General features: G+C 40.9%; 2 protein-coding genes across 3 annotated transcripts in view; both read right to left on the bottom strand.

Annotated features, from left to right (window-relative positions):
• Positions 1–174, bottom strand: part of LOC111568982 (PR domain zinc finger protein 12-like) — a 12,000-nt gene extending 11,826 nt beyond the window's left edge. The window contains exon 1 of the mRNA XM_055011051.1: positions 1–174. This exon is cut by the window's left edge and continues 302 nt beyond it. The gene's annotated coding sequence lies outside the window, so the exon portion shown is untranslated.
• Positions 175–19,437: 19,263 nt separating this feature from the next.
• On the bottom strand, positions 19,438–63,855 carry LOC111568980 (far upstream element-binding protein 3-like). 2 transcript variants are annotated; one of them, XM_023270887.3, is made up of 19 exons: positions 63,701–63,855; positions 54,587–54,695; positions 53,098–53,131; positions 52,826–52,875; positions 51,204–51,275; positions 50,993–51,050; positions 50,316–50,478; positions 49,096–49,194; positions 47,716–47,817; positions 47,539–47,641; positions 46,624–46,724; positions 46,368–46,506; positions 28,022–28,182; positions 27,836–27,906; positions 27,597–27,682; positions 25,503–25,571; positions 24,120–24,191; positions 23,243–23,340; positions 19,438–23,156 (listed from the first exon to the last, which is right to left on the bottom strand). In XM_023270887.3, exons 1-19 carry the CDS (start codon positions 63,791–63,793, stop codon positions 23,148–23,150), a joined length of 1,689 nt encoding a protein of 562 aa, XP_023126655.1. In that variant the 5' UTR covers positions 63,794–63,855; the 3' UTR covers positions 19,438–23,147. The 2 variants fall into 2 exon arrangements, with proteins under 2 accessions (XP_023126655.1, XP_023126656.1); XM_023270888.3 differs by lacking the exon at positions 25,503–25,571.
• Positions 63,856–72,089: the final 8,234 nt, after the last annotated feature.

Below are 72,089 nucleotides of genomic sequence, written 5' to 3'. Positions count from 1 at the left end.
ACTAAAAACCAAACTAATAATCAAACTAATACATAAACTAATAAATAAACCAATAATTAAACTAATAATAGTAATAAAACTAATAATAATAATAAACTATTAATGACGCTAAGAGGCTCTGCGGCTCTGGACTGAACCGGATCCTGCGGAGACTCTGCGGCTCTGAGGGGGGGGGTGGGGGTCTACCGGCTCTATATACCGGATCTGACCCTCCTACCGGGTGGATGGGGCGGGGGGGGCACGCGCTGCTATTGGCTCCGGTTACAGCTCGGGCTCGTGACTCTCCGGTAAGGAGACCGACGGCGGAGCAGAAACACACAAAGACGTTTCAGACTCTCAGAGAGGATGGAGAAAACACACAAAAACAACACAAAGTGAACACAGCAGGAGCAACAAGAACACACACAAAATTACAAATACACACAATTAAACTACAAAGAGACACAATAAAACTACTAATAAATACAATAAAACTACAAAAGGGAGAAACATCCACAAAGAAATACAGATGATCACAAAAAGACACAAAACGGCCAGAAAATGTCCATAAGAGACATAAAATAACTAAAAATAAAAACCCTCACAACATTTTCAGGTTGTTGTTTCTGACAAACTGAAAGTTTCAGGATTTAAACTTTGAACTGAATCAAGTCAGAAAGAAACAAAAAAACATCCAGAAACGAACTCAGACTGAACGACCTGAACAGCATCATGCAGCGAAGCACGGCGGCGGCATCATCATCATCACACAAAGAAACAGTGAAGTTTAATCTGCGCATTAATTATCAGCTGATTTTAGATTTTTAGTCTCTGAGAGTCAAAATCTGATCGGTCGGTTTATAAAAGGTATTCAGATTCAGAAATTAAAAAGGCAGGTAGAGCAGGCAGTGCAACAATGACGTAATAAGAAATAGGGCTAAATATATATATACACACATCTAGAGCAAGTAATAAGAATAAAAATAAAAAAGAGAGAAATAAGACAAAAAAACGCAGCTTAGTAACATATTAGTGCAAATATGAATGAAAGTAGGTGTGATATGAGGTAGATACAGAATATATCACAAGAGTGCAAAATGGAATAAGACAGGAACCAATGAGACAAAAACAAACACAAAGAGACACAAAATGGGCAAAAAGACAAAAAATATTCGACAAAAAGACACACAAAATGATGACAAAGAGAGAGAAAATGTTGATAAAGACACAAAACAACCAAAAAATGATCACAAAAAGACTCGAAAGACAGAAAACGACCAGAAAAGATTAAAAATGGAAATACAGAATTATAACAGAAACACAAACGTCTACAAACTGACACACAAACGTGTTGCTTCCTGAGAGCAACGGAGGAATGTGAGGAAGATGATGATGAAGAGCAGCAGCTGTTTGATTGACAGAAAACCGGTTAGAGGAAGAATCACCATGGCAACAGCTGCTGCCTTCATCCTCCATTATCATCCTCACACACACACCTACACACACACACACACACACACACACACACACACACACACACACACACACACACACACACACACACACACACACTGAATGTTTTCCATCAAATCTGAGGAATAAAAATGAAACTAAATGAAAACATTTAAATCTAAAAGATGAAAATTTAAAGAAAACATGAATAAGTTTTTATTTGGAGAAAAGATTCAAAGATTCTGAAACCTGTTGAAGCTCAACATTTATTCTCACATTTAAATCTGATATTTATTAATGTATTTTATTATAAAACACTAACATTGTTAGATTTGACATTTATTATTAATGTTAGTTTTCATATTTAGCTCAGATCTGAAAATGTTTCACCAGAACATTCCTCCTTTTTTCTTATTACTTTATTTATTCGCAGTATTTAATGTATTGAATCTGTAAATATAAATAATAAAATTTAAATATTAAAAATACAGATTTCATGTAGAAATTATTTTATCTCTCCTCGGGCTCCGGCGGCTCACCGGGGCTCTCCGGCTCCTGCAGGCGGCTCGCAGCGCTCCTCCGGCGGCCTGAGCCCGGCTTCGCCCCCGCTGAGCGCCCCGGAGCTCCGTGCGTAACGGCTCCGTGCCAGAGCCGGGAGGCGGCGCGCTTTTGTCCCGGGAGACCGCGGGGAAAGAAAGGAGGGAAAATCCGGGAATAATGGCAGATTTGCAAATGTTTTTTGAATTGATTTGACTGAATGAAGGAGGATTTTCTCTCGCAGTTTGGCCGCAGCCGCCACGCACACGCACACGCACACGCACAGCGGCCGGGAGTCGCTCTTAATGGAGGCGCGTCTTTATTGAGTGGAGGACACGCTTTAATGAGCTTTGGACAACAAAAAGCCTCACAGAGTCCCGAGAAGTCCGCTGTTAGCGCCGCTCTGTGCGGCCAATAGAAGCACTTTATCCGCAGACGACGTGGAGTCCGCGGCAGGTGACTGGCACGCGTAAAGACAAGAGCACAAGAGGCCGGGAGGAGGTGAAAGGAGGCCGGAGGAGGAGCTGCTGGGAACGAGCCCAAATGGCGCACTAATATTGTTCCGCTAACGTGATTAGCGGCGCCGCGCCTCGTTAGTATTCATGCGGCGCTCAGACGCTGCGCAATAATCCGCATTTAAAAGCTCCTTAATGCGCAGAACAGCGGAGCGTCAGCTGCGGAGAACATCTCAGGTCCAGGAGCTCCAGCTTCATCAAGACAGAAAGGAAAAGTTTGACCAGTTCACCCTGAGAGGCTACAATCTAAACATCAAATAAACAAAAATAAACAGAAACAAACATTTCTGGGGATTAAAACATGCATCCGATTGTAAACATGATGATTTAGATTCTCCAGGTTCTAGAAAACCTTCAGAGGATCCGAACTCAATGGGTTCAATAAAACTGCCATGAAATGAAATGAAATCGTCTCCATCGTGAATCTGACCTGAAAGCAGCTCATTAAAACAGTAAAATTACAGATTAGATCTAGAATATTCCATCATTGATTGATCAACAGATAAAAACACTGATCCAGCTTTACCACTGATTATTGATGTTATTTATGTTTATTTTGGTAGTAAACATGATGGAGGAGTTCAGGAGGAAATCATCTCCAGCTTCGTCTTTTCAGATCTGTTGGGGTTTTAGTTTTTGTTTTGTTTGTTCTGAATATTTTGATTTGTTTTTGTAGCTTTTTTCCTCAAATGTCTGAAATAAAAACCTTCATTTGTTCATTGAAAACTGGAAAAAAAAAACATCCAAATAAGGCGTCTGTAGTTGTGAAAATCTCCTCTATATTTCTGTCTATATTTAACTATTTTACAGCTTTATCTCCTCATCTGTCTCTGGTTCTACATGATTTATAGAAAACAGAATTCTGAGCTGCTGTTAAAGTCACATTAATATCATCTGAATTTAAATCCATGTTGTCTGGTTTTCTTGCAGATCTTTGTGAGTCTGTTTGTGTTTGTTGTGTTTCATATTTTCTGCTCTTTGTGTGTTTTTGCTCTGATTTATTTACATCTTTTGTCTTGTGAGTTTTTATTTCTGGTTCTTTTGTTGTCTGAATTTAATCATTCTGAACGTTTTTATCATTTTCATCTGCAGTTCATCAGTTTGAACATTTTTCTTATTTGTGTGTCTGTGGTTCTGGTTGTGGTTCTGGTTCTAGTTCTGGTTCTGGTTCTGTAAATCGTCTCCTTTTCAACACTTCAGTTCATCTTTAAGACCCTCTAAAACTACCTGAGCTCCGTTGGGTCATATTTTATCTCCAGAATGTTTCCAAAATGTCAGACTCCGTAGTTTCCTCTGGACCCCTGCCTGATCTGACCAGCGATGATATGTTTAGCCGTATGTCATCGTTTCGCCGCTGGATGTCTACGTGGTGTACTGCAAACGACGTTGGCTTTATAGACAATTGGAGCTCTTTCTGGGGAAAACCTGTTCTGATTAGGAGAGACGGCATCCATCCCACTTTGGCTGGTGCAGCTCTCATTTCTAGAAATATGGCTGATTTTATTAGAACTCCTAAAGCATGACAACCCAGAGTTCAGACCAGGATGCAGAGTTGTAGTCTTCCACACCTCTCTGCAGTTTCCTCTCAGCTGTCACCCTCCAGTAAATCACTTAGCTTTATTGAGACTGTGTCTGTCCCCCGACCACCAAAATTCAATAAATTAAGCAAATCAAAACTAAACAAAAGACATAGTAACCATAAAAATCTAATTAAAATTAATACCACTATTTCAACTGAGCGAAGAAACAGGACAATTAAATGTGGTCTGTTAAATATTAGATCTCTCTCGTCTAAATCTCTGTTAGTAAATGATTTGATAACTGATAACCAGATTGATTTGTTTTGTTTGACTGAAACCTGGTTGCAGCAGGAAGAATATGTTAGTCTAAATGAATCAACTCCTACTAGTCATACTAACTGTCATGTTCCTCGAATCACGGGCCGAGGAGGAGGAGTGGCAGCAATTTACCTCTCTAGCTTAAAAATGAACCAGAGACCTAAACCTAGTTACAGTTCATTTGAAAATCTTACTCTCAGTCTCTCTAATCCAGATTTAAAAGCTCAGAAACCAGTTTTATTTGTTGTTGTATATCGTCCTCCTGCTCCTTACTCTGAGTTTTTATCTCAATTCTCAGACTTTTTATCTGATTTAGTGCTCAGCTCAGATAAAGTCATTATTGTGGGTGACTTCAACATTCATGTTGACGTGGACAGTGACAGCCTTACGACTGCTTTTAATTCAATATTAGACTCAATTGGGTTTTGTCAACATGTAAATAAACCAACTCATAGTTTTAATCACACCCTTGACCTCGTTCTGACTTATGGCATAGAAATCAAACAGTTAACAGTATTTCCCCAGAACCCTCTTCTTTCTGACCATTTTATAACATTTCGATTGAGCAGTAACAACTTCATGAGCTTCTTTACAAATAAAATTATTACGATTAAAGAAAAAATTAATCTGGCCCTTCCTGCAAATGTCACAGATGTATCATGGAGTACAGATACTTTAGAATTGGCTGTAAGACCAGATGGATATTTAGAATTTTTCACTCCCATACATCTCTCTGAACTTATTTCAGTAGTTTCTCCATCCAAACCATCCACATGTCTTTTAGATCCTATCCCAACTAGACTGTTCAAGGAGGCTTTACCTTTAATGAATTCCTCAATGTTAGATCTGATTAATCTCTCTCTAGTAACAGGTTATGTACCACAGGCTTTTAAGGTTGCTGTAATCAAATCTTTACTTAAAAAGCCCACTCTAGGTCCAGATGTTTTAGCCAACTATAGACCAATTTCCAACCTCCCATTTCTCTCTAAAATTCTGGAAAGAACAGTTGCAAATCAATTATGTGAACATTTACAAAGGAATAGCTTGTTTGAAGAGTTTCAGTCAGGCTTCAGAGTGCATCATAGCACAGAAACAGCTCTGGTGAAAGTTATTAATGACCTTCTCATAGCATCAGATAATGGACTGGTCTCTATACTTATTTTATTGGACCTTAGTGCAGCATTCGATACAATCGACCACAAACTTTTATTACAGTGACTAGAACATTCTATTGGCATTAAAGGGACAGCACTGGACTGGTTTAAATCCTACTTATCAGACAGGTTCCAGTTTGTGCATGTCAACAATGACTCTTCTGAGCATACTAGGGTTAATCATGGAGTTCCTCAGGGTTCTGTCTTAGGACCAATACTGTTCACATTATACATGCTTCCCTTAGGCAATATTATTAGGAAGCACTGTATTAATCTCCATTGTTATGCTGATGACACTCAATTGTATTTATCTATGAAGTCAGATGAAACTAATCAGCTAGCTAGACTGCAAGATTGTCTTAAGGACATAAAGACCTGGATGACCTATAATTTCCAACTACTAAATTCAGACAAGACTGAAGTCATTGTATTTGGCCCCAAACATCTTAGAGAATTGCTTTGAAAGCATATAGTTACTCTGGATGGCATTACATTGGCCTCCAGTACTACTGTGAGGAACCTCGGTGTTATCTTTGACCAGGACATGTCCTTTTACTCGTACATAAAACAAATCTGTAGGACTTCCTTTTTCCACCTGAGAAATATTGTGAAAATCAGGAATATCCTGTCTCAGAGTGATGCAGAAAAACTAGTCCATGCATTTGTTACTTCTAGGCTTGACTACTGTAATTCCTTAATATCAGGTTGTCCCAAAAGCTCTCTGAAACATCTACAGCTGATCCAGAATGCTGCAGCCAGAGTACTGACGGGAGTTAGCAAGAGAGATCATATTTCTCCTATACTGGTTTCTCTTCATTGGCTTCCTGTTAAATCTAGAATAGAATTCAAAATCCTTCTTCTGACATATAAAGCTCTTAACAACCAATCTCCATCATATCTCAAAGACCTGATAGTACCATATTATCCTAGCACAACTCTTCGCTCTCAGACTGCAGGCTTACTTGTTGTTCCTAGACTCTCTAAAAGTAGAATGTGAGGCAGAGCCTTCAGTTATCAGCTTCTCTCCTGTGGAACCAGCTCCCAGTTTGGGTTCTGGAGGTGGACACCCTCTCTATTTTTAAGACCAGGCTTAAAACCTTCCTTTTTGACAAATCTTATAGTTAGGACTGACTGGGGGACCCTGAGGGGGTCAGCTGGAGTCTTCCTCTAGTTATGCTGCTACAGGCCTAGGCTGCTGGAGGACCTCTCTGGATGCACTGAGCCTTTCTCTATCTACCATTATATTTAATATATATATACCATTATTGCATTACATTCACTCTGTTTCTCCCTGTGTCCTTTCTCCGAGTGTCCCTGATCCCAGAGCTGGATGCTTCAGATGTGTGGTTGTTCTTCCACCTCCAGCTGCCCATTTCCATCAATCTACTTTGCATCACCCTCACTATACTTGATTTGCTCATCTACATATTTTTGAAGTTACCACCAGCTATATATGTAGTATATTTAATGCCAGAGCCATACACCATAGCAGTAAACTATAATCAGTTTCCATGTTAGTTGTACTTTGCATGTATCATCTGTCTAATCATGCATGTATTAAACTGTGTGTTTTATGGTCCTTGTGTCCCCCCCACCTCTCTATCTCTACCTCTATCTGTATACCTCTATCTCTACCTCTCTACCTCTTCTGTCCCTCTCAACCCGTCCGGCCAGCAGCAGATGGGTCTCCCCACATTAAAGCCGGGTTCTGCTCTAGGGTTTTTTCCCTGTTAAAAGGGTGTTTTCCTGCCACTGTCTCCTTAGGGCTGCTCTGGGGTTCAGGCATATGGGTTCTGTAAAGCGTCTCGAGACAATTTGACTGTAATTGGCACTATATAAATAAAATACAATTGAATTGAAAAAATTGAAAACTGAAAATGTTTCCAAACTCTTTCCAGGATGTTTCCAGAATGTTTTCAGAATGTTTCCAAGAGGTTTCCAGAACATTTCCAGAATGTTTCCAGAATGTTTCCTGGATGTTTCCAGAACATTTCCATAATGTTTCCAGAATATTTCCAGTATGTTTCCAGACTGTTTCCAGGATGATTCCAGGATGCTTCCAGAATATTTCCAGGATGTTAGAAGAAATTTTCCAGAATGTTTCCAGGAGGTTGCCAGAATGTTTCCAGGATGTTTCCAGAATGTTTTCAGAATGTTTCCAGGAGGTTTCCAGAATGATTCCAGGATGCTTCCAGAATATTTCTAGGATGTTTGAAGAAATTTTCCAGAATTTTTCCAAGAGGTTTCCAGAATGTTTCCAGGATGCTTTTTAGAATGTTTCCAGGAGGTTTCCGGGATGTTTCCAAGATGTTTCCATAATGTTTTCAGAATGCTTCCAGAATGTTTCCAGGATGTTTCCTGAAGGTTTCCAGAATGTTTCCAGGATGTTTCCAGGATGTTTTTTTTAGAATGTTTCCAGGATGTTCCCAGAATGTTTCCAGAATGTTTTTTAGAGTGTTTCCAGGAGGTTTTCAGCTGCTGAGAAAACTGATCAATCAATCAGTCAGTCAGTCAGTCAGGGTGACTGATCAGCACTAATGGAGGCTCTGAGGAGAATCATCAGGTTAATTAACCGTCTGAGCAGCAGATGGACCTCCTCACTGCTGGTTATACTGGTTCCACTGGTTATACTGGTTATGCTAGTTATATCAGCTATACTGGCTATTCTGGTTATACATGTATCATGCTGGTTATACTAGTTATACTGGTGCTGCACTGGTTTACATATTTTATTTTGCTTCTCTTTCTGGTCTGACTGAAGGTAGTTGAATTATTATTATCATTATCATTATTATTAATATTAGTAGTACTATTAATTGAACCTGAAGCATCAGAAGGTGAGGTCAAGAGCAGACGACAGCGTCACATTTCTGGTCGGGATGATAAGATAGATAAGATAAAGTTCTTTATTTCTCCCCACTCCAGGGGAAATTTACATTGTTACAGCAGCTTTATTTACAATATATACAAGGGTGGCAAAATTTTTTAACAGAAAAAATAAAAATAAAGTTTAAAAGTGCAGAGATGTGCAGTGCAAGAATGTCAGTGCAAATTTTATGGTTTGGGGTGGTAATGATATAGTCCAGTTTATGTTAACATCAGCCAGTGATGCTGATGTTGTAAAGTCTTATAGCAGATGGGATGAAGGACCTGCGATAGCGCTCTTTCTTGCAGGGTGGATGTCTCAGTCTGCTGCTGAAGGAGCTGCTTAAAGACCCCACAGTGTCATGCAGTGGGTGTGAGGGATTGTCCATGATGGATGTGAGCTTTGCCAACATCCTCCTCTCACCCACCTCCTCTATGGAGTCCAGGGAACAGTCCAGGACAGAACCAGCCCTCCTGACCTTCTGTTTAGTCTCTTTCTGTCCCTTTCAGTGCTCCCTGCTCCCCAGCAGACCACTGCATAGAAAATAGCAGACGCTACCACAGAGTCGTAGAATGTCCTGAGCAGAGTCCTGCACACTCCAAAGGACCTCAGTCTCCTCAGCAGGTGGAGACGACTTTGGCCCTTCTTGTACAGAACCTCTGTATTGTGTGTCCAGTCCAGTTTGTTGTTGAGGTGAACACCCAGGTATTTGTATGTGTCCACCATGTCAATGTCCAAACCCTGGATGTTCACCGGTGCAGTCCGGGGTGTCCTCCTCCTGCGGAAGTCCACGATCATCTCCTTCGTCTTACTGGCGTTGAGCTGCAGATGGTTTCGCTCACACCAGTCCACAAAGTCAGAGATGAACGTCCTGTACTCCCCCTCGTCCTTCTCAGATACCCGACAATGGCTGTATCATCGGAGAACTTCTGGAGGTGACAGCTCCCAGAGTTGTAGTGGAAGTCCGATGTGTACAGGGTGAAGAGAAAGGGGGAGAGCACTGTCCCCTGTGGGGCCCCCATGCTGCTGACTACCACATCAGACACACAGTCCTGAAGCCTCACGTACTGTGGTCTGTTGGTGAGGTAGTCGATGGTCCAAGCAGCCAGGTGACAGTCTACTCCCGCTCCTTCAAGCTTCACCCTAAGCAGAGAAGGCTGGATGGTGTTGAAAGCACTGGAGAAGTCAAAGAACATGACCCTCACAGTGCTGCTGGGTTTCTCCAGGTGAGTCAGTGATCTGTGCAGCAGGTAGACCACTGCATCATCCACTCCAATGTTCGGTTGGTAGGCGAACTGCAGTGGATCCAGATACTGGCTCACCTGGGGACGGAGGTTCTTGAGGACGATCCTCTCCATGGTCTTCATCAGGTGAGAAGTGAGGGCCACAGGTCTGAAGTGGTTAGGCTCCCTGGGGTTCCTGGTCTTAGAGACAGGAACCAGGCAGGAAGTCTTCCATAACAGAGGAACCCTCTCCAGACTCAGGCTCAGGTTAAAGATGTGCAGCAGCACCTGACAGAGCTGGTCTGCACAGTCTCTAAGGAGTCTGGAGCTGATTCCATCAGGACCTGCAGCTTTCCTGGTCTTGATCTTTTTAAGTTCACTTCTCACCTGATCAGCTGTTATGGAGAGGCAGGGGGAGGGTGGCAGGGGGAGGGGTGATGGTGGGGGGTGAGACGAGGAGGGGTGATGGGGCTGTATGCGGAGTCCGGAGGTGGTAGAAGACGGGGATGGGAGGAGGAGTGTTGTTGGTGGTGTTGGTGGTAGAGAGCTGAGGTGTGAAGAAGGAGCTGGCTGGTCGGTGCTTTGATGAGAGGGGGGAGGAGTGGGAGTAGAGTCGAATCTGTTAAAGAACAGATTCAGCTCATTGGCCCACTCCTGGCCTCCTGCTGCAGCTCCCCTCTCATGGCCTCTGCTGTAACCAGAGATGGATCTCAGGTCTCTCCAGACCTCCCTTGTGTTATTGTCCTGCAGGTGAGATTCCATCTTGGTCCTGTAGCTGGCCTTGTCCGCCTTGATCTTCTTCTTTATCTCCTTCTGCACCCTCCTCAGCTCCTCTTTGCCCCCAGATCCAAAGACCCTCCTCTTCTCCTTCAGCAGGGCCTTCAGTTCCAGGGACACCCAGGGTTTGCTGTTAGAGAAACACCGTACTTTCCTGGTCGGTACGATGTTCTCTGCACAGAAGTTGATATAGTCCGTAACAGTGTCTGTCAGTGCATCAATGTCCTCCCCGTGTGGACCACACAGCACATCCCAGTCTGTGGTCTCAAAGCAGTCCTGCAGCGCCTCAGTGGCCTCGTCAGACCACTTCTTCACATACCTGATGGTGGGGGGTTGTTTCTTAACCATAGGTATGTAAATGGGCTGCAGTCTCACCAGGTTGTGATCTGAGTGGCCCAGTGGGGGGAGGAGGGAGGAGCTGTATGCATCCTTGATGTTTGCATACAGCAGGTCCAGGGTTTTATTGTCTCTGGTATGGCAGGTCACGTACTGGGTGAACGTGGGGAGAGTGGCAGAGAGCGATGCATGATTAAAGTCTCCTGAGATGATGATAAGAGACTGAGGGTGAGATGTTTGCAGCTGGGACACTACACTGTGGATGAGTTCACAGGCTGCAGCCGCATCAGCCGAGGGAGGGATGTACACAGTAATGGCTATTACATGTGAATACTCCCGGGGCAGATAGAACGGACGCAGACTGACCACCAGTAATTCTACATCCTTAGTGCAGAGCTGCTCTTTAACACTAATGTGTCCAGCATTACACCATCTCTCATTCACATACATCGCGAGGCCCCCACCCTTTCTCTTACCACTCTCCCTCGCGTTCCAGTCTGCTCTGACCAGATGGAATCCGTCCAGAGTTAAAAGTGAGTCCGGAGTGAGTTCGTTCAGCCATGACTCCGTGAACATCATGAGGCTGCTCTCCCTATACTCCCACTGCAGCCTGGTCAGCGCCGTCAGTTCTTCCATCTTATTCGGGAGAGACCTCACATTCCCCATAATCACAGATGGAACGGACGGCTTGTAGCGTCTCCTCTTCTCCCGACGCTTCAGTCCTGCCCGGCATCCTCTCCTCCTTCTGCGGAGCTCAGCTGGGATGTCTGGTCTCTCCCACGACGGCGGCCTGGCCTGGCTCAGCGCCAACAGCTGTTCCCGACTGTAAAAAATGGAGCCATGGCTGAACGGGTCACCAGATGCGGATTTAAAAAGTTCCGAAAACAGTAGTAAACAAAGTAGGGAAAACGCTATTTGCACATCCATGTCTGTCCCGTACAAAAGCGTCACCCTACTTGCTGAAAAGAAAAACTTAAAAAGAGAAGAAAACTACAAAAATAACTAAACAGACCTAAAGTTAACCGGAGCTGCTGTAACTTGCTGCCGCTGGCACGGCGCCATCTTGATTTTAGTTCATAAACTAAAAGTCTAAATGATGATGAGGATGGAAATTGTTGCGCTAACATTTTGTTGTTTTGTGTCTAACTTGAACCAGAGCCATTCCATGGTGACGGGTTAGTTAGCAGGTTGGAAGCTAACAGCTAATCTGTTGTTCCACATATGCAGCTGTCCGCATACTTCTGGCTGACTGAGACAGTTTATGGTCCCTGAGCTTCAGGGAATGGTTTGGACTGGACCCAGACCTCCATTACTTTAATGTTTAATCAGCTCTGACATAAACACACACAGTTCATCTGTACTTACAGCCAGACGCTTCCTGTACTTTACAACCGCAGCACACACTCTGGCCGGTCCACCTGTCGCTGTGGGGACCCTCTGGGACAGCATGCATCATAAGGACCATCCATTCTCTGTGGGGACGCAGATATACTCAGTTCATCACGATGTCCTCACTTTATAACAACGTCCTTATTCACCCAAACTGTCCACACTTTATGAAACTAGTCTCACTTTCTGGATATTCCAGAAATATATATATATAGTGTGTTTATATATATATATATATATATATATATATATATATATATATATATATATATATATATATATATATATATATAGTGTGTGTATATATATATGTGTGTGTGTGTGTGTGTGTGTTTATATATACATATTTATATATTTATATAGTTGTTTACATGTATATATTGGAATTGTTTTTTAGAAAATTTTTTGTTTGTTTTTGTATTTATCAGTCCGATGGCGAACTTGTTGCACTGGAATTTCAGTCATAATGTGCACCAAGCAGTGTATGTTCTGGCTGACAATAAAGTGGTTATTCTATTCTATTCTATTCTATTCTTTTCTTTTCTAACTGGAGGACATTTACGCTTCTAAATGTCAGAAAAATCAACCTTCTCTTTTCCAGTTTTCTGCTCCATACTGATCAATAATAAGTAATAAACTATCAAAGCTTCTACATCAATGGTAGCATTTTTATTCCATGTTTTCTGTGTTGTTTGCTAACCCTACTGTAATCCATGCTAATGTGATCTTTTTCTCAGCAGTAGAAGCTAGATATTTAGCTAGCTGTTACTGCTGACCAAGAGGACAAACTGACTGATGGAAAACAGTCCAAAGAATTAGTCTGATCCTGATAATAGGAGCTGGAGGGAGACATTCAATCAAGGCTGACAATGGGATGGAAATATGGAAAATAGAAGAGAGGACATAGCTTTGATCTACCCATTCTGTAACAACACTGGTGGATGATGGAAACGACAAAAACAAGTCACAAAATGACAAAACAGAGACATAAAATGACACAAGACGCAAAATGGAAAAAACAACATATGAAAGGACAAAAATGAGACACAAAACGACAAAAATGAGACACAAAATAATAAAAACGTCATCGCCAGGTTCTGCTAACATGTTGTGGGAAACATTCCATGAATAATACTTATTATGTAAAATATTATGTTAATTAAAAAATGTTCCCACAATTACAGAGACATGAATGAAAGAACCAAACCAGAAAAGGAGATTTAAATTTTATTTTAACAGTTTAATTAGAGATCCAGTTTGGTCATCAGGGAGACAAGAGAAAATGTCATTTTAGGAGAACTCCAGACTTATTTGGTATTTAAAATATTTTTAAAAACATTATTTCTCCTAGTTTTATAGATTTGGTCTCAGGACAAGAACATTTACACACTACTGCATGTTTTAGGATTTTATACGTGGATTATTGGATGTAAAACGTCCTCCAGTTGTGGAACGACCCTTCTATAAATCTTCCTACTTTTTACTTTTTGAAAAATGAAAATGTCTTCATTTACTTAAAATGTCTTTATTTTCTAAAAAAGTCTTTGCTTTCTTAAAACGCCCACACTTTCCAAAACTGCTGTCATTTTCTAAACATGAGCACTTCATAAAACTGATCATATTTTCTAATAATGTTTACCTCCCATTGCTATGACGACCTTCTTGTCCTTCCTCTCCTGTTGTTTTGTCATCTGCAGGTGTTCCTCTACCTGTTTCAGTTGTTTACATCCTCTTTGTTTGTTTGTCTCTGATCTGCCGACCCGTTAACGTCACCCTGAGCGGTGGAGGCAGACGTCTGTCCTCCCTGAGCCTGGTTCTGCTGGAGGTTTCTCCTGTTTAACTGGACTTTCTTCCTGTGTCACCAAAGTGCTGCTCAGAGGGAATCTTGGGTTTTCAATGTAGGATCTCATCCCTAATATTTACTCCGCCAAGGAACGTGACGGAGTTACGTGACAATCGGCAGTGGTTTGTTCGTCTGTCTGTCTGTCTGTCTGTTAGCAACATCACTCTAAAACAGAATAATGGATTTGGATGAAATTTTCAGACAAGGTCAGAAATGACACAAGGACCAAGTGATTAGATTTTGGCAGTGATGCAGCTTATAGTCTGGATCCATGGATTTGTTAAAGATTTCTGTATCACTGCCAGATAGCGGCACAGCGTCACTGTAACCATGGCAACAAGTGAACACTATGTCACATGACTGTGATCCTACTACAAATCCACCGCTGAGGACCATGAATGCTTAGAAAACTGCAAATTCCTACTTTTTAAAGAAAATTGTAATAGTTTGAAGACATTTTAAAGTCATTTTGGACCCATTTTTAGTAATTTTTTAAACTCTTCTCAGCCATCCTAGACCACTAACTCATGTTGGACAGGTTTTGAACAGTGAAGGAGGATTTTTTGGAGCAAATTCTGGACAAATCTGAGTAATTTCTAGTCATTTTGCACATATTTTGGGTCATTTTTGACAACATTTAGAGAACACATTACTTTTATGAGGTCAGATTTAAGTCATTTCTACGTGTTTTTATTGTTTTCAGTCATTTTTGGAATCCGTCTAAGCCATCCTAGATGTTTAACTCATTTTGGACAGATTGTGAACAGGAAATGAGGTTTTTTCTCAGTTCTGGACAAATTTGTCATCATTTTGGACTAGCTGCATGGCGTCACTGTAACCATGACAACAGGTGAACACTACATCAGCTGCCTGCTGACGATCACATGATTGTGATCCTGCTACAAATCCACCTCTGAGGACTTATCAGGACTTATCCATCAGGAATGATACAAGGACTGAGCAGCCTTGGAGGAGGACTGAGCTCTCTGACTGTTTTTCTAGTTAAACTTGTGACATTAATTGTATTTTCAGCTCTTTGCATCAACGTTTAAATGTTCTTTATAAAAAAGGTGAACGGACTCGATGACTGCAAGACTGGTTTTTAGGATTTTGTTGGTCTTTCAGGTTTTAAATGAATCAGTGCCACCAGATTTAGCAGAATTTCTACATCTTTTAGTGTTTCAGAAAAAGATTTCACTTATTAGTTGTTATTCAGATTTGTGCTCCAGTTGTTGCGTCTTTTTGGTTGTGCAGCACGTTGGCTCATTTGTTGCAGTTTTTAAACACGTTTTATGAATAAATTTGACTTCACTTTGCTGCTGCTTTGGTTTCTGGACGGCATTTTGACTAAACATCCCAGAAGAGACCATGGTCCCCGCAACGACAGGTAGACCAACACAACACATATCCAGGAATAATGTTCAGTTATTGTTTCCATTAAAGTCCTTCATCATCATCACCTTCCCTTCATCTCCTTCTGTCTCATATTCATGTGTCTGTTTTCCTCTCATCTACTTTCACGTTGGGTTCTGATTATTAAATAAAGTTGTGTTTTTAGCTTCACTTTTCTACAAACATCTTCAGTTTCTTCTCACCGTTCCTGAACACTTTCAAACTCAGTTGATATTGTTCTTTATCTGTTGGACTAAAACTGAACATTTAGCGTGTGTGTGTGTGTGTGTGTGTGTGTGTGTGTGTGTGTGTGTGTGATTACAGTAACGTCTTAATGACAGATGACATCAGGCCATCTGTCAGCGCTCTGGGAACATGAATAAATGATGACTCCCGGTCTTCATGTCTTCATGCTGCTGAGGTGGTGGGACTCAGTGGCCAGATGTGGACAAACAGCTGCAGACATTCACCATTCTGTTAAAGACTTCCTGTAGACAGAAACATGACGTGTCGGTCAGTAAAGACAACCTGGTAGCTGCTAACGCTGCCAGATGTTCTAACATGAAACCAACCTGTTGGTCCCGACCAGGTTCTGCTCAGATCAGCTGGAACCAACCATGAAGCAGAACCTGCAGTTCCTCAAACATCCACTTTAGGCTTCAACAGTCAGTCGGTCCCCGTAAACCTTCATGTCAAACTCATCTTTGTCCAGGTTCCACATTCAGTCCAATCTGATCTCCAGTAAAAGCACAGAATAATAAACTATAAATAACCACAACTCCACATTTTCCTCTTTGTTCAAATGCAAAAAAAGCATGTTTTGAAAATGTTCACATCTGAGGAATTATCTTTTTACTAAACATCATGAACAACCTGAAATTTATGAAGAAAAATAAATTCAGTTTCATCAACATTCAGCCTCAGTTTATCATTTCCACATTACAACTTCCAGATCACAGTATTTACAAAGGAACACAACAATTAGTCATCTGGAACTGATCTAGAGAGGATTTACTGCTGGATCAGAACCACAAAAAAGAAAAAAAAGACAAAAAAACAACAAAAACAAGACAAAATATTACAAAAATGAGTGACAAAATGACAAAAAATGAGAGAAACGACATGAACAAAAACGAGAGGCAACAACATTACAAAGCAAGAAAAAAATGAGAGAAAAGACATGAGAAACAAAAAAGGAAACACAAAACAACAAAAATGAAACAAGAAATGACAAAAGCGAGAAAAAATAAAAAAATAGACAACACAAGCGAGACAAAAACCACAAAACGACACAAATGACACAAAACGAGTAAAGTAAAACACAAGATGACAAGACAAAAAACACAAGTGAGACAAAAAGGAAACAAAGCGACAGAAAATGAGACAAGTGACACAAAACTAAACAAATAGGGACAAAAAATTGGACAAAAAAGTTACAAATTGACAAAAAATGGACAAAGCAACACAAACCAGACAAGAAATTACAAAAAATGACAAAAAGGAAACACAAAACAACAAAAACATGAGACAGACGTCAAAAGTCAGACAAAAAAAAGACAAAGCGACAAAATAGAAATACAAAATATTACAAAAATGAGACACCAAATGACAAAAACAAGCCATAATAACATCAGGTCCTGATGGAATCAGCTCCAGACTCCTTAGAGACTGTGCAGACCAGCTCTGTCAGGTGCTGCTGCACATCTTTAACCTGAGCCTGAGTCTGGAGAGGGTTCCTCTGTTATGGAAGACTTCCTGCCTGGTTCCTGTCTCTAAGACCAGGAACCCCAGGGAGCCTAACCACTTCAGACCTGTGGCCCTCACTTCTCACCTGATGAAGACCATGGAGAGGATCGTCCTCAAGAACCTCCGTCCCCAGGTGAGCCAGTATCTGGATCCACTGCAGTTCGCCTACCAACCGAACATTGGAGTGGATGATGCAGTGGTCTACCTGCTGCACAGATCACTGACTCACCTGGAGAAACCCAGCAGCACTGTGAGGGTCATGTTCTTTGACTTCTCCAGTGCTTTCAACACCATCCAGCCTTCTCTGCTTAGGGTGAAGCTTGAAGGAGCAGGAGTAGACTGTCACCTGGCTGCTTGGACCATCGACTACCTCACCAACAGACCACAGTACGTGAGGCTTCAGGACTGTGTGTCTGATGTGGTAGTCAGCAGCATGGGGGCCCCACAGGGGACAGTGCTCTCCCCCTTTCTCTTCACCCTGTACACATCGGACTTCCACTACAACTCTGGGAGCTGTCACCTCCAGAAGTTCTCCGATGATACAGCCATTGTCGGGTATCTGAGAAGGACGAGGGGGAGTACAGGACGTTCATCTCTGACTTTGTGGACTGGTGTGAGCGAAACCATCTGCAGCTCAACGCCAGTAAGACGAAGGAGATGATCGTGGACTTCAGCAGGAGGAGGACACCCCAGACTGCACCGGTGAACATCCAGGGTTTGGACATTGACATGGTGGACACATACAAATACCTGGGTGTTCACCTCAACAATAAACTGGACTGGACACACAATACAGAGGTTCTGTACAAGAAGGACCAAAGTCGTCTCCACCTGCTGAGGAGACTGAGGTCCTTTGGAGTGTGCAGGACTCTGCTCAGGACATTTTATGACTCTGTGGTAGCGTCTGCTATCTTCTATGCAGTGGTCTGCTGGGGAGCAGGGAGCACTGAAAGGGACAGAAAGAGACTAAACAGAAGGTCAGGAGGAGGTTCTGTCCTGGACTGTTCCCTGGACTCCATAGAGGAGGTGGGTGAGAGGAGGATGTTGTCAAAGCTCACATCCATCATGGATAATCCCTCTCACCCACTGCATGACACTGTGGGGTCTTTAAGCAGCTCCTTCAGCAGCAGACTGAGACATCCACCCTGCAAGAAGGAACGCTATCACAGGTCCTTCATTCCATCTGCTATAAGACTTTACAACATCAGCATCACTGGCTGATGTTAACATAAACTGGACTATATCATTACCACCCCAAACCATAAAATTTGCACTGACATTATTGCACTGCTACATCTTTACACTTTTAAACTTTTTTAAGCCACTTTAAACTTTCATTGTCTTACAGTGTGTCAATACTGTACTATTTCATCCTCATCTCTCACCCCTGTATATATTGTAAATATTGTTACTACTATTCTATTATTATTTTATTCCTATTACTACGTCTATTGCTACATAAGCTGCTGTAACAATGTAAATTTCCCCTGGCATGGGGAGAAATAAAGGACTTATCTTATAAAATGACAAAAACAAGACACAAAACATAAAAAATAGGACACAAAATGGAAAAAACACAAAGTGAAAAATGGTTCCTTGAAGAACCTGTTTTTGCTGAAGGTTTTTTAATTTCTGCTTCCATTTAGCGCCTTTATTTTGTGACTGCAGATCATTTTACCTGAAGTTTTATTTAACAGTTTAAACTTTATGGAGTTCTGCTCTAATTTAAAGCGTTGCTGACAAATGATCCTCGTCATGTTCTCCTGTTTGTCAGAAAAAAGAATGAATTCTTGATTCTGTGACGTCATAATGACCTGAACAGTTTATGATCCAGGTCAGTCTTTGTTCAAAGGTTCAGGTAATTTTCTCAGAGAACAGAATCAGTTGGATAAACTGAAGTCTACATTCTGTCCTCTTCTGAGCAGAACCGTTCTTTATCCCTGAATTAGGCCACGCCCATTTGGATTTAAAATCTTTCCACCATTTTGAATTTTTTACTAAACATCCTTTTGAGTCCATAAACTGCAGATTTTCTTCAATCGTTACCAAACCAGACAAACATCGATCATCGCTGATGTGTTTGATTTTAAATATCCATCATTGTGGTGCTATCATTGGCTACCAAACACTTGTGGGCGTGGTCAGAGTCATTGAAAGGACTGAACATCAACGATTCATCCAAACTGGAACCAACTTTGCCGTAAGTGTGCAGCCATGTATGCTGGGTTTAGTGCTGTTTGGTGACTAGGGGGCGCTATAATGAAGAAACTAACAGTGATTCAGACCAACAGCTGCTTCCTGTTATTCAGGACTATAAATATGAGTCTGCTTTCATTCCATCAGCAGCGTTTAGCTCCAAGTATCTGCATCCAGAGACGACGACACAGCAGTCAGAAAGAATGAGCCTGTTTATTAGCCCTCATGTTAATCATCATCATCACCCTCCTCATCCTCGGCCACCGACAGTCTCGTGGCTTAGGTTCATACACAACTCTATCTGTCAATAGAATCTAATAGAAAAATCTGCAGGTTACAGTTCGGACGTGTGTCCATTAGAAAAACAACAGAAACCATGAAACCAAAAGCTCCCGCACCCCTGAAGGACCGGGACCAGGAAGATCTGAGCCGGAGGGGACGGCCGGGTCCGGTCCTGGTTCTGGGACTTTGGGAGGCTCGGTGAGGCCTGGAACCAGACCCGGCCGGCGTCCTCCCCGGCGGTTTTAATAAATCTGGGGGCGTTTTAACCCCTTCACTACGGCTCTTCTCCCCGCTAGCCGCTATGCTAACAAGCCGCAGATGTCCAACACGTCTGTAGTCACAGGGTCCGGTTACACGCGTGTCGGACGGCAGCTTGTTAGCGTGGCGGTGTCCGAACAGACAGATGAATACGGAGAAGATATGGAAACAGTTAGCCTAGCAGTCTTGAGAATATAACACACACTCAGCTTCTCTTTGAAAATCGGTTCGACACAACATGTGAATTAAACAATATCATTTTTAACAGGATAACAAAGAACATTTTTAACTGGAGAGCACCCGCCAGAGAGTGGAAATTTACACAAACCATCATCTCACTGACAAACTGAATATTCAGAAGTGGATAAACAGATTTAAATAGACCACCAAACAGGAGAACGCATTATTATCATCATAATTATTATCATCGTCATACATACAGGAAGCAAAACCACTGATTCAAAACTCAACAACTGCCAGAAGTCCCTCAGCAGCAAAAGACAAGCCTCTCTGTGGTCCGACACGGAACGCTAGCAAACACAGCGCTAACAAACACAGCGCTAACAAACACAACGCTAGCAAACACAAAGCTAGCAAATACAACGCTAGCAAACAGCACTAACAAACACACTGCTAGCAAACACAGCGCTAGCAATCAATGCTAGCAAACAAAACCCTCAGATAGCAAACACAACGCTAGCACACACAATCCTCAGATAGCAAACAGCGCTAGCAAACAACGCTAGCAAACACAGCGCTCAGCTAACAAACACAACACTAGCAAACACAGCGCTCAGCTAGCAAACACAATGCTAACAAACACAACCCTCAACTAACAAACACAGCGCTAGCAAACACAACGTTTGGCTAGCTAACGCAATGTTCTGCCAACACACACAACGCTCAGCTAACAAACACACGGCACCAGCTGGAATTTCACGCCAATGAAGACACGAGTCTGTAAATTGATGCTAGCACACAGACCTACAAGTGCAATAATTTAAATTAGCTAGCATAATCCAGCCTTAGCATATACACAACATTAAGCCAACACACACAATGTCCGGCTGACGCACACGACGCTAACACACAGCTAAAGCTAGAAATTACACTAATACAAAGATAGGTGTCTGTGAATTTCAGAGGATATTACCTGTAACGCTAACAAACACGCTAACGCTAAGCAAGCTAACCAGTAGATCCAAAAATTTTGCTGGGATCGATACGGAAAAAATGCATTTACATTTGTGCAAATATAAAATAGCAACACAACTGTACATGTTTGAGAAGCATAGTCCAGTGCTAATATCACACGCCATACAGCTAGCACACATTTAGCACCATGACGCTACAACAAACGGTTTTCTATCTGATAGCTAACGAACATTCAGTTAACGGTAACTTTTTAATTAATACTAGCTAAACTAGACCAACGGATATTTAGAGTTTCTGGCAGTTTGTTAGCAAGTCAAATTAGATTAATTAGTAGAACTGATTGTATTAGTGCTAATATTTCGTTGCTAACATAAGTCATTTTTTGCAGCCATTTTGTTTAGCAGTGTGAAATTCATAATTTTAACTCTCTGGCTGATGTAAATGTTTTTTATTGCTATTTACTGTCAGTGTGATATGCCGTGAGAGCGGCATATTGCAAAGTTAAGTTAGCGCCGACTACTAGCTAACGGCTACAAAACAAATTGAAAAAAGTTCAGTAAGAACATTCATTCCGCTAACATTTCTAAGTGAAATTCAGCCTTACTTAGCTACAATATACTGTTTTCTCTATGGTCTTACCAATGAACACTCAGCCACTGCTAAATTCTCTGATGTTTATTTGATGCTAGTTAAACTAAACAGATGAATTTTGGGTTGAAAAGTTACTTTACATTGTTTTTCGCAATTTGCTAGGAAGTCAAATTTAGCTTAGTTAGTAGAATTGATTGAACTAATGCTAATATTTTGCTGCTAACACCAGCAGAGGTTCTTTGCAGCCATTTTGTCTCCAGTTTGGTAAACAGTAAGATGGAATAATTCACTATTTATGGTCTGTCAAATTTAGCTGAATGCAGTAGATCACCGAGTTAGCGCACATGTTTCACTAACGTCTACACACCAGACAAACTAACAGTTCAGTTACCATGTTCATTTAGCTTAACATATGTCACACGTATATTCAGTAAAAAACACCAACATTCAACACCTAGCATAAGTTCCAGACAGCACATCTTTTCTGTTAGCATTCAGCTATCCGTTAGCATTCAGCTATCAGGCACCACTCAGCTAATAAAGCACAGCTTGCAGCTAACAGAAACATTCATTCAGCTAACCCACAGCTGAGGTAACGCACACCTTTCTGTTAACAATCAGTGAACTAGTGCATTTAGCTAACATGCTAGCGAAGCTAACACACTGCTAATAGAATCTTTAACTTCATTGTTCAGTGGCAAACATTTCTCCCACAAAAGAAAAAAATTGGCAAAGCAGAAATGCAGAACCAAGTTACAACAATAATAATAAAGTTTCCCTGTAAGAAAATAGCAATTTCCCGCCTTTTCGTAACGAAAGTGGAGGCGGGAAACGTGGTGTCGGCTGAAGGTTAAACCCTGTGAGGAAGTGTTTGACCACAGAGAGATCTGGCTTTAGACAAACCCAATATAAATCATCATTTATTCATCAACATATCATAAAACCTAGAGATCACTATAGAGATACAGGAATAAGAACTATCATCAAACCAAAAGAAAACAAGAAACGCGTCATTGCACCTCCAAGATGGTGACTAAACAGATAAAATTAGAACAAACAGACCCAGCGAGCACAGATTTAGTACAAAAAACAGTCTCTGACGGTAAAACATTACATTTCCATCCGACGCTATTAAAATATTGCTATGCCAAAATAAAAAACAAAACAAAACTGAGAGTCAACACACAATCTGACGCATGCTTTAAAACATTATCATAAACAAAATAATAATAATAATATCTGATTTTCTTACTCAAGACTGCTAAGCCTTATACCGTTTTCTTATCGGAAAATAAAACTAGACAAAATATAGATTATACTGGACTTGTTTTGTTCAAAGCCACACTGATACATCTTTAAGTTCAAGTTTGATAAAAAACAAAAAGAAAAACCAGGTCTACATGTGGAGAGACCAGAGGCTAGTCCAAAAAAATCCGCCCGACAAAATATCGACTTTGTAAGGTTAAAAAACAGAAAGAAAAGAGTTCGTGATTTTTCAGTTAATCCTTAGTTTTTCTCTACAAAAAGGAAGGAGGAAGCGGCAGAGCGTTGCTAGGAAACCCCGATTCGGTTGCCGTTGACGACCATCCGAGGCCTTCGCCGGCGAGGGGAGGAGCCTCTAGTGATCCTGGAGGAACAGGAAACGACATCAGTGTGTGTGACCAATCAGTGAACAGCGTACAGCAGCGGCAGGTGCAGCCTCCGGTGAGTTACCTGTATCTGGGCGGGGTTCCACAGGTAGGGCTGCTGTCTGTAGTATTCTGCTAATGCTGCAGTGTAGTCTGGCACCGAACTCTGCTGGGACGACTGGCCTGCAAACACAACCAGTTACACCTCATTACATCACTCATGACATCCCTCATGACATCACCAGACCAGATGACTGAAGTCAAACGTGTCACTGGAGCACAAAGAGAAACTGGAAATGAGATAGTTTTTGTGTAGAAATATGGTTTTAGGAGCTACTAGATGATAAGAATTTGAGACTCCTGAGGTGCTCCGTCTTCTACTTTAGCTTCCTAGTAGCTTCCGTTAGCCTCTCTGGCATCAAATTCACTGTAAATCAGCGTTTCATCAACTCGAAGTCACCACAGTAAGGCTCAGGTGTGTTACCTGGCCGCTAGCTAAACACAGACCTGGGATTCATGCTATCGTGGTGGATGAGAACCTTTACAACGTTCTAATCTTAGACAAGAAATCAACTGGACTCCTCTGGTAGGTTCTTGAAGATGTTTCTCATTTCAGAGAGGTGAAACGTCCAGAGAAGTCTAGTTGGTTACTACGATCACCATGACCTGCAACACGCTAATCGTAGAGTAGAAACCAAATGGACTTCTCTAGGAGGTTCTTGAAGTCTTTAAGAAGCTCCCAGAGAAGTTGATTTCTACGATTACCATGACCTGGATGACTGAGAATCTTTACAACGTGCTAATCATAGAGTAGAAATCAACGGTTGTTGACTTTGTTGACTTCTCTGGTAGGTTCGTGAACATGTTTCGCCTCCTACCAGAGAAGTCCTACGATCACCATAGCTTGGATGACTGAGAATCTACAGACATCTTTCCAATATGCTGGTGTTCAGGAGTCTCACTCTGTTTCTTGTAGTAGTCCTCCCAGGCCTTACTGTAGTCTGTCATCAAGCTCTGAGGCTGGTTCTGCTGACCTGAAACACAAACATCACAAACTTTCACTTCCTGCACCTTAAAACCTTCATTTGTTCCCTCAAAGAGCCTGAAAACAGCCTCAACCTGCTCTGATGTCACTCTGTGGTGCCAGTAAAGCCCCACCCACACCACCATCTGATTGGCTTTTACATGTCACATGACAGCCAATCACTGACAGCTAATGTTTACATGGAGAGACAGACGAGCACATGATCAGACTGTAGCTGTAATAAAACGCTGCTCACTTTCACTTGAAGAACTTACCTGTTGGTATCGGAGCAGCTGGACTATTCTGCTGACGGCGCTAGGCTAATGCTAACACTGAGAAGTTAGCTGTGCGTCTTAGCCTGCAGATGACGCTAGATTAGTTTGATTCACATTAACTCTGTTCTGGGCGCCCAGATAGCTCAACTGCTTGAGCTGGGGACCCATGAACGGGTCTGGTCCCCGACGCAGCAGCCTGGGTTCGAATCCCGCTCACAGCCCTTTACTGCAGGTTTCCCCCATTCTTCTCCCAATCAATCAATCAATCAATCAATCAATCAATCAATCAATCAGTGAACAGAGAACATCCTAGCATCATGTAACTCTGACATCATCACTTGCTCATATTCAGTTACAGTTGGTCCTTGATGTACATCAGAACTCTGTTCCTACAGATCGACGTAAGTCGGACCACCAGCGAAAATGTAACCAAAGTCGTTCTGTGCATCAAGATATCGATCAGTTCTTCATGAATACCACAACGGCTTCCATGCATGGAGGAATCATTTTACTAGAACAGAACATGCTGAACTGTTTTTACAACTTGACCCATGTTGGTCGGTGTTTGTCCCTGTTCCCAGCGTTTTATTCTAATTTCACTTCCATGGAGACGGCTTTCCTTTTCTTTCAAGCATCAGAAGAGTCTGACTTACGCTGGGAGCCATAATGAAGGACAGAAAATTAGTGAATGTAGCACAATCCAAGGTGACGTACAACCGGAGAATGGAAACAAAGCCGTCTGATAGCACCGTGACGACGTATTCATCTGCTCTGCTCATCAACTTGTTCCACCTAATGATGAAACGCTGTAAGTTGAGGACGTCGTAAACTGAGGACCTCCTGTATGTTGATCCCTGTTAATGAAGCAACCTCTTTCTGAATGCTAGCATCTCCTGTTCATGATGAATGTATTCTAGTTCCAAATATTGATTATCAATCTTTTTTGACCACCAATAATCACTGAGACAAAACAGAAAAACCAGAGAACAAAGCAGAGCAGCTGTACGTTGTGTGTCCCTAGTGAGTGTGTAGATGTGAGGACTTGCCTAGCTTCTTATAGTACTGCTCCCATGCCTTAGAGTAGTCCATCTGTCCTGTCTGAGCCACACTGTGACCTACACACAGACACACAAACAGAGGCTCAACTCACAGAATTCATTGTGCGTTTACACCTGTGTTTGTGTGAACCAACGTTGGGACTCAGCGACTCACAAAGTAAAACCAGTCTGATGTTTTCTCAGAGAAGATCAACTAAAAGCTCCTCAGTGATTTGGAGTCCCAACAGACTGGTTCTGAGTGTTCAGGTTCACAGCTGATAAACTCTACACCTGACAGTCCTGGTTCAGGGCAAAATGCACCAAAAAGTTCAAAGGCTGAACCAACTCAAATCTGACTGTCCTGACTCATCTCAGGCTGCAAACAGTGAGAAAAAAAACACAATCAAGACGCAAAACAGCAAACACAAGACAAAACGACAAAAACAGACACAAGACGATACAAATGACACAAAATTTAAAAAAAACGAGACACACACTGACCATGAAGACAAATAATACAACCAGAACGAAACTGAAAACAACAGAAACCAGAGTTTATAGAGGTTGTAAAAATATAAATAGTTAAATATTTATAGCTCAGAACTCCTGAATAGAACTACACTATGAAGACCACAGAACCACGAAACTCTGAGAGGAGGTTGTTGGAAAGCATCAGTCAGGACGATACAAGAACATTTAAGATCCTGAAGATCTCCTGGAGTACAGTTAAATCCATCATTAAGAAATGGAAGGAAGATGGAACATGAATAAATCTGACTAGAGCAGGACGTCCTCAAGACCTGAGAGACTAGAGAGGGAGGCCACCAAGACTCCTATGACTCCTCTGAAGGAGAGACTAGGGAGGGAGGCCACCAAGACTCCTATGACTCCTCTGAAGGAGAAAGAGACTAGAGAGGGAGGCCACCAAGACTCCTATGACTCCTGTGAAGGAGAAAGAGACTAGTAAGGGAGGCCACCAAGACTCCTATGACTCCTCTGAAGGAGAAAGAGACTAGAGAGGGAGGCCACCAAGACTCCTATGACTCCTGTGAAGGAGAAAAAGACTAGAGAGGGAGGCCACCAAGACTCCTATGACTCCTCTAAAGGAGAAAGAGACTAGAGAGGGAGGCCACCGAGACTCCTATGACTCCTCTGAAGGAGAAAGAGACTAGAGAGGGAGGCCACCAAGACTCCTATGACTCCTCTGAAGGAGAGACTAGAGAGGGAGGCCACCAGGACTCCTATGACTCCTCTGAAGGAGAAAGAGACTAGAGAGGGAGGCCACCAAGACTCCTATGACTCCTCTGAAGGAGTTCCAGCTTCAGACTGTTCATCCAACAACTGTTGTCTGTTCTTCACCAGTCAAAGCTTCATGGAGACAAAGAGAAAGACTCTGATGGAAAAAGCTCCAATTAAATCTGGACTAGAGTTCACCAGAAGACATTTGGTCTGAGGAGACCAGGATGGAGCTTTATGTCCATCAGACTAGATGATACGTTTGATGGACACCAAACATCATGACAAATACACCCTCCCCACTGTGAAGCACAGTGGTGGCAGCATCATGATGTGGGGATGTTTCTCAGCAGTAGACCCAGGAAGGTTCTTTGGTCTGAGGAGACCAGGATGAAGCTTTTAGTCCATCAGACTAGACAATATGTTTGTTACTAAAGAAGAAAGAGGTAAAACTTCAGCGTCCAGATGTCCAGACTGATGGAGACCAACAGGATCAATGTTGAAACGTCTGTCTGTTGCGTGTCTGTAGTCTATCAGTGCTGTGTGTGTGTTGTGTATCAGTGCTGTGTGTGTGTTGTGTGTGTGTGCTGTGTGTGTGTTGTGTATCAGTGTTGTGTATCAGTGTTGTGTGTCTGTTGTGTGTGTGCTGTGTGTGTGTTGTGTATCAATGGTGTGTGTTGTGTATCAGTGGTGTGTGTGTGTTGTGTATCAGTGTTGTGTGTGTGTTGTGTATCAGTGTTGTGTGTGTGTGTTGTGTATCAGTGCTGTGTGTGTGTTGTGTATCAGTGTTGTGTGTGTGTTGTGTGTCTGTGGTGTATCAGTGCTGTGTGTTGTGTCAGTGTTGTGTGTGTGTGTGTGTTGTGGTACCAGGGTCTTGTTGTCCAGGGTTCTGCCAGCTGGTCTGGTAGGTGTTTCCCCAAACTCCCGTCAGGAAGGTCTGCCCGCTACCACAGCTGGAAACACAAACATCTGGTGGGTGACTGATTGATTTTCTACCTTCACCGTATCAAATAGACCGGACAGAAATTCAATCGACTTTTATAAAAGACTGATCAGGAACTTTATTAGAGCTCCGACCACCAGAGGACATGAGGACATTTCCTTACTTCTGGTGAGCAGCAGGACCCTGGGCGAAGGGACTGAAGCCAAACCCTCCGTTACTCATGATCCCTGAACCCTGCAGGAGGCCAGGAAAGGACAGTCTGGAGTCAGAACTGATTAAAGAAAAGAAACTCCAGACCAACAGACCATCGGTGGTTGAAACCTGTCTGAGGTGCGTTTGTTTTAGGTACCCCGATCTTGTCGTCTATGAGCTGGCGGGCGAGGTCCATCTGCTGGGCGGTGCCTCTGATGGTGAAGACCCTGGTGTTGGGGTCGGTGGAGGGTGGAGGATTCCTCTGCAGCTCCACGTGAGCTCCAGACTGCTGGTTAATACTCTTTATGGTTTCTCCACCTGCAGAAACACCAAACAGCATCTTTAGCATCCAGGAGTTAGCTGCTCTGAATCCTCTGGTTTCAAACTGGTTTATGGAAGTCAACCCATTCGGTTACTTTAACAACACAGAACTCAGGATCATCTTTATCCCAACAACACTGGTCGGAGGTCATTACTGGAAAAAAAAGGTGGACATGTTGAAACAACCAAGATGTGAATACAGACAAGGCAGATAGTGACAAAAATAAAACACAAAATCACCAGAGAGAGACAAAACTATCTGAAAGAGACGCAAAACAACTTCTAGACGACATACAACGACCGTAGGAGCTTCAGTAGAAACCAACTGGATACTGTGGTAGGTTCTGGAAGACGTTTCACCTCTTAAGGCTGGGTTATGCTTTCCGCATCTAGCCACGCTAGAGAACGTGTGTGCATTTATACTCCGTGTGGCATCTGCTTCCAAACTGCAGGGGGCAGCGCATCACAAACACACGTCTACCCGCTCTACTCTGGTACTAGAGTAGAAGTTTGCTACTGTTTACACCACGTACAACACGGCATTTTACCGAATAGTTGCATTTCAGCAGTTAGTTTGAATTTCACACCATGAATTGTTCATAACCCGGTTACCACGGTGATCTCTGTGTGAGGAATTGTATAAGTTCTCGTATTTCTGGACTTCAGCTACGAGTAGGTCCTGGTCCTCTGCCATGTTTTTCCGCACGGCTCTGTCCGTGTAGTTAGAAAAATGTGGAGGTGCACGACGTGGAAATTTTCTGTGTGAGAAGGGCCGCTGGAGGGGGCGTGGCTGCTAACATTATGCAGTTTTTCCACATGGACCTCGCAGACGCAGAAAGCATAAAACAGGCTTTAGTCTTCAACTGCACTTCTCTGGTATGTTCTTGAAGACGTTTCATCTCTTAAAAAGACATTCCACCTCTTAGTCTTCAAGAACCTGAAGGAACTAGACTTCTCTGCTAGGTTCTTGAAGACATTTCACCTCTTAGTCTTCAAGAAGTTGAAGGAACTGATAACCGATTTAATGAGCCATTCGCAGGTCACTGTACCATCCGTGTGTACTTAGACTTGCATGTCTTAATCTTTGAGAGAAACATATGATACCAGCAGGATCAACCAGGTAGCCCAGAGAACGTACACCTCTCTGAGAGGTGAAACATCTTCAAGAACCTACCAGAGAAGTCCAGTTGGTTTCTACCGAAGCTCCTACAATCAACATGACTTGATGACTGAGAATCTACAGACATACAAACTAACAGAAAGCAGATTAAACCCTCTCACTGTAGAGACAGTAAGGATGTAAACAGTTGAATATCTATAAGATGAAGACAAAAGAACCACAAAGGCACTAGGGCTGGACCCGAATATCTGGTCCCGACGGTGGTATCTGGATATTAATTTTGAGATCCGAATATTCGCACCCCCTTCAGTTGAGCTGAATCCATTAATTGCAACAGAAGTCTCTGTCATGGTGCCCATTGCTAGCTTAACCGCTACATCAGCCCCACTTTTTCATTTTGTCTCGTTTTTTTCATTTTGTTTCATTTTTGTCATCTTGTGTCTCATTTTGTCACTTTGTGTTTTGTTTTTGTCATTTTGTGTCTCTTTTGTCATTTTGTATCTTATTTCTGTCATTTTGTGTCTCACTTCTGTCGTTTTGTGTCTCATTTTTGTCATCTTGTGTCTCGTTTTCGTCATTATAGTCTGGATCCACGGATTTGTTCAAGATTTCTGTATCATTGCCAGATAGCGACACGGCGTCACTGTAACCATGACAACAAGTGAACACTACATCAGCTGATTGTGATCCTACTACAAATGTTGAAGTTTATGTTTAGAGCTCTTATCAGACAAATTCTACTAAAGATGTTGGAGACAGTTTGAACCAAAGTTTCACAGTTTTATTTACATTTTAATGATAAAACCATTAAAGTAAAAACCATATTAACATATTTAAGCGTGAGAATAACCAGAAGCTTCAGCCCTACTGGGAAATGTTGCTGAGGCTCATCGGTAATGCAGTATTTAGAGAGAAACTACACGCTCAACCAAATCTGATGCAACAGAAATTAGGCTGCAACCATTTTAATGTCAGCGGCCCCAGAAATGGCGTCGGGTTGTTTGTGGAGGCGATAAAGCTGGCGGTGGACGGACAGTTGGTAAACCAGCAGCAGACAAACATTAACCAGCAGACCGACAGCAGGACGGTGCTGGACATGATGAAATGTGTTGATTCTGAGCTGCTCAGGTCAACCTGCCCTGCTGCTGACGTCTGCAACCAAACCCGCCTTCAGGAAACCCACTGCTGCAACTAAATCTTCCAATAAACTGTTCCTGAATACAGCAGAGATGGTTTAGATGTGGTGACCAGACCTGCTCAAAGGGAATCTCTGGATTTGTTGGGTTTCTTTCTATAATAATATCACCAAAATTACACTAATTATCCAGCAGAAACCGTAAAAACAAACACTGATCAAACTTCCAGCTTCCTGTCAACATGGTGAGACATCTTTCTACAGTTATATCGACAGTATGTAGAGACAAAACCACCACAAAGACACACAAAATGACAAAGTATGACGGAAAACCACAACAAAAACAGACACTGATTCAAAGAGATAAAACTGTCCCAAAGATACATTAAATGCCCAAAATGACACACAAGATGTCAAAAATGAGACAAAAATGACCAAATAAGACAAAAAATAGGACATAAGACAAAAAAAAACAACAAATGACAAAAAATAAGGAAAAAACATGACAAAAAATTGCGGAAAACCACGACAAAAACAGACACTAAGTGATTCAAAGAGATAAAACTGTCCCAAAGATGCATTAAATTACCAAAATGAGACACAAAATGACAAATACTAGAGAAAATCAGGTGCATAATAATAAAAAGAAGACATAAAATGACAAAAATGAGACAAAAACGACCAGAAAATAAGACAAAAATAAGACAAAACAAGACAAAAAAAAAAATCACAAAAATATGACAAAAAAAACCGGCACAAAATGACAAAACAGAGACGACTAGAGAGAGAATAAAACCAAAGCTACTCGATGAATACATAAATGCAGCATGGCTCAGAAGCAGAGAACAGAGGAGCAGGTTGTTGGAGATACATTCAGCGTGGTGAAACATCTTTCTACAGCTGGAATTATTCATATTTAAATGGCTCAAAATTTGTCCAAAATGACATAAACTAATGCAAAATCTGTGTAAAATGGTCAAAAATGACTCAAAAACTGTCTGAAATTACATGAACTCACTTGAAATGACTCAAAAATGGTTGAAAATGGCATAAACCTGTACAAAAAAGGAAAAAAATGACTTAAAAACTGTCTAAAATGACATAAATCTGTGCAGAATTGTTGAAAAAAAATAAAGATTCTAAATGTTCCAAAACGTGTTAATAAGTAATATGAGAGTAAAACCAAACCTACTGGATGAAAAAAATTAATGCAGCAGAAACAGAGAACAGAGGCGATAGCTGCTGGGATCCATCCAGCATGGAGGAACATCTACAGATGATGAAACATGGAGATAGAAAAACATCTACAGGATGAGGAGACAAAAGCACCACAAAGAAATACGAAAGGACAAAAATGAGAAAAAAATAACCACAAAAAGACAAACATAGTGGACTTCCGGTTATGGTGGCTACGTAGCAAGACGTGTTTCACACTACTCTACTCATATAGCTTTAAATCTGACTAAATCTCTCGTACTCGGAACAAAAACCAGCCCCAAAGTCCCGGAGTGATCATGGTAAAAAACAAGACAGAAAAGCAAATCGTCCAAACAACCCAAGCTAACAGATTTCCACGCACGAGGTGAAACTGACAAAACACCTGAGGCTATGGCGGAGAAGGACGCTGGCGGCGGAGTAGGAACGACGGATGCGGGGACAAGCGTGGTGCTGGCTGCCATTAACGCCATGAGAATGGAGTTTTCATCTAAATTTGATGGGATTATAACAGCGATAGAAAATATGAGAAAGGAAATAAATGACTGTACTGAACGAGTATCACAAGCGGAGCTTCGAATATCAAGTGCTGAAGATGATGTCGTCCGGTTGCAAACTAAGCTGCTAACACTAGAGTCAAAATGTAGAACTCTAGAAGATAATGTTCTAGACCTGGAATCGCGTTCGAGACGGAACAACTTGAGGCTGGTGGGTCTCCCGGAGGGCGTGGAGGGACGAGACCCGTGTTCTTTCTTGGAGAAGTGGATTCCAGATGCACTGAACAACGCGGATCTGCAGTCATCGGTTGTTTTGGAGAGAGCTCACCGAATCGGCCCACGGAGAAATAGTAAGTCACCTCCGAGGACAGTGATCATGACGTTCCTTGTTAGAAGAATTATACTTAGGTTCATTGTGGTTATCATTGAATGACTGTAAAGGTATCTCTATGCATATGTAAGCACTTCTTGTTGAAGAAGTACATGTACATTTTAACTGTAATCTGTATGTACTCACAGTAGAAACATGAGAACAGGGTTAACGTGTTCCATATGATAAGATAATGCAAGTGACACTTTCTCTGACACTTTCTCTGTTAAACATATCTTATGCTGACGTATGATGCCGCCCCATGTTACATGACTGTTTGAAACTAAATAAAAGACGCAGAGGAGATACAGACTCTTTGGAGAAGGAAGGCTGCAGCAGCGGTGCATGCAGTCTCTGTCTCCCCTTGCTGCAAGTAAAAGATCTGAGCTCGTGAGTACTGTCTTTCCTTCCTGTGCTGAGCGTGTGTATTTTCAGGTTTAAACCCAACATTCCTCAACTACAGGGACAAACTGACAGTCGCCAACGCAGCGCGAGCCAAAGGGGAAACTAAATATCAGGACCAACAAGTGCGGTTCTACCCGGATTTGGCGCCAGGAATCCAGCAACTGAGGAAACTGTTTGACCCGGTTTGCAAAGAACTTCGCAACCTTGGGATTCATCACGGGGTAATTGATCCGGCGAAGCTGGTGCTCACACATGAAGGGAAAACCCACACCTTTAAGACCCCTCAAGACGCGCAGGAGTTCATCATCACTCGTTTTCTTCACGCACCCTCTCAGTACTTAATTCTAAGTTAATCTGTTATCTCTGTCCGCTAGCCTAGCACTTAGCAGTTAGCATGGCTTCTCCCTCTTCCTCTCCTTCTCTTTCCTGCTCAGTGTGTCACATGTTTAGTTACTCCTCTGCCTCCTTTAGTGATAACGATACCTGTAATAAATGCAGTCTGTTTGTAGCTTTGGAGGCGAGGCTCTCTGAATTGGAAGCGCGGCTCCGCACCATGGAAAAAACCCCGCTAGCTGTTAGCCAGGCCCCCTTAGCCGGTGCGGACCGCAATAGCATAGCTGCTAGTGTAGCTTCTGCTAGTGTAGCTTCTGCTAGCCGTCCCCTAGCAGCTCCCGAGCAGCCAGGAAGTCAGGGTAGCTGGGTGACAGTTCGTAGGAAACGTAGTCCTAAGCTCAAGCCCGCTGTCCCGGCACACCACAAACCGCTTCACGTTTCTAATCGTTTTTCCCCACTCAATGACACACCCGCTGAGAAACCAACTCTGATCATTGGCAGCTCCGTAGTCAGAAACGTGAAGCTAGCGACACCAGCGACCATAGTAAAATGCCTCCCAGGGGCCAGAGCGGGCGACATAGAAGCAAATTTAAAACTGCTGGCTAAAGATAATGGTAAATACAGTAAGACTGTTATTCATGTCGGTGGTAATGACACCCGGTTACGCCAATCGGAGGTCACCAAAATTAGTGTGGCATCGGTGTGTAACTTTGCCAAAACCATGTCGGACTCCGTAGTTTTCTCTGGACCCCTGCCTGATCTGACCAGCGATGATATGTTTAGCCGTATGTCATCGTTTCGCCGCTGGATGTCTACGTGGTGCACTGCAAATGACGTTGGCTTTATAGACAATTGGAGCTCTTTCTGGGGAAAACCTGGTCTGATTAGGAGAGACGGCATCCATCCCACTTTGGCTGGTGCAGCTCTCATTTCTAGAAATATGGCTGATTTTATTAGAACTCCTAAAGCATGACAACCCAGAGTTCAGACCAGGATGCAGAGTTGTAGTCTTCCACACCTCTCTGCAGTTTCCTCTCAGCTGTCACCCTCCAGTAATTCAGTTAGCTTTATTGAGACTGTGTCTGTCCCCCGACCACCAAAATTCTATAAATTAAACAATTCAAATATAAACAAAATACATAGTAACCATAAAAATCTAATTAAAATTAATACCACTATTTCAACTGAGCGAAGAAACAGGACAATTAAATGTGGTCTGTTAAATATTATATCTCTCTCGTCTAAATCTCTGTTAGTAAATGATTTGATAACTGATAACCACATTGATTTGTTCTGTTTGACTGAAACCTGGTTGCTGCAGGAAGAATATGTTAGTCTAAATGAATCAACTCCTACTAGTCATACTAACTGTCATGTTCCTCCAATCACAGGCCGAGGAGGAGGAGTGGCAGCAATTTACCTCTGTAGCTTAAAAATGAACCAGAGACCTAAACCTAGTTACAGTTCATTTGAAAATCTTACTCTCAGTCTCTCTCATCCAGATTTAAAAGCTCAGAAACCAGTTTTATTTGTTGTTGTATATCGTCCTCCTGCTCCTTACTCTGAGTTATCTCAATTCTCAGACTTTTATCTGATTTAGTGCTCAGCTCAGATAAAGTCATTATTGTGGGTGACTTTAACATTCATGTTGACGTGGACAGTGACAGCCTTATGACTGCTTTTAATTCAATATTAGACTCAATTGGTTTTTCTCAACATGTAAATAAACCAACTCATAGTTTTAATCACACCCTTGACCTCGTTCTGACTTATGGCATAGAAATCAAACAGTTAACAGTATTTCCCCAGAACCCTCTTCTTTCTGACCATTTTATGATAACATTTCAATTTACAACAATAGATTGTATAGGAGTTCAGAATAAATATCATTACAGTAGATGTCCGTCTCACAATTCAGTGACTAAATTTAAGGAAATAATACCCTCTCTATTTAGTCCAGCACCACTTACTGATATAATGGAAGGGAAATATTATAATTTTAACCCCCCAGAAGTGGATTATATTGTTAATAATGCTGCAGCCTCACTGCGTACAACACTTGATAGTGTTGCACCTGTAAAAAAGAAAGTTCTATCTCAGACAGGACCTGCTCCTTGGTATAATTCCCAGCTGTGGACTTTAAAGCAGGCGTCCCGAAAGCTGGAAAGGAAGTGGTACTCCACTAATTTAGAAGAAGTTTATGTAGCTTGGAATAATAGTCTAGTAATTTATAAAAAAGCTCTTGGTAATGCCAGGACAACATATTATTCATCTTTAATAGAGGAAAACAAGAACAACCCCAGGTTTCTCTTCAGCACTGTAGCCAGGCTGACAAAGAGTCAGAGCTCTGTTGAACCTTGTATTCCTTTAGCTTTGAGCAGTAACAACTTCATGAGCTTCTTTACAAATAAAATTATTACGATTAGAGAAAAAATTAATCTGGCCCTTCCTACAAATGTCACAGATGTATCATCGAGTACAGATGCTTTAGAATTGGCTGTAAGACCGGATGGATATTTAGAATTTTTCACTCCCATAAATCTCTCTGAACTCATTTCAATAGTTTCTACATCCAAACCATCGACATGTCTTTTAGATCCTATCCCAACTAGACTGTTCAAGGAGGCTTTACCTTTAATGAATTCCTCAATGTTAGATCTGATTAATCTCTCTCTAGTAACAGGTTATGTACCACAGGCTTTTAAGGTTGCTGTAATCAAATCTTTACTTAAAAAGCCCACTCTAGGTCCAGATGTTTTAGCCAACTATAGACCAATTTCCAACCTCCCATTTCTCTCTAAAATTCTGGAAAGAACAGTTGCAAATCAATTATGTGAACATTTACAAAGGAATAGCTTGTTTGAAGAGTTTCAGTCAGGCTTCAGAGTGCATCATAGCACAGAAACAGCTCTGGTGAAAGTTATTAATGACCTTCTCATAGCGTCAGATAATGGACTGGTCTCTATACTTATTCTGTTGGACCTTAGTGCAGCATTCGATACAATCGACCACAAACTTTTATTACAGCGACTAGAACATTCTATTGGCATTAAAGGGACAGCACTGGACTGGTTTAAATCCTACTTATCAGACAGGTTCCAGTTTGTGCATGTCAACAATGACTCTTCTGAGCATACTAGGGTTAATCATGGAGTTCCTCAGGGTTCTGTCTTAGGACCAATACTGTTCACATTATACATGCTTCCCTTAGGCAATATTATTAGGAAGCACTGTATTAATTTCCATTGTTATGCTGATGACACTCAATTGTATTTATGAAGCCAAATGAAACTAATCAGCTAGCTAGACTGCAAGATTGTCTTAAGGACATAAAGACCTGGATGACCTATAATTTCTTACTACTAAATTCAGACAAGACTGAAGTCATTGTATTTGGCCCCAAACATCTTAGAGAATTGCTTTCAAAGCATATAGTTCCTCTGGATGGCATTACATTGGCCTCCAGTACTACTGTGAGGAACCTCGGTGTTATCTTTGACCAGGACATGTCCTTTAACTCACACATAAAACAAATCTGTAGGACTTCCTTTTTCCACCTGAGAAATATTGTGAAAATCAGGAACATCCTGTCTCAGAGTGATGCAGAAACACTAGTCCATGCATTTGTTACTTCTAGGCTTGACTACTGCAATTCCTTATTATCAGGTTGTCCCAATAGCGCTCTGAAACATCTACAGCTGATCCAAAATGCTGCAGCCAGAGTACTGACGGGAGTTAGCAAGAGAGATCATATTTCTCCTATATTGGTTTCTCTTCATTGGCTTCCTCTTAAATCTAGAATAGAATTCAAAATCCTTCTTCTGACATATAAAGCTCTTAACAACCAATCTCCATCATATCTCAAAGACCTGATAGTACCATATTATCCTAGCAGAACTCTTCGCTCTCAGACTGCAGGCTTACTTGTTGTTCCTAGAATCTCTAAAAGTAGAATGTGAGGCAGAGCCTTCAGTTATCAGCTTCTCTCCTGTGGAACCAGCTCCCAGTTTGGGTTCTGGAGGTGGACACCCTCTCTATTTTTAAGACCAGGCTTAAAACCTTCCTTTTTGACAAATCTTATAGTTAGGACTGACTGGGGGACCCTGAGGGGGTCAGCTGGAGTCTTCCTCTTGGACGTCCCTTAGTTCTGCCCCTAGTTATGCTGCTATAGGCCTAGGCTGCTGGAGGACCTCTCTGGATGCACTGAGCCTTTCTCTATCTACCATTATATTTAATATATATATACCATTATTGCATTACACTCACTCTGTTTCTTTCTGTGTCCTTTCTCCGAGTGTCCCTGGTCCCAGAGCTGGATGCTTCAGATGTGTGGCTGTGTTTTATGGTCCTTGTGTCCCACCCCCCACCTCTCTATCTCTACCTCTTCCCCTGTACCTCCATCCCTCTATCTGTATCCCTCTACCTCTACCTCTTTACCTCTTCTGTCCCTCTCAACCCGCCCGGCCAGCAGCAGATGGTCCCCCCACATTAGAGCCGGGTTCTGCTCGAGGTTTTTTCCCTGTTAAAAGGGTGTTTTCCTGCCACTGTCTCCTTAGGGCTGCTCTGGGGTTCAGGCATATGGGTTCTGTAAAGCGTCTCGAGACAATTTGACTGTAATTGGCGCTATATAAATAAAATTGAATTAAATTGAATTGAATAGAAATTCAAAAGGACTAGATGAACATGTCTAAGGTAGAGCATCCGAGCATATATACATGGATAAGCACAATCTGAAACATAAATATGTCTATAAGTTGCAGACTGTTAATGTCCCAATGGTGCATAAGTGTTGTAAAATTTCAAAATAACTCTGTTTAAAATGTTACATATAGGAGAGTTTTGTCAAAAGAACAGTAGTAGTGCCAGTGTGTTAGATTAGTGGAGAGAGAGAGTGGTTTGACTGATCCTCACAGTTGTGGAACAGTCACTATACGCTATGAAGGAAGACAGAATAGTTTGGGGGGGATTACCACGCAAGTGGGGAAAGGGAATCTATTTTTGTTTAGTTAGTTGGATGAATGTTTTATCATGCATGTTTGTGCTTCTCTATATGTTTATTTACAAAGTGCAAGGTAATCTAATATTCTTTATTAATCATAGATCAAAGCATTAATCTTAATTTAACATCATGGAATTGCAGAGGTCTACAAAAGCTTGTAAAGCTAAAGAAAGTCCTGAATAAAATAAAAGACATAGGCTCAAAAATTGTTTTCCTACAAGAAACTCATATGCTGGAGGAGGATGAGAATAAAATCAGAAGAAGATGGCAAGGTATTGTATTCACGTCTTCATTCTCATCCCGAGCTAGGGGAGTTATGATTCTTATACACAAAACAGTCCCATTCCATGTGAAAAATGTAATTAGAGACAAATTTGGAAGATATCTAATCATCCAAGGTTTGTTGCTATCAGAAAATATAAATTTGATGAACGTATATGGTCCTAATGCAGATGATAATAATTTCTTTGTTAATCTTTTTCTTACTTTAGCACCACTTACGGGGCAACATATAATATCAGGGGATTTTAACTGTACATTGAATCCCAGTATAGATAGATCAACAGGATTAGACAGTACGCACAATGGATGTAGAACGACTATTAAATATTTTATGAAAGAATTGAGACTGTTGGATATATGGAGAGAATTAAAACCACAGGTCAAAGCCTACTCCTACTATTCTAATATCCATAAATCATTTTCTCGTATTGATTATTTAAAGATAGATAAAGATAAAGTTCTTTATTTCTCCCCACTCCAGGGGAAATTTACATTGTTACAGCAGCTTTATTTACAATATATACAAGGGTGAAAAAAATTTTTAACAGAAAAAATAAAAATAAAAATAAAGTTTAAAAGTGCAGAGATGTGCAGTGCAAGAATGTCAGTGCAAATTTTATGGTTTGGGGTGGTAATGATATAGTCCAGTTTATGTTAACATCAGCCAGTGATGCTGATGTTGTAAAGTCTTACAGCAGATGGAATGAAGGACCTGTGATAGCGTTCCTTCTTGCAGGGTGGATGTCTCAGTCTGCTGCTGAAGGAGCTGCTTAAAGACCCCACAGTGTCATGCAGTGGGTGAGAGGGATTGTCCATGATGGATGTGAGCTTTGACAACATCCTCCTCTCACCCACCTCCTCTATGGAGTCCAGGGAACAGTCCAGGACAGAACCTCCTCCTGACCTTCTGTTTAGTCTCTTTCTGTCCCTTTCACTGCTCCCTGCTCCCCAGCAGACCACTGCATAGAAAATAGCAGACGCTACCACAAGGTCCAAGATTCATAACTGTTTCTATGATAACATTGTGATTTCAGATCACGCCCCCTGCTGTTTAGTATATGTGGATAAAAAATTGAGAAAGAACCCAGCTAGGTGGCATTTTCAACATAAATGGCTTCAGGATAAGAAATTTGTCGAGTACATAGAAAAGCAGATAGATGAGTTCTTTGACATCAACACTACACAAACAACTGCATGTATAAAGTGGGAGGCATTCAAAGCTTTTATAAGGGGGCAAATCATTAGTTATTCAGGTTCAAAATCTAAGAGGGCCAAAGAAGAGAGAATCCAAATGGAATATAAAATAAAAAATCTTCAAGAAAAGGTGTATGCAAGTAGTAATCCACAGTTTGAGAATGACTTACTGATTTTGAGAGCTGAATATGATAAAAAATCTTCGAATAGAGCTGCTTCGAGTCTTTTAAGACTGAAGCAGACCTTTTATGAACAAGGTGAAAAATCAGGGAAACTACTAGCATGGCAGATTAAACAACTAGAATCTAAAACACCAATAACTAGTATCATAAATAATGGATAGGTAGTTGTAGATCCGGTAGAAATTAATAGTGTCTTTAGAGATTATTACGAAAAATTGTACGATACAAAAGTTGAAAGTAACTTAACCAAACTGAAGGGGTTTTAGGTGGATTGTCTATACCATACATTTCAAATGAAAGCAGGGAGATTCTGGAAGCTGAAATTAGTCAAGAAGAAATTGGACAGGCCATTAATAATATGAAGTCAGGGAAAACAGCAGGACCAGATGGCTTTCCAGTTGACTTCTATAAAAGATTTAAGAATAAATTAATAAAACCACTTTTGGAAATGATCCTAGAAGCATTTCAAAATGGTAATTTACCACCATATATGAATAATGCTGTCATCTTATTATTACCAAAACCAGGTAAACCTTCCAATAAATGTGAAAATTTGAGACCAATAAGCCTATTAAATACTGATCTTAAAATTATTTGTAAAATCTTAGCTAAACGTTTACAAGATGTATTACCAAATATTATTGATCGAGATCAGAATGGCTTCGTAATGGGAAGACAAGGTTCACATAATGTAAGAAGGGTACTTAATGTCCATCCATCCATCCATCCATTATCTATACACAGCTTAATCCTCACTAGGGTCATGGGGGGGGGGCTGGAGCCTATCCCAGCTGACTCAGGTGAAGGCAGGGGACACCCTAGACAGGTCACCAGTCTGTCACAGGGCCACATACAAAGACAAACAAGCACTCACACATTCACACCTACGGGCAATTTAGAATAATCAATTAACCTCAGCATATTTTTGGACTGTGGGAGGAAGCCGGAGTACCCGGAGAAAACCCACGCATGCACAGGGAGAACATGCAAACTCCATGCAGAAAGATCCCGGGAAAGCCGGGACGCGAACCAGGGATCTTCTTGCTGCAAGGCGAAAGTGCTAACCACTACGCCACTGTGCAGCCCGGTACTTAATGTCATTCATTTTAATAAAGACACACCGGACACAGCTCTCCTATCATTGGATGCTGAAAAGGCTTTTGATAAGGTTGAGTGGTCTTACCTTTTCGAAATTTTACAAAAGTTTGAACTTGGAAATAATTTTATAAATTGGGTCAAGATAATATACAATAATGCTACAGCAGAAATTTTAACGAATAGGAATATCTCAAAACCAATAAAAATTAATAAAGGCTGTCGACAAGGTTGTCCACTTTCGCCCTTACTGTTTACTATGGCAATTGAACCTCTAGCGATGGCAATACGTCTACACTCAATTTTATGGAATAAAAATAGGCCCAACAGAACATAGAATTTCTCTTTATGCTGATGACATAGTTCTATTCTTGTCAAATCTAAAAAAAACTATTCCAACCTTGTTAGATTTAATAAAGAAATTTGGTGATATATCAGGATATAAAATAAATAAAACTAAATCTTCAATATTATTGCTCAATGAGACTCAGAGAAATCCTCCAGCTCCCGAGGTAACCCAATTCAACGTTGTAGAACAGTTCAAATATTTAGGAATTCAAATCCTATCTAGGCTAGAACAAGTTACCAACGTCAATTATGAATCCTTAATGACAGAAGTTAAAGAGTCACTTCAAAGATGGAAGACATTACCAATGTCAATGATAGGGAGAATTAATATACTTAAAAGTAATGTCTTATCAAAACTGTTTTACTTATTCCAAAATATCCCTTTGCCACCACCTTCGGATTTATTTTCAAGAACTAAAAAAATGTTCATAGAATTTATATGGAACAATAGGAAGGCTAGACTACGTTTGTCCTTATTGTATTTACCATTTGATCACGGAGGTCTGAAATGTCCAAATGTAATGTTGTATTACTGGTCGGCGCAACTGAGGTCTATGACGCATTACTTCGCAACAACTGATCATCCCCATTGGACTGAAATGGAGTCTTATAACTTGTCTTTACCTCTTCCCTTATTCATATACTCAGACCAGGCTAAAAAACTACAGACAAGTTAAAAATCCAATTATAAAACACATGATTAAGATATGGTGTGATGTTAAAAAATATTTAAAAGAGCCACACTCACTGTCACAATTTAGCCCAATATGGGGCAATAACCAATTTATACCAGGTAGAGCAGATGCAGCATTTAAATTATGGAATTTCAAAGGAATTAAAAAAATTCAAGACTTATTTCTGCCGCATTCAAATACTATAATGTCTTTTGAAGAGTTGAGGATTAAATTTAATCTCAATAAAACACACTTTTTTAAATACCTTCAGCTTAGAGATTTTATTCGATCAAAACAAAATAATGCGCTCACTCGACCTACTTATTTACCCTTGGAAAAAATCTTGATTAAGGACAGTATAAGAAAAGGTATAATTTCAGAGTTGTATAATTTTTTTGACACTTTCCTCATCTGAAAACTCACAGAAGAGGCTGAATGCCTGGAAAGAAGATCTCCAAATTGAGGTTTCAGAGGAACGGTGGGAAAAGGCGTGTGCAGGAGTCCAAACCAAATCAATAAATGCACGTCTTAAATTGATACATTATAAATGGTTAATGTGGATGTATGTTACACCAGTGGAACTAAATGAATATCATAAAAATATACCAGACACATGTACAAAATGTATGGAAAGTAAAGGAACTCTATTTCATTGTTTATTGCAATGTAGGAAAATCTGAATGTTTTGGGAAGAGGTGAGAGTAACAATTGAAAGAATAATTTCAAAACAAATTGTATTGAACCCTAAACTGTTTTTGTTGGGTCTATATCCAGAAAAACATAACTTCAATAAAAATGAAAGAACGTTCATAGACCTCAGTTTGCTGAATGCCAAAAAATGCATTGCACTATTATGGAAAAAGACTAATAGACCAGCTGTGACTCAGTGGTTGAGACAGATGTTAACAAACCTTCCACTTGAAAGAATAACATATATACTGCAATCTAAAAAGCATGATTTTAAGAAGATATGGCGGCCTTTTATTGATTATGTTATGAATTCAAATGTAACACCTGAAGAAGAAGGTGAATGATGAGAGTGGACCATGCAGTTTTCATGTTTGTAATTTGCTTTTTTAGATTTCCTTTTATTAAGATGTTTGTAAGGCACTTTTTGTAACAGGTTATTCAATCAAAACAGAGAAGCACTGTTGTTGGTTTGATTGTGTTGGTGGTAGTTATGATTGTGCGTATTTTTTTATTTTTATTTATTATTTTTTTTGTTGTTTTGTTTTTGTTTTTGCTGTTTTGTTTTTGAAAAATTCAATATAAAATATTGTGGAAAAAAAACATTTACTTAGAGATACAAAAAGACAAAGAAGCCATAAGATGAAAGAAAGGAGACATAAAACTGTCTCACTGAGTTTGTAGAGCTTGAAAAAAATGTAAATAGTTAAATATCTGAAACATGAGAGGATGAAGCGACCACAAACAAGACAAATAATGACAAAAACAAAACACTTTATCACCCAAGAGACAAAACTGTCTTCAAGAGACGCAAAACAACTTAAAGACGACATAAAATGACCCACAAACTAACAGAGAGCAGATAAAACCGTCTCACTGTAGAGACAGCAGAGATTTAAACTGTTAAATATCTACAGGAAGAATACTAAAGGACAAAATCAAACAGAAATGAGACACAAAACGCCAGAAATTAATGTGTCCAGGTTAGCATCACAGCATCAGTTACCATGGAGATCTAACTCTAGCATCAGTTACCATGGAGATCTAGCTCCACAGCATCAGTTACCATCGAGATCTAACTCTAGCATCAGTTACCATGGAGATCTAGCTCTAGCATCAGTTACCATGGAGATCTAACTCTAGCACCAGTTACCATGGAGATCTAGCTCTACAGCATCAGTTACCATGGAGATCTAGCTCTAGCCTCAGTTACCATGGAGAACTAGCTCCTGCATCAGTTACCATGGAGATCCAGCTCCACAGCATCAGTTACCATGGAGATCCAGCTCCTCAGCATCAGTTACCATGGAGATCTAGCTCCTCAGCATCAGTTACCATGGAGATCTAGCTCTAGCATCAGTTACCATGGAGATCTAGCTCTAGCATCAGTTACCATGGAGATCTAGCTCCTCAGCATCAGTTACCATGGAGATCTAGCTCTAACATCAGTAACCATGGAGATCTAGCTCTAGCATCAGTTACCATGGAGATCTAACTCCTCAGCATCAGTTATCATGGAGATCCAGCTCCTCAGCATCAGGTACCATGGAGATCTAGCTCCACAGCATTAGTTACCATGGAGATCCAGCTCCTCAGCATCAGTTACCATGGATATCTAGCTCCACAGCATCAGTTACCATGGCGATCTAGCTCTAGCATCAGTTACCATGGAAATCTAGCTCTAGCATCAGTTACCATGGAAATCTAGCTCTAGCATCAGTTACCATGGAGATCTAGCTCTAGCCTCAGTTACCATGGAGATCCAGCTCCACAGCATCAGTTACCATGGAGAGCTAGTGCTAGCATCAGTTACCATGGAGATCTAGCTCCACAGCATCAGTTACCATGGAGATCTAGCTCTAGCATCAGTTACCATGGAGATCTAGCTCCACAGCATCAGTTACCATGGAGATCTAGCTCTAGCATCAGTTACCATGGAGATCTAGCTCTAGCATCAGTTGCCATGGAGATCTAGCTCGAGCATCAGTTACCATGGAGATCCAGCTCCTCAGCATCAGTTACCATGGAGATCTAGCTCTAGCATCAGTTACCATGGAGATCTAGCTCCACAGCATCAGTTACCATGGAGATCTTGCTCTAGCATCAGTTACCATGGAGATCTAGCTCCACAGCATCAGATACCATGGAGATCTAACTCCTCAGCATCAGTTAGCATGGAGATCTAACGCCTCAGCATCAGTTACCATGGAGATCTAACTCCTCAGTATCAGTTACCATGGAGATCCAGCTCCTCAGCATCAGTTACCATGGAGATCTAGCTCTAGCATCAGTTACCATGGAGATCTAACTCTAGCACCAGTTACCATGGAGATCTAGCTCTACAGCATCAGTTACCATGGAGATCTAGCTCTAGCCTCAGTTACCATGGAGAACTAGCTCCTGCATCAGTTACCATGGAGATCCAGCTCCACAGCATCAGTTACCATGGAGATCCAGCTCCTCAGCATCAGTTACCATGGAGATCTAGCTCCTCAGCATCAGTTACCATGGAGATCTAGCTCTAGCATCAGTTACCATGGAGATCTAGCTCTAGCATCAGTTACCATGGAGATCTAGCTCCTCAGCATCAGTTACCATGGAGATCTAGCTCTAACATCAGTAACCATGGAGATCTAGCTCTAGCATCAGTTACCATGGAGATCTAACTCCTCAGCATCAGTTATCATGGAGATCCAGCTCCTCAGCATCAGGTACCATGGAGATCTAGCTCCACAGCATTAGTTACCATGGAGATCCAGCTCCTCAGCATCAGTTACCATGGATATCTAGCTCCACAGCATCAGTTACCATGGCGATCTAGCTCTAGCATCAGTTACCATGGAAATCTAGCTCTAGCATCAGTTACCATGGAAATCTAGCTCTAGCATCAGTTACCATGGAGATCTAGCTCTAGCCTCAGTTACCATGGAGATCCAGCTCCACAGCATCAGTTACCATGGAGAGCTAGTGCTAGCATCAGTTACCATGGAGATCTAGCTCCACAGCATCAGTTACCATGGAGATCTAGCTCTAGCATCAGTTACCATGGAGATCTAGCTCCACAGCATCAGTTACCATGGAGATCTAGCTCTAGCATCAGTTACCATGGAGATCTAGCTCTAGCATCAGTTGCCATGGAGATCTAGCTCGAGCATCAGTTACCATGGAGATCCAGCTCCTCAGCATCAGTTACCATGGAGATCTAGCTCTAGCATCAGTTACCATGGAGATCTAGCTCCACAGCATCAGTTACCATGGAGATCTTGCTCTAGCATCAGTTACCATGGAGATCTAGCTCCACAGCATCAGATACCATGGAGATCTAACTCCTCAGCATCAGTTAGCATGGAGATCTAACGCCTCAGCATCAGTTACCATGGAGATCTAACTCCTCAGTATCAGTTACCATGGAGATCCAGCTCCTCAGCATCAGTTACCATGCAGAGCTAGCTCTGCTAGAGACCAGTCTGATGTTGGATATGCTGGGGTAAACTGGACATACTGCCCCACATGTTTCTCATAACATGATGAACTCTGGTGTTACATCATCACTAGCAACCAATCAGAACCTCCAGAGCCATGGTTACCACATCCTGTCAGACGTCTACTGGGGTCCACTATCACCCCTGAGGCTCTTCTCTCCTACCTTTGCCAATGACCAGGCCACACTTGTCAGCAGGGATGGTGTAGGTGACTTCCTGAAGAGGACCAGGTGAACCCATCGTCCAATCACCTCGCCCTCTGACCCGCCCACCTCGCAGGGCGGAGCCAAAACCGTCACGCTCCTGCAGTGACAGGACATTCAATCAGATGTAGATAGCATAGGGTTCTAGTCTGGTTCTGCAGGAGGGTTTAGGTCAGAACCAGGGTTCGGTCTGGATTAAAGGACTCTGACTGGTTACCTGAGCGGTCTGGATGAGCTCGTTGATGAGGTGGACAGCGTGCTGACAGCGGTCCGGCTGACCCATCACCATGGCAACACGCTCCGGACTGATGCCGTCATCTGGACCCGTGAAGTAGAACATCGGTTTAAATCTGGATTACATCACAGTCCTCCTTTACCTGCACCACACACCTGTCCAGGCCTCGTCTGCACTGAGCTGATTACTTTTACTACCATTACTACCACCTACTATTTATTGTTAATATTGTTGGTAATTTGTTTTATCAGCCCAGTTTAATCTATACTAACTATAAAAATGATCTGGCCTAAAGAAACCGGTTCCATCTGGTTCTCCTGCTGGAAACAGACCAGTCAGAAAATATATTACTCTGGCATAAACTGACTGGTTTTAAACTAGTCTTTGACAGCATTAATATCAAACAAACCAGCATTAAAACCATATTATAGTAAACAGACTGGTTTATGATTGGAGGACACACCAGCTTAATCAAAGAAAAGTCCTTAAGACTAATGAGTCACTTTAATCTGGATTAAACTGATGTAAATAGACAAGATTTAATGTGGTTCATGATTTAATTACAGCAGGTTTACAGAACAAAACTCATGTAAACAGAACAGTTTAATCTGAGTTAACAGAACAGCTGCAAACTGAATTATAGTGGAACAAATGGACTAGTTTAATATGGATTAAACTGATGTAAATAGACCTGCTTTGAATAGGATTATAGTTAAATAAATGGAGTAGTTTAATCTGGATTATAGTTAAATAAAAGGACCTATTTAATCTGGATTAAACTGGTGTAAACAGACCTGCTTTAATCTGGATTATAGTTAAATAAACTGACTAGTTTAATCTGGATTATAGTTAAATAAATGGATTACTTTAATCTGGATTAAACTGATGTAAACAGACCTGTTTTAAACTGGATTCGGACTCCGGCATCATTCTGGATCTTCTTGATCATTTCTCCGTTTCTGCCAATCACAATGCCAACAGCAAACCGTGGAACTGGAACCTGCAGACGGAGAACCAGACGTGAACCTCTGTTCTATCAGATATCTGAGGTGCGTTTGTTTGTTCGTGTCATACGTCCAGGCTGGTTCCTCCCAGTCGGGCGCTGAAGTCGTTACGTCCCGACCTGAAATCTCCGTCCTTCTCCCGGATCACCTCCAACACCAGCTCCCGGGCCGCCTGGAGGAGAACGTAGAACTAGGGTCAGATTCAACTTCAAGGATGTTTTTCTGGAAGAATCGATGAGTTTTATACTCTTCAAAACACTTTGGGTTCCTTCCTCAAACTTTTACAGACTAGTTTCAGAGTCCACCTGTAGTTAAATTTAGTGATGTTCTACATATCTGGTTCTCATGAGAAGATCCAATCAAACACTGAATGTATCTACTAAGTTCTGTTGAACAAACGTGACACATCGTTCCCCAGAGCTTCAATGTTGTTCAAAAACATTTAAGAAAAATTTCAAGGTAAAACTGTATATTTGTGAGATCTGACCTAGAACCGCATCTGAGCTTTAAGTTTTTACCTGATCTGGAACCTTAAGCAACGAGTTCTTCACCTGAACCAGAACCTTCTACCTGATCTTAAACTTTTAGCTTAATCCTGAACCTTCTACCCGATCTAGAGCCTGTAACCAATATTAAAACCTATGCTTAATTTAGAACCTTCTATTCGACCTAAAACTTAGAACCCAATTCAAAATCTCCTCCAGCCCAATCAAAAATCTCCAAACCTTGACCTAGAACCTTTAATCTGTGTCATATTGTTCCACCTAAGGTATAACCTTCTCATGACCTAGAACTTGTAACCCAAGCAAAAACCTTTAACCTAATCTAGAACCTTCTATCTGACCTTAAACTTTTAGCCTAATCCTGAACCTTCTACCCGACCTACAACCTGTAACCAATACTAAAACCTATGCTTAATCTAGAACCTTCTATCGAACTAAAATTTATAACCCAACTTAAAACCTAAAGCCTAATCTAGAAACTCCTACCTGACCTAGAACCTTTAATCTGTGTCATATTGTTCCACCTAAGGTATAACTTTCTCATGACCTAGAACTTGTAACCCAAGCAAAAACCTTTACCCTAATGTAGAACCGTCTACCTGACCTTGAATCTTTATGCTGTGTTAAAACACGACGCCTAATCTAGGACCCTCTACCTGACCTACAAACTGTAATAAAACCTTTTGTCTGCTCTAGAACCAGATACTTGACCTGTAATATTTAACATGAATGGAGAATCTTTTCACATGACTTACAAACTTTTTCCCCTCACCTAGAACTGACTAAAACATCTGCCTTAATCTAGAACTACAAATGATCTATGACGTTCTACCCCACCAAGAGACTTTAACCTAAATTTCTGAGTATTTCTAACAAAACAAACCTGTAGAATAACACCTAAATGAATCCTGGAGAACGTATGGTTCCACAGAGAGTAGTGAAACTACCTGCACTTTGTACGGGTCTCCAGAGATGCGAAGAGGTTTGTCGGCTCCTGTCGGCATCGGACCGTCCTGGATCATCATCATCTTCACCCCGGCTCGCTCCTGAACAAACAGAACAGAACCCATCAACAGATCAGCCACAACATGACAACACAATGGAAGGTGGAGAACACTGCTGATCTGGTTACCATGGCACCTGTTAGAACATATGGGACTTAACTTTGGACCCAAACTAACTTAAGAGAGTTTCACCTCAGGTAGAACTTTTTCCATCAGCAAAAATCCTGTTGCCTTCTGACTGACCTACAGTCTTTAACCCAGGCTAAAATCGTTTCTAATTATCCTGAACCTGAGACTTGATCTCAAACCTAAGTTACAGCATTTTCTAGAACCTAATCTAATGTACACCTTTTCACACGACACAGAACCTCCTGACTGAGCTAAAACCCAGATACCTTAACTCAAACCTGCGCCCCAAGCTAGAACCGTCTGAATTTCCTGACCTAGAATCTTGAAACCTTCCCATTTTTGTATTCTAACCTTATCTAGAACCTCTGACTTGACCTTAAATCCAACCTAGCTTACAATCTTTTCATAGCCAACATCTTGTCACCTTGTCTAGAACCTGCAGACCTAGAACCTTCTAGCTGACCTAGAATCTTTAATCTGCCATAAATGTTTGTTTAACCTCATCTAGAACCTCATCTAGTATTCATTCTTTTACCTGACACAGCTAACACCCTGTTATCTTATCTAGAACCTAACCTTGTCTACAGTCTTTAACCGACCTTACACCTTGCTACCTCGTCTAGAACTTTTACCCGACCTTACACCTTGCTACCTTGTCTAGAACCTTTAACCGACCTTACACCTTGCTACCTCGTCTAGAACTTTTAACCGACCTTACACCTTGCTACCTCGTCTAGAACTTTTAACCGATCTTGCATCTTGCTACCTCGTCTAGAACTTTTAACCGACTTTACACCTTACTACCTCATCTAGAACCTTTAACCAACCTTACACCTTGCTACCTCGTCTAGAACTTTTAACCGACCTTACACCTTGCTACCTCGTCTAGAACTTTTAACCGACTTTACACCTTGCTACCTTGTCTAGAACCTTTAACCAACCTTACACCTTGCTACCTCGTCTAGAACTTTTAACCGACCTTACACCTTGCTACCTCGTCTAGAACCTTCAACCTGCCTTCTGAGGTACTCTACCTGCAGCTGTTTGATGGTGTCTCCTCCTCGGCCAATCACCAGCCCCACCTTGCTGGCCGGGATCAGCATCTCCTGCACCGAGGCCCCGCCCTCCCCGTCGCCATGGAAACCAGGACCGTTTCTACAGCGGTCCACGATCTGGACCAGCAGCCGCTTCGCCTGCCTGAGAACACGGTGAGCGACTGCTGTCAGCATCTGGTCAGGCATTTTCTCCATCGCTCACTCATTAAATGTCTCGTTTTTCTCTTTGTTTTGACTTGAATTTGAAATGTTATTACAGAGGTTCCCAACCTACGGTTCAGGACCTCTAAATAGTCAACCGGTAAATCTACGGAGTCACAAAACGATTAATGGAAGAGAAGAAACATCACAGAACTTCAAAGTCTTCTTTAATCTTTGGGCTTCAATGAAATTTAATAAATTAATTAAAATGATCTGAAGCACGACAAGAAGTCACAACTAGACGATTCGTTTTGTCTTCTAAAGGGACAACAAGCCACAAAGTTTAATCCTTAACAACTTCTTCTACTTTATAAAATCAGAATTTTGACGTAAAACTGAAATCTGTAGTGGAGCTTTCTGACACGACAAAGAAAAGCTTAAGATCTCAAACATGTTTAACATCTAAAATGAAATCAGTAATATTCTGTTTGACTGTTTGGTGTTAAAGAACTCACTCAATGCTCTCTGGAGTTCCAGTCAGGGAACATGGCCGCTCCATCAGACCTCCACTGTCTGCAAACACACAGACAAACATCACCGTCAACAGAACGGGGTTTTTAGAACCAGAAGGAGCCTGAATGCAACTGAACTGTCTGTTTAAGAAGATCTACAGTCCTGGACAGAAGTTTGAGGCTCCTCATCCAGATCCTTGATGTCTAAACTCACCAGCAGCGATTTGGATCTTACAACCCGACTCCAGCTGGATCCTGGTGATCTGTTCTCCTCCTCTACCGATAACTGGAGAAGAACAAAGACGATTAGAGGCCATCTCAAATGTTCCACAGCAGGAGAATTTAAGACGTAAAGTTCTAGTTTGAGGATCATGTGAAGTTCTAGTTGAGGTGCAAAAGCTTGTGACTGAAGTGAAAAAGGTTCATTTAAATGAAATGTTCTGGGTTTCTTTAAAACGTCCTGAGTTGGGTGAAAAGTTCTGGGTAACGTGGAGCGTTCTAGTTTAGGTACAAATGTTTTGGGGTGTTATCCTTAAAGAAAATTTAAATAAAATTGCCAAAAAACACAATTTATCAGCTAGAAACTAAAAACTGAATATTTTCAACCTCCTGCTGACAGACGTGTCTGTAGATAAATGAACCAAATCTGAGCCTGAAATTGAGATACTTAACATCCCTCTAATCTACACACCTCATTTAAAAATTCTCCAAAAATAAACTCCACGCTCAAAACAGAGTCTGTCAAAAGCAGAAAGTCCTGCAGTTCTCTGAACGACTCTTCAACCACAGAAAGACCAACAACCAAAACCTTCACCGAAACAACCACAAAAAACCTAAAAGTGACGCAGAACTGCAATAAAAAACATGTCAAACGGCCAGAATGTGAAGCACATGGGTCCTAGATCGTTTTTCTTTTCTAATTCCTGTCATTCTAATGAAGTCCTACTGATAAAACACATTTCTGAGTTCCTTCTTCATGCTGTTCTGTTTTAATTAAGCTGCTGAAATGTGAGGTTTAAAAGTTCAACAGAGGACAGATTCTGAATTACTGGACCTAGAAAACAGAATAAAGTGAAAAACTTTGAAACTTTGGTGGTCTAGTGTCTCCATAAAGTTCCCGTAAGTGTATATCTATGGATGGATCCATATTTCTACAAAAATACAGTCTTTGGTCGACATTTTACCAACTGTTGAGGCTCTAACATCAGTAGAATCTGATGTGTTAAAGTTGGAACAGACTGGGGCGCCCGTATAGCTCAATGCGTTGAGCGGGCGACCCACGTACAGGGGCTGGTCCCCGATGCAGCTGGCCCGGGTTCGATTCCCGCTCGCGACCCTTTGCTGCATGTCTTCCCCCGACTCTTCTCCCCTGTTTCTTGTCTCTCTCTCACTGTGCCTATCCAATAAAGCTGACAAAAAGGCCAAAAAAAAAACTTTAAAAAAAAAAAAAAAAAAAGTTGGAACAGACAAGGCTCCAGTTTTATGGTATTTTGAACTGAAATGTCCAAAATTATTACAATTTATCTTAAATGACTCAACATTCGTGTAGAATGACTTCAAACTTGTTCAAAATGTTTAAAGATAGTCTAAAATGACTTGAAAGGTGATAAAACTGATTCTGAATCTGTGCTGAGTAAGATAAAGATCGTACAAAACTACTTAACATCAACAGAATCTGATGTGCGGGACGAGATGGAGCCCAAATACCACAGAAGAAAAGTGAACAAAAGCTGAGATGGAGAAATGTGTTTCCTGAACTCTGAACTGACTGATCCAGGGTTCTAGGTGAGGTTCTGGTGGATGGAAGATGAGGACAGTCTGGGAGGTGATACTCACTGAAGCCCACCATTCTGTCGGGAACCTTGTAATCCTCTGTGATTACCCTGCTGCAACACAAACACACACATTAACACCCCGCTCACACGAAGACCCACAACCACGGCGAGTGTGTGCATCGATAAGTGATTATGGTGATGCGGCCCGCAGGAGGACGGATCTATAACACTTATCACACCTCCACACACTCGCCTCTATTTGCAAACAAGAATATGAAGCTGAGCGGCATCATTATGTGCTGAGTGTCCGATCAATAAGGAGTGCTGCTGTACCTTTGATGGCCCATGGCTGCGAGCTGGTTACCTACTGGGAGACACAAACCCCAATTAGACTGGGCTCGGCTCAACGAGCTGCCGACACATGTTCTAAATAGATCACTAAATGAGGGCTGTGGGGCGGACACTCAAGGTAATATGGCAATGTTCAAGATGAGGGTTTAGGTCTGTGGCTGAACGTTCTAACTCCAGAGACTAAAAGTGAGACGGTTCAGGTTCAACATTCTGATTTCAGATCCTAGAGGTTAGACAGGTAGTTCGGGTTCTAGGATTGTCGGTTAAACATTCCAACCCCAGAGGCTAGAGGTGAGACGAGTTGTAGTTCAGGTCCCAGGTTCGTGGTTGTTCTCGTTCTAGAGACTAAAGGTGAGAGACGATGTAGTTCAGGTTAAACATTTTAGCTGTCAAGACTAGTTGTAAAACAAGTTGTAGTTCAGGTTCCAGGTTCTTGGTTTACTAGTTAAATACTTTAGCTGTGGAGACTAAAGGCAAGAAAGGATGTAGTTTACGTTTAAAAACTCTAACTTTAGAGACTAAAGGTCAGACAGGTTTTAGTTCAGGTTTAAAAAGGTGAGACAGGATGTAGTTCAGGTTCTAGGTTCTTGGGTTGTCAAGATGTAGTTCAGGTTAAACGTTCTAACTCCAGACACCAAAGCTGAGACGGCTCAGGTTCTACATTCTGATTTCAGATCCTAAAGGTTAGACAGGTAGTTCAGGTTGTAGGTTCATGGAGTGTCAGTTAAACATTCTAATCCCAGAGACTAAATGCAGGATAGGTTCTAGTTTAAACATTCTAGCACCAGGTGTAAGGCAAGATGAGTTGTAGTTCATATTCCAGATTCTTGGGTTGTCGTATAAACATGAGCACCAGAGACTAAAGGTTAGACAGGATGTAGTTCAGGATAAACGTTCTAACTCCAGACACCAAAGGTGAGATGTTGTAGTTTAGGTTCAACATTTTAACTCCAGAGACTAAAGGTGAGACGGTTCAGGTTCTACATTTTGATTTCAGATCCTAAAGGTTAGACAGGTAGTTCAGGTTCTAGGTTCTTGGAGTGTCGGTTAAACATTCTAACCCCAGAGATTAAAGGCACGATACATTGTAGTTTAGAGTTACCATTCTAGCTCAAAGAAACTAAAGGTAAGACAGGATGTAGTTTAGGTTAAACATTCTAACGCCAGACACCAAAGGTGAGACGGGTTGTGGCTCAGGTTCCAAGTTCTTGAATTGTCCGTTAAAGACTAGCACCATAGACTAAAGATGAGACAAGTTGTAGGTCAGGTTAAACGTTCTAACTACAGAGACAAAAGGCTAGACAGGTTGTAGTCCATGTTCCAGGTTCTTGGTTTACTAGTTAAACATTCTAGCTGTAGAGACTAAAGGTAAGTCGGGATGTAGTTCAGGTAAACTCTGTGACATCAGAGACTAAAGGTTAGTCTGGCTGTAGTTCAGGTTTAACACCCTGACAGTTGCGGTTGTCCTCACCTCCATCCTCTCCAGGTCTCTTCTGGCCGGGGTAGTACAGCGAAGGCTCAACACCTCCTGAGGAGCTGTTGAGGTGGGACATGGCTTCTCCTCCCATCTTCCCCACCATCTGAAACACAGGTAGAAACAGCTGTCACACCTAGATCAGGACAAACACCTGGTCAGGTAAGCAAGTAACGTCTCAGCTCAAGACAAACTGGTCAAATCTTGAGTCTAAACCGGCATTGGAAAAGTCAAGTTCCAGATCTACAACAGGTCTAAAGTCCAAGTAAAGACGTAGAGTCCAGGTCAACACAGGTAAGACCCCAATCACGTCTAGAGTCAAGACCAACAACTTTTAGCAAAGACCAACAAGTCCAAGTCAAGACCCAAATAAAGACCAACACGACCCACAAAAGACCAACAAGTCAATCAAAGGACAATGTCCAAAATGTATCTAGTAAAACTCCAAGTAAAGTCCTCTGCAAGTCCCAAGTAAAGACCAACAGGACCCACAAAAGACAAACAAGTCCAAAGTCAATCAAAAGATAATGTTCAACGCATTCCTAGTAAAACTCCAAGTCAAGTCCCCTGCAAGTCCCAAGTAAAGCCCCAGGTCAAGTCCCATGTAAAGGCTATCATGTCCCAAGTCAACCTCAAAGTAAAGACCAACAAGTTCCAAGTCAAGTGTAAAGACTACTAGTCCCAAGTCAATTAAAAAGCAAACCCTAACATGTTCCAAATCAAATTCCAAGTAAAAACTGCCACATCCCCCAAGTCAAGTTAAAAAAGGACCAACAAGTCAAAGGTCCAGTCACAAGTCCAGTCCAGGTCAACACAAGTCAATCAAGGTCTTCAAGTACAAAAGTACAACAGACCAAAGTCAACAAATAAGTGTGGACCAAATGTAACGATATTTAAAGTCTATAAAAACTACAGAAGTCTTGATAGTTTGAAGGTTTGAAATGGATCATCGGCCACTAAAACTGACTTTACCACCAGAACCAGAGTAAAGCTTCAGATCAACAACAAACTGCAGTGAGTGTGGCGGTGGAGGCCTCAGCAGACAGTTTAACATCAGACTGTTGTTTCCTCCTCCTCACTGCAACCAACTGGATTCCTAATAAGGCTGCAGAGTTCCTGCTGCAGATTCAGACATGATCAACAGATATCAGATAGCTGGGATCACGTACAACTACGCATGTTCCCACAGCAGAAACTCACTGAGCTCTGCGGTGTAATTCTAAAACATCGATCCAGAACAGCCCAACCACCCAGACAGGAACAACTTTAAATGACAAAAATGAGATGCAAAATGACAAAATGAGACAAAAACAACCAAATAGGACAAAAAATATGACCAAAAAAATGAGAAAAACAAGACAAAAAATGAGACAAAAATTGGAAGAAACAATAATATGACAAAAATGACAAAAACAAGAGAAAAATATGACAATGACAAAATGACACAATAGTGACCAAATAAGACAAAAAAAATGACAAAAATAAGAGAATAAATGACATAAAATTGACATAAATGAGAAAAAATGACAAAAATGAGACAGTGAGAAAAAAAGAAAAAATTACAAAAAATTATACAAACAAGAGAAAAAATTGACAAAAATGTGACAAAAATAACACAAAAAGTGAGGAAAAAAGAAAAAAATGACAAAAATTAATAAAACCAAGAGAAAAAATGACAAAAATGTGGCAAAAATAAGACAAAAATGAAAAAAATGAAAAAAACATGACAAATAGACAATATGACAAAAATGACAAAAATAAGACAAAAACTACAAAAATAAGAAAATATGACAAAAATAAAAAGTGAGAAAAACTAGACAAAAAGTTAGAAAATAAGACAAAAATATTACAAAAAATGACAAAAACAAGACAAAAAATAGAAAAGACAAAATGACAACTAGGACAAAAGATGAGAAAACCAAGAAAAATGGAATAAACAGGACAAAGAAACAACAAAAATACGACAAAAAATGACAGACGAAAAAGGACCAAAAAAAGCGCTCAAGGCTAACAGAAATTTGTCGCATTTTCTGAGCGTTTTTGAAAACCGTGAGACTAAATCTAACGAGGAACAACAACATTACTCTCAAACATGTCCTCTACTTTAGAGATTTAAATCATCAGAAAGAGCAAGAAACACCAGGAGAGAGAAAATAAACGTCTAGTACAGAACAACAAGAACCACATGAGGTAAAAGAATCTTACTTTGAAGAACCGACACGTCCAATTCTCTAAAACACATTTAACTGTTTACAGTTTTACAGCCTCTGAAGAAGTTTATCTCCGTTGTGTTGTTTGGTTTTTGTGTCTCCATTTTTGTAGTTTTCAGCTCATTTTCATCTCCTACCATCTCCTCCTGTAGATGTTTTTCTATCTCCATGTTTCCTCTCTACTCATCATCTGTAGATGTTTCTCAATGCTGGATGGATCTCCAACAACCTGCTCCTCCGTTCTTTGGTTCTGCTGCATTTATTTGATTGGTTTTCCTCTGAGTCTCTCTTGGCGTCTCCGTTTTGTCATTTGTTGTCTTTTTTTTGGTCATTTTTTCGAATTAAAACTGTGCGTAAAACAGAACATGTAGCAACTCTGCAAACAAATGCTCCTTTTTTCATCTAAAACCCGACCTTCTGAACCCGGATTCCTCCAGTAGATCCAGTCTAACGTCAGCAGAATGTTGACGCAACATTTCACATTCAGATTTTTCTTGTCTTTTGACGGAAAAGTCAGCAGCTGCTCCTCATATATTAGCTGTTAGCTCGCTCACACACACACACACCCACACACACCCACACACACCCACACACACCCACACACACACACACACACACACAACTGAAACCTTGAGCGTTTCCAAGATTAAGAGTAAAGTGTGGAGCAGCTCAGTTACACATGACAACTTGGTCTGCTGCACCAGTAAATACCTGTAAACACCTGTAAACACCTGTAAACACCTACACACACCAGTAAATACCTGTAAACACCTGTACACACCTGTACACACCTGTACACATATGTAAACACCTACACATACCTGTAAACACCTGTAAACACCTACACACACCAGTAAACACCTGTACACACCTGTAAACACCTGTACACATATGTAAACATCTACACACACCTGTAAATACCTACACACACCTGTAAACACTTGTAAACACCTGTACACGCATGCAAACACTTATACACACCTGTATACACACCTATACACAATTGTACACACACCTGTAAACACCTGCACACACACCTGTAAACACCTGTACGCACACCTGTAAACACTCATAAATACCTGTACACACATGTAAACACATACACACCTGTAAACACTTCTACAGACCTGTAAACACTCGGAAACACCTATACACACCTGTAAACATCTGTACACAGCCTCACTGTGACAACACTACTCCAGTTGTTACTTTTAACCAGGAGACTGAAGAAACTGCTTCAGGATTTGGTTCATGAGGAACACAAACGCTCTGCTTCATGCAGAGACGAGTTCCAGGTTGAACTGCTGCTGATCCTCAGAATCAGAGCAGCTGGAGGAAGAAGAAGAACCAGAGAACAGAGGAGCTAGTGGTTGGAGATCCATCCAGCATGGTGAAACATCTTCTACAGATGATGAGCAGAATAGAGATGAAAAGATTACAAACATGGATACAGAAAAACATCTACAGGATGAAAAGATAACAGTTTTCTGAAAGATGAAAACACTGAAACAACCAAACTGTGACTCTTAACAACCACAAAAACATGTTTGAAGGCTAAAAAGTCACCAAAACGACCAGAAAAGATGCAAAACAACCTAAAAGTGACGCAGAACTACAACAGAAACACAAAACGACAAAACATGTGGCGCACCGGTGAGTACAAATCACCCACAAAAGTCAACAAAAACTACAAACGTCCTCCTGGAATAAATAATTACAGCAGAGACATGGGACGGATGCTGGAAAGGACGTCTCACTCTGATGGATGTAGAGATGAACAACTAACAAGAAAATTACCAAGACATGGCCAACATTATAACAGAGAAGGCTGCACCAATCAGATCATCAGCCTCACTTCAGCAAAAATTACTGCAGAAACTGAAACCACTTTAGAACATCTGATCATCAGAATCAGGACGAGTAGAGAAGCATCTCCACCTCATAAACTACCACCTGTTACCCAGTCAGTTATCAACGAGTAATGATGCTGCCGTCACCATGCTTCAGACTAATACGTAAATTCACCATGATACCGCCACCTCCGTGTTTCAGACTAATACATAAATTCACCATGATACCGCCGCCACCATGCTTCAGACTAATACATAAATTAACCATGATGATGCCACCACCATGCTTCAGACTAATATGTAAATTAACCATGATACTGCCACCTCCATGCTTCAGACTAATACGTAAATTAACCATGATGCTGCCGCCACCATGCTTCAGACTAATACATAAATTAACCATGATGCTGCCGCCACCGTGCTTCAGACTAATATGTAAATTCACCATGATGCTGCTGCCACCGTGCTTTACACTAATACATAAATTAACCATGATGCTGCCACCACTATGCTTCAGACTACTCACTGAAAAAGAAAATATTTTGCGATTTTTCCACTAAATGCTAGCAGGAACTGAAGCTCAGTGTGTTGCTTCCACCGGTTTAGGACTATTTCCTCTGAGTTTATTAAAAACCTGCAGCATCAGACAGCAGCAGGAATTTTTTGGACCATTTTGTACTTTTTTTTTCTCCGTTTGTGGTTATTTTGTAGTTTTTTGTCTGTATTTGTGGTTATTTTGTAGCTTTTTGTCTCCATTTGTGGATATTTTGTAGTTTTTTTGTCTGTATTTGTGGTTATGTTGTAGTTTTTTTGTCTCCGTTTGTGGTTATTTTGTAGTTTTTTTGTCTGTACTTGTGGTAATTATGTAGATTTTGTCTCCGTTTGTGGTTATTGTGTAGTTTTTGTCTCTGTTTGTGGTTATTTTGTAGTTTTTTGTCTCTGTTTGCGGTTGTTTTTTAATTTTTTTTTTCGTCTCTGTTTGTGGTTATTGTGTAGTTTTTGGTCTCTGTTTGTGGTTACTTTGTAGTTTTGTGGTCCTTTCGTGTCAACCTGCAGCTCCTAAACTAACCGGCTAGTCGTCCTGAAACAGCGTTTGTCTGATAAACAGGAGGAAAATGTTCCAGCTGCTGCTCACTGATTTTTATTACTGTCTAGAAGATAAGATTGAAGTTTACTGCTCCTGAAGGAACTTCTTTTTCCAGATATTGCTCAGAAAACCAAACTACACAACCAGAGAAATTCAGTGTCTAATGAAAGAGCAATAAGTTAGGACTAATTACTGAAAATAAAAATGAGTTAAAACTGGAATAGAAAAGTAAGACCAGCAATAATAATGTGTCTGGATGTTTCCTGTCCTGTAGAAGTTAGTTTTACCGTTGGACTGAAAACATTTCACTTTAAACGTAGTCCGAGCTAAAAGCAGTGACGCTAACGGACGGACGTTGAAAACTTTGAGATGTCTGAAGTCATTTGGAAACTTTCTCCACATTTCAGCTCCAATACTGATCTAAAAAACATCCCACAGAGCAAAAGACACAGTTTGAAAAGAAAAAAACACCAACTGAAATGTTCATAGTGATGAAAACGGGGTCAGATTAAATATAATGTGTTTTAAATGCAGCTTGTTGCTTCCAGCTGTGGAGGAGTTTTTCCTCTGAGTTTGTTAAAAACCTGCAGCATCAGACGTTAGCAGATTTCTTTTGGGCTCTTTTGTATTTTTTTTGTCTCACTTTGTGGTCATTTAGTTTTTTTTATTTAGTCCTTTTGTAATAATCAGGAATCAGTGACAACCTAAATGCAAAACAACCACAAAAAGACGTGACGCTACGAGTGTAAATACAGCTTCTAATAAACTCTCAAGGGGATCCTGCTGCAGGTTTTTAATAAACTCAGAGGAAATAGTCCAAAACAGCTGGAAGCAACAAATGGAACCTCAGTTGCTGTTAGCATTTAGTGGGGAAAAAATGAGTATCATGAATCTATCATTTTGTCGCTGTAAAGTTTAATTTTATTGACATTTCAGTTTGTAATGGACATAAAGTCATGTTTTGTGAACTATCTTTGCTCTCTGACGGTTCTTTTGGGTGAATTTCAGAGATGAAATGTAGAAGAATTTTCCAAAAGTGAGGTTCAGTCATAATATGGGAGCTACAGGGACTTTTTGGAAGGTGGAAACCAACATTATACAAGTTAAATTTGTCATTTACAGCCGTTTGAACTAGTAAAAACAGAACAACCGGTTATAATCCAGGATTAGGAGCAGGTAATAATGGAGTTTAATCAATTTTTACTGACCATTAATTAACTCAGAGGAAAAACTCCTTTCTGAGCTGTTCATCGCTGTAAAGTTTAACTTTATTGTCATTTGGCTTGGTAACGGACCTAAAGTCTGTGTTTTGTGACAGTTTATGGGCGAATTTCAGAGCCGAAATGTAGGAAAAAAGTTTAAAAAATTTCCAGTTTTTCTGGTGCGTGTCTACAGAGCAGCTTCCCCTGGTTCTGGTGGAGCCGGCTCCACCAGAACCAGGTGGATGCTTCAGACTAATACATAAATTCACCATGATACTGCTGCCACCATGCTTCAGACCAGTGGTTCCCAACACCTGGGTCTGCACCCCCCCCCCCAGGGGGCGCCAGAGATCTGAGGGAGGGGTGTGAAGCTTTGTCTGCTCTGATGCTGTGATGTTATAAAAAACTGATTTTTACTTTCTGGATAAAATCAGAGTAACAGACTCGCTGTGTCATCACAAGTCTACCTATAAAACATTTTTAAAACACATTCATTTGGTCTTTCTTCAGGTTGGCTTCTAGTTCATCTAGATTCATTAGTTTGTGTTACAGTTAGAAAATTACTGACGGGAACGATGCCTGAAAAACGCAGAACAGGTGAAGATTCATCAGTACCTAAAAACTCCGGCTACACCTCTAGAGTTACCTTAAATTTGGTTTTATTAAAGGACAAGACAGAATTATGTTATTTGTAGTGAAATGCTCGTAAATGACAGCATGAAGCCAGAGAATTACGGCGACGTCGGGAAATAAAATACAGTTCGGTAAGTTGGAAAGACATTCACAAATTCGGACTTCCGGCATCAATAACTCATTAAATATACGTTGTCTAAACATAAACGATGCCTCTTTTCCATCGTTGTAAGGTAGACAATATGCTACAAGCCTAGTTTAATCAAAAGTAGCTGCAGAAATAACATTGGTGTCTATGAGCAGCAGGCTGTGAACGAGTGAACAGGGACCGTCTGCAAAATGCAAAACCGCTGCAAACAGCGAAGAGACACAAATATTCAACAAATTTACTGCAGCCAGCAACTGACTCCTGCTGCTCATACTACAACTCTTGGTTTGATATTATTTTTTTTTTCATAATTTTAAGGATTTTTTTTGTAAAAAAAAATCAGTAACTTAACTCTTATGAATTTTAATGTCACCAAATTTACTGCAGCCATAAACTCTCTCCTCCTCATCATAGTACAACTTTTGGTTTGATATATTATTATTTTTTATAATTTTAAGGAATTTTCTATTAGTAATACAATTCAATAACACCCCTCTTATGTTTTGTAGTGTACTTATGGGGTGGTTTAGGTGGGTGGGGGGGCGCTGGGGTGCAGCTTATAGCGGGGGGGGGGGGGGGGGGGGGGGCTCCAAGCCAAACAGGTTGGGAACCACGGCTTCAGACTACTCACTAAAAAAGAAAGTATTTGGGGATTTTTCCACTAAAAGCTAACAGGAACTGAGGTTCAGTTTCTTGCTTCCAGCTGTTTAGGACTATTTCCTCTGACTTTATTAAAAACCTGCAGCATTTTGTAGTTTTTGTCTCCATTTTTGGCTACTTTGTAGTTTCTTTTGTCAACTTTTTGATCAAAACAAACTGATGTTGCAGGTTTTTAATAGAGGAAATAGTCCTAAACAGTTGACAACATTAATATTATTGATCTGACCGGTTTGTCGCTGTAAAGTTCCGAAAGTCGTAAAGTCTGTGATGTTTTCTGCGTGAATTTTGGAGCCGAAATGTAGAAAAAGTTTCCAAAACGTTTCCCACAAACCTGGTTTAGGTTTTTAATAAACTCAGAGGAAATAGTCTGAAACAGCTGGAAGTGACGAGCTAAAATGTGGAGGACATTAATATTATTCCTTCCTATTAGTAACTGTAAAGTTTAACTTAATTGACATTTTGGTTTGTAGCAGGCGTAAAGTCTGTGTTTTCTGATGTTTTTTGGGTGAATTTCGGAGCTGAAACATAGAAAAAAGTTCCCAGATCTCCAGTCTTTCTGGTGTGTCTACAGAGCAGCTTCCCCTAGTTCTGCTGGTTCAACAGAGCCAGGTGTGTAAAGCCAGACTAGACCGGGTGAGTGCAGTCAGACTTTCCACGCCTGGTTCTGCACTGGTTCACTGAGTGACAGCAGCAGCTCGGAGCCTCCAGGACCAGGCAGCGGGTTCTGGTGGGACCCGTGGACCGACACACCTCCTGCCCTATGTGGGGCTGTTGCGTAACGAGCCTACTTTCTAACTTACAGTAAACAGGCTATAGGCGGAGGGGGGTCCGGCTCCACGTGAGCTCCAACCGGGCCGGGGTGGGGAGGGAGGGAGGGAGGGAGGGAGGGAGGGGGGTCAGAAACAACAAAGTGTCGCCCCCCGAGTCCGGTTCGGGGCTTTTTCCGCCGTGTTTCTGCCCCTCGGCACCAACAGGTTGCCCCAGCCTCAGTGACACGTGTGGCCAAACTTCTGCCCCGCTCCCCCCGCCGCCGCTCTCCGCTGCCTCCCCCCGCCGGGTCCCGCTGCGCTCCCTCCGGGGTGACAGCTCCACAAACTGCCCCCGAACTAACTCCCGGACCGTGTCGGCCCGCGGCGGAGCGTCCCGAGTCCAACTCCGGACCGCTTTCCGCGGCTAGTTAGCATGCTAACTGTGAGTTGACGGAGCGCCGAAGTTCGGAGCGGCGGCGGAACAACAGTTCGAATAAAAGTGCTTCGGCTCGACCCAAATGGCCCGGTTCGGCCCGGAGAGGATGCGAGCCGAGCCCCAGTGTGGTTGTTACCTGCCGGGCCCTCTGTAAGACATCGGCCAGGCCGTCAGACTTCAGCCCCGGCTGGTTCATCGAGGCCTGTCCCTGCACCAGCTCCGCCATCATAGCGCCACTAGCCGCTAGCCGTTAGCAGGATTAGCTCCCGATGCTAACGGAGCTGAAGCTGCCGTCAGAGAGACGAGAAGGCAGGAGGCATCACTCCGCCAAGGATTCAGGAGCCGAGAGCAGCTAATCAGGAAATTAATTTAAAACATCAGATCACAGAGCAGCATAGAGACAGAATTGGAAGTAAAAAGGCAAAATAAATGTCTGCAATTTACTTCTAAGAATTTCTGTTTTTAATACAAAGTTCTGTTTTTATAATGTGTGACCTGCAGCTGCTCTGTTTTAGTGGCAACATCATAATATGAAACACGGTGGTGACAGCATCATGACGTTTACTGTTTCTTTTAATTTAGGCTAATAGCTATTCTGTGGTTTAAGGTTTTGTGCTTTAATTTTTTTAGCATCAACAACAGAATAATTGAATATCCTCACGTTAAAATTGATTCTCGCACGTTTCGGGTGTTTTTCTGACCAGTTTGAACATCTGGACTGAACATCTGTGAGAGCAGCTCGTCGGTTTCTCTGTCAGAGGCGGAGTGGGTCATCACTTCACAGAGGATCTCTGCCGCTGCTCAGCTGTGAGCTGCTCTGGGGCTGTTTCCGCTTCCGCGTTGAGTCACGTGTCTGAGGCAGCTCCACAGGTGGAGAGAAGTTTGAGCAGAAGAAGAAGAAGAAGGAGGAGGAAAAGACGAAGAAGAAGAAGAGTCCACTGTCAGATCAGCTGCTGCTATGTTTGTTTGTTTGTTGTTGTTTTGTGTGTGTGTGTGTGTGTGTGTGTGTGTGTGTGTGTGTGTGTGTGTGTGTGTGTGTGTGTGTGTGTGTGTGTGTGACCTCTGACCTTTGACCTCTGCTGTTTTTCTGCTGTCGAATAAATAATGTTTGTTTGTTGAAAAGGCTCCAGAATTGTTTTCATTTTTCCGATCCGCTGATTTATTGATCTGTGACATAAAACTTTACTGATCAGGTGTTTCAACGACAAACAGCAAGAAGCTAAAGACCAACAGCCTCAAACTCAACGTAAAAACAGAACAACTCCACAGAAGATTAAATCATATTAAACTAAAACAGAGAAAACTGTAGAAAAAAACTAAATTAAAACACAAAACGACAACAATTAACACAAAATAACATCAATAACACAAAGAGGCTCTGATCAGTCATTCGTTGTGTTTTTACTAGACAGCTAACTAGCTAGAACAACTAATAATGCTAGCTATAACTAATGCACAGTTTATGAATTAGACTGTGTTCAGTGTCAGCAGGTGAACGCTAATGATAGCTAGATTCTAACTGCCTCAGTTACAGTTTAGATAACTAATGTTAGCTAGCTACAGCTAACTAATAATAGCTAGCTAAAGCTAACTGACATAAGCTAGCTACAGCTAACTAACATTAGCTAGTTAAAGCTAACTAACACTAGCTAGCTTAAGATAACTAACATTAGCTAATTAAAGCTAACTAACATTAGCTAGCTAAAGCTAACACTAGCCAATTGGTGTTGCAGGAAGTAAAGTCAACCCAAACCTCTGCTGTCAGTTAATTAAAGGTAAGACTGTTGTGTTTTAATTAGTGGAGGGACACGATTAAAAAAATTAATTACAGGCTTTGTAATTAATTATCCATCCATCCATCCATCCATCCATCCATCCATCCATCCATCCATTATCTATACACCACTTAACCCTCACTAGGGTCATGGGGGGCTGGAGTCTATCCCAGCTGACTCAGGTGAAGGCAGGGGACACCCTAGACAGGTCACCAGTCTGTCACAGGGCTACATACAGAGACAAACAATCACTCTCACATTCACACCTACGGGCAATTTAGAATGATCAATTAACCTCAGCATATTTTTGGACTGTAGGAGGAAGCCGGAGTACCCTGAGAAAACCCACGCATGCACAGGGAGAACATGCAAACTCCATGCAGAAAGATCCCGGGAAAGCCGGGACGCGAACCAGGGATCTTCTCGCTGCAAGGCGAAAGTGCTAACCACTACACCACTGTGCAGCCCTGTAATTAATTAATCACAATTAATCATATTTTTGTCAAACAGCAATATTTGACACAAGTAATTATTTTCAATTCAAATAAATTTTGGTTGACAGATGAATCAATGAATAGACATATACATGTTTATAATTTAAAATTTATAAAATTAATACAATTTTAAAATGGGACATTTAGGAAAAAAAAGTGATTTTGATGATTTATAACCTGGATTTATTTTGGTTTTCCCACTGTATGACAAACAAAAGCATAAGTAGTTCAAGAACCTTCAGAAAGTTGAAAATTTACAGATTCATTCTATTTTCATAGTTTCTGGGTCTGATCAATGGTGTCATTTTGATGGGTTTTTTTTAGGCATATGAATTTTTATTTATAAACAATGTTTTTTCATAAACTAGCAGTTTATAATTAAGTTATTAAAAGACAGACATTTTTGTGGTTTAATTTATTACTCTGCTGAGGCTCCGCCTCTTTGGCGGAGTAAAAACTTAAACCACAAAAAATGTTTGTCTCATTTCTATTTATCTGCATTTTTCATCTGTCTGCTACATTCATAGATTAATGCAAATCTAAGTGCAATTATAGCGATTTTATTCAACATTTTAAGACTTCCTGTAAACTAAAGCACTTTCAGTGTCTTCTAAAGTGGTTTATTATGGGATGGCTACACCGTTAGGTAGTGCTGGGCGATATGGAAAAAATCATATATCACGATATGGATTACTTTATATCATGATAACGATATATATCACGATATACCACAACAAAGTATGTTTTCAGTTATTCTCTGAAAAGTTTGACAAAAATTTCACTGCTTACTTTTCTCCATGAAACTTCAACCTGTTGCTAGGGCTGGACCCGAATAGCCGAATATTCGGTCCCCATGGTGGTATGCGGATATTAATTTTGAGATCCGAATATTGGCTAGCTACAGCTAAACAAACATTACCTTGCTACAGCTAACAATGGCTAACTAGTGTTTTAGGAAGTAAAGTCAACCCAAACCTCTGCTGTCAGTTTATTAAAGGTAAGACTGTTGTGTTTTATGTCAGTAGTTTCAGTAGCTTCAATAGCAAGTTAGCTCTTCAACAAGTAAACTATATTAGTTACCTAACTAGCTAGATAGCTAATATAGTTTATTTTTGTGCCTTGGTAGTTTATGAATTAGATTGTGTTTAGTGTCAGCAGATGAGCGCTATTGTCAGCCACTTTCTAAGTTTTTCCATATTTATAAATTGGCTAGCCATTTTCTTGCTAGCTAAAGTCAACTGGCATTAGCTAGCTAAAGCTAATATTGGCTAAGTAATGTTTTAGGAAGGAAAGGCTGGAAGAGTCACCTAAAAAAAACCTCTGCTGTCAATTAATTAAAGATAAGAGTGTTGTGTTTTAGTGTAACTAGCTTCAGCTATCTAATTAACTAGATAACTAGTTAGCTTTGTAACTAGCTAGCTAGTTAGATAGCTAACTAGTAAGATAAATATTACAGTTTACTTGTTATCTTAAAAGTTTATGAATTAGGTTGTGTCTAGTGTCTACATGTAAATGCTAATGTTAGCCAATTTTACCTCAGTTACAATTTAGCTAACTAACATTAGCTAGCTACAGCAAACTAATATTTGCTAGCTACAACTAACACCGGCAAACTGATGCTTCAGGAAGTAAAGTCCAAGAGAGTCCATCCAAACCTCTGTTGTCAGTTTATTAAGCTAAGACTGATTTTATTCAAACTGAAACGTTAGCGTTGCTACTGTTGGCAGAGCTGCAGCTAATTATTATTTTCATGTTGATTAATGTGTAGATTACTAATTTGTAAATAAATAGTTTTACCATAAATATGAAAGAACGTCCAGATTTACTCAAAGCTTGTTCAAAACATGGCAGATGTATTTTTCTTCAAGGACCTGGAATGTTCTGAGTGAGACTAAATTGTGACAGTGGAAGCAGGAAAGGAGAACGTCCCCTGGAGAAAGTTCTTGACTAGACCTACAGAAAACTGGAGAAAGTTCTAGAGTAGACCTACCGACAACTGGAGAAAGTTATAGAGTAGACCTACAGAAAACTGGAGAAAGTTCTAGAGTAGACCTACCGACAACTGGAGAAAGTTCTTGACTAGACCTACAGAAAACTGGAGAAAGTTCTAGAGTAGACCTACCGACAACTGGAGAAAGTTCTAGAGTAGACCTACTGACAACTGGAGAAAGTTCTAGAGTAGACCTACCAACAACTGGAGGAAGTTCTAGAGTAGACCTACCGACAACTGGAGAAAGTTCTAGAGTAGACCTACTGACAACTGGAGAAAGTTGTAGAGTAGACTCACCGAGCTGGAGAAAGTTCTAGAGTAGACCTACCGACAACTGGAGAAAGTTGTAGAGTAGACTCACCGAGCTGGAGAAAGTTCTAGAGTAGACCTACCCACAACTGTCCAGTTCTACTCTAGAACTTTCTCCAGCGGACATTCTCCTCTGTGGACTGCAGAGACATGGAACTCTGGAAATATTCCCAGTCTGAAGGTAGAACTTTGATCATTAATAAAGTTACTGGAGATGAAAAACTGGATGTTCTGAGGATGTCAGAAAGGAACTTTAGTTCTGTTTGGTTGATTTTAAAACCTTTCCTTTGAATGTTTCAGGGTAAGTTTGGCTCTTTTCGGCTAAGTTTTTTTGTGCTAAATTTGAGTTTTTGTTGCAATTTCACTTGTTTTGCAGTAATTTTTTGGACTTTTTGTGGTAGTTGTGGTGATTTGGGGTGTTTTTTCTGGCATATTTGAATATTTCAAGGTAGTTTTGACTCTTTTTGGGGTAATTTTGGCTGTTTTTATGGTTATTTTGTGCCAAATTTGAGTTTTTGTCACAATTTCACCAGTTTTGTGGTAGTTTTGGTCCTTTTTGTGGTAAATTTGGCCATTTATGTGGTGATTTTCCATGTTTTTACTGGTATATTTGAACCTTTCAAGGTAATTTTGGTTCTTTTTCAGGTGATTTTGTACATGTTTTGTCCTGAATTTGTGTTTTTGATGCAGTTTGACCTGCTTTGTGTTAATTTTGGTACTTTTTGTGGTGATTTTGGGTGTTTTTCCTGACATTTTTTAATCTTTCAGGATTGTTTTGGCTCCTTTTGGGGTGATTTGTGTCTTTTTGTGGTAATTTTGGCCATTTTTGTGGTTGTTTTGTATGTTTTTTGTACCAAATTTGAGTTTTTGTTGCAATTTCACCTGTTTTGTGGTGATTTTGGTCCTTTTTGTAGTGATTTTCCATGAGTTTTCTGGCATATTTTACCCTTTCAAGGTAGTTTTGGCTTTTTGCGATGATTTGATGTCTTTTTGAGGTAGTTTGGACCCTATTTGTGGTGATTTTGCATCTTTCAGTGGAATTTTGGTCTTTTTGTGCTGATTTTGTGTTTCTTTGTGGTAATTCTGACCAGTTTTTTGTGGTTTGGTCTCTTTTTGTGGTAGTTTTGGGAGTTTTTCCCAGCATATTTGAACCTTTCAGGATAGTTTTGTTTCTTTTTGTGGTAATTTTTCAGTTTTTAATTTTTACAGACACAGTTTTAAAATACAGATTATTTTATTCATCATTAGTTTAGTCTTTTAACCTCCAGGAAACACTTTAAGATCAGCAGAAACCTGTTGTAAATCTGTATTTTCTTTAAAACGTTGGCTCTTTAAACCTTCTGACCTGTGTGACTTTATTAGCTCTTTAAATCTGATTTTTTGTTGTCATTTTGCACGATGTCATAATTATCTCACATATCTTTAGATATTTTCTGATCTGAAGATACACAAATGTATAGAAGTTGTTTATACCAAGTGCCCAGTAAAAAATGAATGTTATTGAATGTTTTTTGAAGATTTTTTGAAAGATATAACACTATTTGTACAGATTTTTACAGGAAATAATACATAAAAATCCATACTTGGCTAAATTGCATTTAAGAGGACACATTTAAACAGACTAACATGAATTTTTACATTTTTTGACTATAAAATTACATCATTTTAGTATAATTAAATACCCAAGTGGTATTTTTAAAGAAAATAGCCCTATTTTTGGAGTAAAACTGTAAATATATATGTATATACATTTAATGATTATTTTAGGTTACTAAGTTACTATGAGGAAAATAACATTTAAATCTTGTTAAAATATGATACAGATTTGAATCTGTATATTTAATGTTTCACCGTCTTTGCTAACATTTTATTTTAACATGTCTCATTGGTGCCTTTCATACTTTACTCTTTTGTATCTTACAGAAAACATACTGTTATTATTATTGTTATTATTGTGATTATTATTGTTAATTCTACACAGAGATTAATCAGAGTCTTTCAGGGTCTGACATCGAGTTAATGATGGTAAAGATGATTTTAGAATAAGATATTAGACCCTGAGATTTTATCTCAGCCAGTTTCCCTGTGTGTGTGTGTGTGTGTGCGTGCGTGCGTGCGTGCGTGCGTGCGTGCGTGCGTGTGTGTGTGTGTGTGTAAAGAGCTGCAGAGTGGAAAATGATGGCTTGTGAAGAGCCTGTTGTTGGACGTCAACAGGAAACGCTAACAGCCTTAAGTGGCATTAAGACCCACTGCAGTGTGTGTGTGTGTGTGTGTGTGTGTGTGTGTGTGTGTGTGTGTGTGTGTGTGTGTGTGTGTGTGTGTGTGTGTGTGTGTGTGTGTGTGTGTGTGAATGTGTATGTGTTGCCGATAATGGGGCTCCTGTTTGTTGGACCATATGGGCCTTTTCTGTCTCACATTAAAGCATCTTAATAGAAAGTATTGAAGCAATAGAGAGAGAGAGAGAGAGAGAGAGAGAGAGAGAGAGAGAGAGAGTGTGTGTGTGTGTGTGTGTGTGTGTGTGTGTGTGTGTGTGTGTGTGTGTGTGTGTGTGTGTGTGTGTGTGTGTGTGTGTGTGAGGACGTTGAATCTGGTCCTCACTTGGGACAAAGGACAGTTTGAGGTGCTTCCAGCTATATTTCCCATAAGAGTCAGTCCAGATAAAATCAACCAAAGTTCCCTCAGAGCATCTGGTTCTTCATCTGTAGTAACTTTATTAATAATCCGAGTTCTACCTTCATCCTGGGAATATTTCCAGAGTTCCAGGTCCATAGAGATGCTCAAAGTTTGTGATTAAAAAATGATCAAAAACCACATTTATTCTTTAGATTGTGACACTTGGAGTGGATGAAAAATTTATCTGGTCTGAATGAATCATACCTGCAATAATGTGACACTAAACAACCCAAAATGATGAAAAACCACCAAACTGGGACATAAAAAGGCTTAAAACCACCAAACTGGGATGTAAAAAGACTGAAAAACACCAAAATGGGATGTAGAAAGACTGAAAGCCACCAAACTGGGATGTAAAAAGACTGAAAACAACCAAACTGGGCCGTAATAAGACTAAAAACCACCAATCTGGGATGAAAAAAGACTGAAAACCACCAAACTGTGCCGTGAAAGGACGAAAAACCACCAAACTGGGATGTAAAAAGATGAAAAACCACCAAACTGGGATGTAGAAAGACTAAAAACCACCAAACTGGGATGAAAAAAGATGAAAAACCACCAAACTGGGATGTAAAAAACTAAAAACCACCAAACTGGGATGAAAAAAGACTGAAAACCACCAAATTGGGATGTAAAAAACTAAAAACCACCAAACTGGGATGAAAAAAGACTGAAAACCACCAAACTGGGACATAAAAAGACTAAAAACCACCAAACTGGGATGAAAAAAGACTGAAAACCATCAAACTGGGATGTATAAAGACTTAAAACCACCAAACTGGGATGTAACAAGACTGAAAACAACCAAACTGGGATGAAAAAAGACTGAAAACCACCAAACTGGGATGTATAAAGACTTAAAACCACCAAAACGTTATCCAGAACATCTACAGTAAGATGTAAAACAAACAAAATGTCACACAAAAAAGAGAAAATTCTAGAGTAGTCTACTCTAGAATTTTCTCCAGTTGTGGGTAGGTCTACTCTAGAACTTTCTCCAGTTGTGGGTAGGTCTACTCTAGAACTTTCTCCAGTTGTGGGTAGGTCTACTCTGGAACTTTCTCCAGTTGTCGGTAGGTCTACTCTAGAACTTTCTCCAGTTGTCAGTAGGTCTACTCTAGAACTTTCTCCAGTTGTCAGTAGGTCTACTGTAGAACTTTCTTCAGTTGTGGGTAGGTCTACTCTAGAACTTTCTCCAGTTGTGGGTAGGTCTACTCTGGAACTTTCTCCAGTTGTCGGTAGGTCTACTCTAGAACTTTCTCCAGTTGTCAGTAGGTCTACTCT

This window comes from Amphiprion ocellaris, chromosome 6 (assembly GCF_022539595.1).
Source record: "Amphiprion ocellaris isolate individual 3 ecotype Okinawa chromosome 6, ASM2253959v1, whole genome shotgun sequence".
Classification (NCBI taxonomy): domain Eukaryota; kingdom Metazoa; phylum Chordata; class Actinopteri; family Pomacentridae; genus Amphiprion; species Amphiprion ocellaris.
The sequence above is the reverse complement of the archived record's forward strand: the minus strand, read 5'-3'. Positions and strand labels throughout refer to the sequence as shown.

Coding starts and splice junctions, on each gene's coding strand:
- LOC111568980 (XM_023270887.3), bottom strand. CDS start 63,793: ATGATGGCGGAGCTGGTGCAGGGACAGGCCTCGATGAACCAGCCGGGG. Junction 46,725..47,538: donor CCGAATCCAGTTTAAAACAG/GTCTGTTTACAT, acceptor TCACGGGTCCAG/ATGACGGCATCAGTCCGGAG. Junction 23,341..24,119: donor GGACTACTACAAGAAACAGA/GTGAGACTCCTG, acceptor TTGTGTTTGCAG/GCCAGTCGTCCCAGCAGAGT.